Raw genomic sequence first — 71,284 nt, forward strand, 5'->3', positions numbered from 1 at the left:
GTTGTGTGGGAGTGTATTGCCAGTACAATTAAGTTAAATATACATTCAGTGTAAAAGTCGCTGTGTAAATAGATACATGAGAGCAAAAAATATAAATACCTATTAGGCAAAGGATGTAAGTCAAAGTTGAACATTCTGAATGCTGCAAATGAACCTTAACTTAAATTTGAGTTGTTTTATGCCTGATAATAATGAACTAATGGTAATATTGTCCTGTACTAAACCTAATTTATGCAACTTCTCATAGCCTCGTAGGCTAAGTAAGTGAAACAATTTTTTCTGTTCATAAATTGCCGTTGAGTCTAAATAAATACTTAGTAATAGTAGTATTGTGGTCTTTCACTTGGCTCCATGTGCAATGAACAACAGACTGTACATTTGTGTTGTAGTACATGCATATTATCAGATGGTGGCAATATTGAGTTACACAAGTCACACACATTTTCCAGTATTTCAACGTCTCTTGCCACCTTACTTTTTGAATGAGTATTTTTACCTGGCTGGCTACATACAAATATCTTACCGTATACCGTATAAGTAATAATATGAATAATATTAACTCGTATTAACTCGTAACTAGTATAATGAAGAGAGCTCAAACTGGATGGTGGTATTTTGAGTTTGGTAATGAATTGAGGATGAACTGACAGCCACCCCATGTTGAAGGCAGCTCCCCAGCTTGTATTGATGTTGGGCAATGGGCAGTACATGCAACATGTATTGTCTTGTATGCAACTTATACTTTTAGCATTGAATCTGTTTGTTCTTTTAATCTATTTTCTCTCAATATTTGGGGACAACACAGCACTCAGGGCCTCATTTATAGAAAGTACTTTGGATCAAATTTGATCTTACCCGTGGCGTACGTAGAAAACCACATCAAAGTAGTGATTTATACAATTTCAATGTGTCAATTTGACCGTGGAATGTCAGGGGCCTCATTTATAAAAAGAGTACTTGAACGTCATCGTAAATACAAAGCTCATTCACCTGCGTTCAATTTCAAGTATATTCAGTATTTGGGTAATTTTTTTTAGACGGTGCCTTTTCCGTCCCCAGTACTAAATCATGTTGTATTTTGTCTAAATTTGGACAAATACTAATTCCATTAGGTTTTTCATGTATAGTCCATTGTTATGTATTATGAATACAATGATATGGGCTTCTAAGTTGTTGTTTTCTACATTTTAAAAGCTTTGGTTAAAGATGTAAATTGGATTTTGCATGGGATTTGGGATGTCCCCAGTGTTGTTCATTCAACTTCAATCCAAAAAATAACTATTAAAAACATATACATTTCCAAATATGTTATTATTATTTCATTTTCCTGATCAATATCTATTGAAATCAAATATAGTTTTTATTTTGTACAAAAAATTAAGGTTTTGCTTACAATATTGCTTGTCCCTGCGATCACTGTCCACCCTTTTCTTTTAAAAGAAAACCATATTTCTCAATCACATCACTCTCATGAGGTGACATCACATCAGTGGAGGGGATTTCAAATGTGGTAAGCTGTGTGATTTTCTACCTCTTTTACCATCTGATTTTTATGTTTTTATCCAGTGAGTTTCATGTGGTTGACCATAACGTGTCCACCCTGTTATGCCTAAATATTGAGGAGATCAATCAAATTGAATAATTTCAAAAAAAGTATTTAGTGCAAATTAGATTCCTCATCAAGTATTCATGGTCATTCTAGGCATTATGCTAACACAGGCAGGCTAAAGGCTAACTTTAACTCAAAATGTCCACCCTGTTCGTGTCCACCCTGTTATGTGTCCACTCTGTTCTGGAGACACTCGCCCTATTCAACTACAGAGGGTATTCTAAATAAAATAAAATGTAGGTGCCTGAGCTCGACCACTATGTTTTTCAGCAAGCTAGATATGTCCTTTATATAATAAAACATTAAAATATAGATAAATCAACAATTTATTTTTCACAAGTTATGAAGTCCAAATGGCACCGTATAAAAAAAAATACCCATTTATAGACGGAAGTACGTACGCAATTTTAAACAAGCGCAGCCCGTTTTTACAAATAATGCTTACGTCCATTTAGAAAAATGTGCTTACGTGCAGAATTTTGATTAGATAGAAGATTAGATAGAATTTTGATTAGATTAGATTAGATTAGACAATTTGATTAAACTTTATTGTCATTGCAGAGTACAAGTACCAGACAACGAAATGCAGTTTAGCATCTAACCAGAGGGGCAAATATAAAACATGATATAAAAACATGACAGCGATAATGATTTTTATTTGTATTTTTATTTGGTTGGTTTGGTTTGGTTGTATTTCTCTTTTTTTTTATGATTTTATTTTATTTTAAGGTTTACAGTATGGCAAGTATGGTAGTTAGAGTTACAGTTATGATCTATGTACAGTTAAGGTAGCTATGTACAGTATGGTATGTACAGATGTATAAATAGTGGCAAAGGAATGGAAATGTGCAAAGATATGGTATGTGCAAAGGTAGTATTTGTAAACAGCAGTAGTGCAAAGATTAATTGGGTGTTCACATTGACCAGGGGAGTGTGCAACCAGCAGTAGTGCAATGGCTACAGTGGCCGGGGGGGGGGGGGACACTTGGTCCTTGTCATTTAGTATTTGGTCCTGAATCAAGGACTCTCTCCTTCTCTCTCTCTCTCTCTCTCTCTCTCTCTCTCTCTCTCTCTCTCTCTCTCTCTCTCTCTCTCTCTCTCTCTCTCTCTCTCTCTCTCTCTCTCTCTCTCCTTCACTCCCTCTCTCTCCCTCACCCCCTCTCTCTCTTGCTGTTTTCATGTAGGAATTACTCAATAGTTTTTGATGATGACATTATTAGTACTATGTCTTTGTTCTTTATCACTATTATATTGATCTAAAGTTACACAGAAGCTCTAAGAAAAAGAAAACCTCTGGTCCTTTGAAATTTCACAGTGATGGGCGACACAAAATGCTCATTTAAACCTGGCTGCAGTTGACAGGCATAATCAGCCTTATGAAGAGACAGTTTGAGTGTAAAGGTTGTTGTTCATTCTGTTCTAAGTAGACATGCAATTGTTCTCTTTTTCCCCCCACTGACTTTAAATGGAAGAATAGCACACTTCAGGACTCTGGATTAATATTTGTTCAATTCCAAAGTGAATATGTGTCTCATTGACTGTTGTATACTTTGATGTAGTGTACTGATTCTAAAACTGACATTTTACTGAAAGAATCCTCACAGATTACAGATGACTATGAAGTTATATAGAGTCCCACATTTTTTTACATTGAGTCCCTTCAGGTTACATGGAATCCCTAAAATTGGTTACATAGTCCTTTACAGATCTCCGGATCTCTCTCTCTCTCTCTCTCTCTCTCTCTCTCTCTCTCTCTCTCTCTCTCTCTCTCTCTCTCTCTCTCTCTCTCTCTCTATCTTTATCTCCAGTTGGTCAATAGCCGTATGCCTTCATCCTGGACCACTGCCATACTTCAATCCATCTTTTGTTATCTAAAATGATTTTTTTTCTCCCTTTTTGTTAACAGTTCCCATGGAAAGCATGGAGTACTTCCACATTTTCCCAGACTTACAAATGCCTTTTTTACCCCTCTCTTTTCAAAAGGAGGGCAACAAGAAGGCGAGCCTCTCTCCGGATGCTTTGGCATAGACATCATCTGACAGTGACGTGAGACTCAAGCTGCAAGCCCATTGGCTACGGAGTAACGGGTTATGCTCGCTCCACAAAGGAGAGGTGCACAATAGTGAGATCTGAACCAACGCCATCATCTCCCCAAAAGAGTCTGATGAAGGCCAGCATTCATACAGGCTAACGGAAATAGAGGAAGAGTGGGTCTGTCTGTCTCTCTGTCTGTCTGTCTGTCTCTCTGTGTCTGTGTCTGTCTGTGTCTCTCTCTCTCTCTCTCTCTCTCTCTCTCTCTCTCTCTCTCTCTCTCTCTCTCTCTCTCTCATTCTATCTCTACCCTCCCCTCGCTCCAGTCGTAGGCCAACAGAGCCAGTGCAGCCAATAGAGAGAGTGTTGTATCATTTAACCGTTTCTCTATTTGGCCAGTTCATAGTCAGACTCTCCTTTTTTAAATCAAAATATCTGTGGCATTTGTTGTACATTCTTTGCCCTGTCAGTGTGTGTGTGCGTGTGTGTGTGTGTGTGTGTGTGCGGGTGTGCACGCAAGTGTGCCTGTGTGTGTTTACTAAGAAGGTGTGATTGAATGGGATAATGGGATCCCCTAATGAGGCTTAACCTGTTGAGGGAGAGGTTACTATGAGTCAGCAGGGAGCCACTGACACAGATTCCTGACTGGGTTCTCACTCCCACAGCTCCCATGCAGTGTGCTGTCAACACTAATGACATACTGTATCCCATTGAGCAGCGATGAAGCGTTGTCCTCTTTAATTATGATTATGAATTCATCTCTCTTCTTTGTTTGAAGTTACTTAGACTGGTCGCATTGTTGTTACTGTAGGATTGTGAAATAGTTCTATTTGTATGTATTGTATTTCACTTTTATACTATAAACTGGAAAAATAGATTTAGTATCATCTTTATCATAGATTGTGTTCTATTTCTGTTTCATTTGGTTATATGTTCTTGATATTGGGATTCTGATGTTAGTTGTGTCTATTCAGTAGCTATTATTGTAGTAGTAATTTCAGGATATTTCAAGGGAACCATGCAAACACATTATGTTTGAATTCAATTTCATGGACAATAGCCAAATAAGTTCCACTCCAGTAACCATGGTTTTGTGCCACAGTCCATTCAAAGGCAGCCAACAACTTGGCAGCCAGTGTGTTGAAATGAGAAGAATGGTCACTTGTAGTTGTAGTATTCAGTAAGCTAGACATTACACAAGGGTAGCCTGAAAATGTCAACTGCTTCTGGGATCCGATCCATCAGATGATGGCTGTTTTGATGATGGGGCGGTGTAAACTAACTAATTAAAAAGAGAGTATAACTGTATTGAAATGTCACCAGTTATAAATCATAAGTACTGTATAGTATAGGTAGCTACTATGAATCAGTCACAACGACTAATGTATCTAAGTTGTAAATCATGAGTGCTATTTCCACAACAGATGGATATTATGATAGTTTGTTTACGATATGGCAGATCTGAATTAAACAGGGAATTCAAAGACATAAAATGTCCCTTTATATCTAGGGCACGGGCCGTGGCGTGATGAGGGATGAAGACGGTACCGTAGCAGCAGACTACTGTGCCATGTCCGTATGTTGCTCTGTCATGCCAGAGGCTGCATTAGAACACGGTTGGTCCAGACCATCGAATGATGCTCCTACGTAATCACACCATGAATTAAATCAGATTACACTCTGAATGAGATCATCCAACCCCCCCCCCCCCCTCCCCTCCTCCCCCGCCCCCACACACACACACTTCTGTCCCCCAGAGGTAACTACAGGCCGTGACCCTTTCATGACTGCAACTGTCACAGTGGACACTACTACTGTCCATGTGTAACCGTGACGATGAACCCAGCTGCCACCTGTGACTGAAGGAAACAAAGCTACCATTGTATCCCTCCCTCCGATTGAAACATTTTTTTCCACTTTCAGAAAGATGGAAAACCCTCCAAAACATACAAATCAGATTGTACTATTTGCAACATTGTATAAATGAACCTACTAAGATAAAAGACAATAGAACAGATCTTTAGTCAAGTCATTTATTTCGCCCTTTTTCACAGCTGATGATACAAATTATTAAGCAGTATGAAACCATTTAGATTACTCAAAAAATACATAATTTCTGTATTTCATATAAAAGATCTGACAAAAATTCATTTTTCAAAACATTTATCATGTTAAAAAGATGGATTAAGTGCAATTCTATGCATATAATAAACAGATAACATGACAATAGAATGCCTGCCGTTCGCATTGATGGGATGGTTCACTTGGTCATTGTCTCTGGGAGAGTTATGCCTTCTCATATGTGCGAACAGCCTCGATGCCGTCAAAAACCAAGGTCTGTCAACAAAAAATGGTTGGAGATCAACTATATTATTTATTCACTTTAACATCCTACTGCATTACTTGGTAGTGTTTCAGATCGTTTATTATGAGTATTTTGATAACAACTCTGCAAATATACACACAAGGGGTAAAAGATACCATCATTAGAATGTATTCTTGAATAGTCACACATCCAAAGCAAATGTATGTATGTGCAAACAGACAAGAAAAGTATATCCTATCTTATCGTATCTTATTATGCTATAGTTCTATACACATAAACTACACTTACACTAAAAACATCAAGTGCAAAATCTCAACATGGTTTGTTTGTCTCTTGATTTCTCACCATGATCAGCTTCCCATCCTTGATTTCTCTGGTGAACTTAGTCTCCTTGCCGTCCCACTTCTGCACGTGCATCAGCTTGTCTCCATCCATGGTGAGAGTGGACTGCAATCACACATCACAGTTCTCCTACTGTAACAGCAGTCTCACAATGGGCAGACTTGTGTCTCAAACAAGAAGAACACAGCATGTATAAAAGTAGATTGGCTATTGTTTATGAACCCATAAAGATCTAAATCATCCATCTGTATGTTCCTTGATGAAGAATTACTTTGGCATCAACAACATATTCCATTCAATTGAGTAAGAAACACTTTTTCGCAACTACTAGATTAAGTGCAGATGCAGTTAGTCACATACTTTGACATTTCGGTCATCAGCCGTGGTCTCGTCGAACTCCTCTCCCAGTTTGAAGGAAATCTCAGTGTTTTTGAAAGTGCTCTGTGTTTTCACCAGCACCTTGTCTCCTTCTTGACTGATGATAATAGTGGGTTTGGTGACATTTCCCACTTGCCTTGTGGCAAAGCCGACACCTGTTCAGAATAGAAATAATTTCCTCAATATTAAATATTCACCTTGCAATTATGAAAGATTTATGCCTATATGCCCATTTCTATTGAACAAATTAATAAATCGAAGCGCATGAGAATAATGTGAATGAACAATAATTAGATAGAAAATAGATTTTTTAGTCCTCCAAGTCCTACAATCAACCACAATTAATTACTCACCAATTGCCTTCATATATTCATCGAAGTTCTGACTGTCAATCAGTTTCCATGTGGCGCAGAATGCATCAACCATTTTGACAGTTTTGTTATCTGACGCAAGACAGCTGATAGACTGATATAGTGTTGACAGATCGACTACTCCTTGTCTGTGTATAAATGCACTCACCAAATTATACTGTAAAGGGGGCTGGGGATTATCTCAAATCTGAGGTTGTACACTCTGATTGGGTGATTTGTCACACTTTCTGAGCTCTGATTGGTCTTTGGAGATGGCGAGAACAGGTCATTGTCCGCCGCTAATTTATGGAATTTAATCTGAAACGGATTTAAAGTTTATCCCGTAAAGAAATAAACCTCTCACGCAATCAGTAAACATTGACATCATCGAAATGCCATAAACTGATAGCTGAATATTGTTGCAGACAATGTTGTGCACGATTGCACCGTGGTCCCAAAACATATTTCAACAATCAATCAAAGATTAAATATTGAAGATTAAGATTAAATTGATGATGACATTGTACATATGTTACATATAGCCTATTTATATGTACATATGTTACCTAACCACAATGTTGTTTAGGTGATTTATTTGGGAGAGAAAAGGAATCATGGTAGTGTGTAATCACTGATCTGTCTACAAACAGTTTATGCGACAGGGTGATTATGTCTTTGCATGCAAAGTCCGTGCAATACATAAATAAACACCTGCACTTCTATTGTTTGAACACAAGAGGACAGCATAGCTCCCAATTGGAGCCACGAAGTCTAGTGATTTTTATAAAGGTCTATGCTCCTTGAGTTGGAAAATAACATTGCAGCAGCACTCATTGCCATCTGTCTCCATCATTCTTTCTATCTCTCAATTTTTCCTCTTTTTTCCTCTTTTTCTTGTCTTGAAGTCTGTGACCTATTCACCCTTTTTGGCCCTGAAAAACTCCCTAGTTAACATGGCAATATGTTTTGGGTCATTGTCTTCCCAATGAATTTGAAGGCATTTACTTTGAATGAATGTTGCCCAGTATTACGTATCCCATGTTAGTCTCATTATTATTACTTTGCATTTGCATAGTAATTAACACATTTGAGTAACAACAAAAGCAGAACATTATATATCAAAATGTTGATACAAAGTTGTTACTTAAGTAATTACAGGTTACTAGATACAGTAGATACAGTATAATAGCTATTCAGCATAAGACGAGACAATTACAGTACAATGATGTACTATTCTGTAAATGCAGATTATGGAATCTTTGTTGTATGATCAGATAACCAGAAGATATCTTCAGTGATTTAAGACATTCTGCCTGTCGATACAAATCAAAATACTGTGATATGTGAAATACTGTATGCAAAATGACTCATCAAAATCAAATCTGGTTTTATTTCAATACACTTTACACTCTTTCAGAATGGGGCACAAACAAACAGAATAAAAACAAGGAAATAAGAAGTATACAAGCCATGCAAAAAATAGCAATAGCAACAACAACAGGAAATGTTCAAATAAACAGGGAACCCCCTTCCTCCTTTCCCTCGTGCCCTTCCCTCTCCCCTCCCTTCTCCCTCTCACAAAGAACTGTCATTGGTCAAGCTGCTGTTGCCAGGCTTGCAGTCATCATTGATCTTAACTGACTGGCTGGGTTAAAGGTTAAACTGTTGGAGAAATACTTTCACTTTCCATTTACTGTAATCTGGAGTTTTTTTTTTTGATTGATTGAAAACTTTATTAGAAGATTTGCAGGAGTAGGTACATGAAAGTACATATTACATACAAGGTCAACTAACAGGATAAAAACCCAAGAAAGCCACTGGCTTATTTCAATTGGGGTCCTTGATTCTCAATTCATCGTTACATGTAAGACAGACAAAAAAAACTAGTACTATCTACAAGATAATACAGACAAATAACTAGTACTATCTACAAGATAAACATACATCCATCATGGGAAGAACAATATAACAAAACATTAGGTATGTACAGCGGGTAGGACAGGTGGGGACATACACCACAGGTGGGGGCGGGGGACAAAACACAAAGTATGTACAGTGGGTAGTTCGGGTCTTTTAATCTGATTTTTGATTTAGAGGGTCCAGTTACGGATTGCAGCCTCCTGTAAATATTTTTTGAGAGTGGTTTTGAAGGTGGACAGTGTTTTGCACTCCTTTAAGATTATAGGAAGGGCGTTCCACATTTTTACTGCATAGTTTGCAAACGAGTTTAACCCCTTGTTTGTGGTGCAACGCGGTTGAACGTGGTTCGTGGAGCTTCCTCTGGTATTGTATGTGTGGACGTTGTTCACTTTTTGGAAGTATGTTGACAGGTACTTGGGTGTCTTTGTGGTGTAGCGTATCTTGAAGACCAGGCCCAGTGCAAGCTGCTGCACTCTGTCAACTACTCGTAGCCAATCAAGGCTCAAAAAATTAGCAGCGGTTAGATGTGTCCTAGGGTTGAGGCCTAGCAAAAGCCTAACCAGTTTATTTTGGGCTGTCTGGAGTCTTGTTTTTTGGGCCTTTGTGGTTCTATAGTACCATGATGTTACGGCATAGTCGAAGTGACATTGAATGAGAGCTCCTGATAGGGTCCTCAGTGTGTTTTTACTGACAAGTGAGGATATCCTGTACAAGAATCTAGTTCTATGGTTCACTTTTTTGATTACTTTTGCTGCCATTTTATCTCCGGAAAGATTTGCCTCTAAGATGGAGCCCAGGTATGTAATATCCTCTTTTCTTGTGATATTAATGTTACCCACTTTTATTTTGAAATTTACAGCCTTTCTAAGTTTAGATGGGGATCAGTATAGGATGGTTTCAGTTTTACCTAGGTGTATTGATAGTTTATTGTCAGCTAGCCAGATGCAGATTCTACTCAGTTCAGTGCTTAGCGCTTTTTCCACCTGCAATATGTCCCTGTCAGAGACCAGCAGAGCCGAGTCATCCGCGAACAGGAACAAATTGCAATCACATGCTGATGACATGTCATTCACATATATTAGGAACAGTAAAGGTCCCAATATGCTTCCTTGTGGAACGCCGCAGGTCACTGGGAGGGGGGGGGACAGTGTTCCGTTCACACTAACCACCTGTTCCCTCCCCTCTAAGTAGGACTGCATCCAGCTCACCGATGTTCTATCGAACCCAATTGCTTTCAGTTTATCTAACAATATGTGGTGATCTACTGTGTCGAAGGCCTTCTGGAGGTCCAGCATGACCATGCCGCAGTACTTGCCCGAGTCCACCTCATGGTTGATGTGGTCGTTCAAATAGAGAAGGCATGTGTCAGTGGAATGGGATGTTCTGAATCCTGATTGAAATTCATACATCAGATTTTTTTCGGTAAGGTACCTATCAACCTGTTCATAAACTATTTTTTCCATAAGTTTCGAGATGGAATTAAGAATAGAAACAGGTCGGTAGTTGCCTGGGTCTAATTTGCTTCCTTTTTTATACAGTGGGGTTACCCTTGCTATTTTAAAGTCAAGGGGGACGTGTCCCTGTTTGATGGAGAGGTTTATTATGTGGGTGATGATTGGGGTAATGGAGGCAGCTGAGTCTTTTAGAAATCTGGCTGGAATATTGTCATGGCCCGTGGCCTTTTCTGAGTGTAGAGCGCCCAGTTTTTTAAACACCTCATCGTTTGACACCATGGAGAGTTTAAAATCATCTTTGCGTACACCCAGTTTATTGTAGAACGCACGGATGTGCTCTACACCATAACGCCCTGAGTGGGGTGGTAGATTGTTAACTAATTTAGTGGCTATGGTTGTAAAGAAAGTGTTTAAGCACTTAGCCACATCCAGCTTGTCTGTAAGGAGAGAATCTCCAGATTTTATGCTGATGTTTGTAGACCTGGTTTTGAGTTTTTGACTGCAACCTAGTTGGCTATTAAGTAGCTTCCAAAGGTCACGTGGTTTGTTTAAGTTTTCTTCGATTTTGTTATCGAGGTATTTTTTCTTAGCAGATTTGGTCATGGTAATTACCTGATTGCATAGTTTGTTGCATTGTTTTTTAATTTTCTCAAAGTGGGTTTTGAGATCTTCGTTTAAGTGTTTCACTAATTTTGATTTGCATTTTTGAACTTCAGAGCATTTTAGGTCTCTGACTTTCATAGCATTTAGAATGTCCGAATTCATCCATGGTTCCGATCGGGCTTTAACCCTGGTGGTTCTCATGGGGGCTATACTGTCAATAATATTTAGGAATTTGGTTTTGAAACCTAGCCATGCCTCTTCAACCTGTGTGCTTTTTAGTTCATCTAACCAGTCTTGATTCTCCAGTTTATGGTTTAAGGCCTCACTAGTGTGAGGGGAGGTGTGGCCCTGACAATAAGGGCAGGATGCAGTGTTTTATAGATTGTTCTACTTGCACTTTCTCCTCCTTTTTTTCTTGATTTGCAATCACAATAGGTATTTCATTCTCATTAATTCTGACATAATACATTAATAGATATAGATAATGGATAATTCTGATAATATAGTAAAAATTCATAGCAACACAGAGAAGTATTGATATGAAGGCTATGGGGGAGCTGTGTGTTTGTAGATAAGAAATGCCCAGTGTAGGATATGGAGAGTGGTACAGAACAGTACTGACTGAGACATTCCTTAGTTATGAAATAATTGTTGCTTCTCCACCAGTGTGTGGATGGGGTAATGAGAGAAAGGCGGGGTGACCCAGCCGTGATTAGAAGAACCAGGATGAAACATATTGGTGGCGAACATCCAATAAGGTATGGATCATTTACATTTGAGCGATGTAAACTGAGAAGGATGAATATTCAATGAATTCTAACAGTTAAATGATTATGAGCTGGGGGTCCCAGGTTCGCAGCGGTTTGAATCACCGTCGAGCCACGTGTCTAAGTGTCCCTGAGCAAGGCACTGAACCCCTAATTGCTCCGAGGTCGCCTTCAATGGCTGTGACCTGTTGCCGAGATGCCCCCTCTAGAACATAAATGCATTTAGTTGTCCTCTGTGCAATGACACACTAGGCTACCTCTCACCTGTTGTTTGCTAAAGGTAGAACTATTTGCGAATGTCTAGATATATTCAATGATTACTTCTTATGTAATATATCTCTGGGTGTACAAAAGGTTGCCCTTACCAATTAATCATGACAATTGAAATGCTAACAATAAAGGTCAAATTAAATGCTAATCAAAGGTTTTGAAATCCAGGGCGTAAATCCAAATCTCTGCAAGTTTTTTGTTTCATAATCAGATACTTTTTCTCTAGTCTATCAGGCTTAAAGCCAAACTATGACAAATGTACAATAATAAGAATTGGGTCTGTAAACGATCATTGTGTCCTCTTTCTAGAATTAATTTATTTGTCTTTTATTATTTAAAGATGCTATCTGCTATGTTTTAATGCTCCTTGTAGACATTCCAATTTAATAAAACATATTTACATTTTATGTTTTGTGATTTTGGGGGGGGACTGACAATGCTAAGTCCAAATACATACAACACTTATGATTAGTTAAAGACACTATAATAACTTTGTGTATGTTGATGGCAACACCTGTGATAATATAATGTAACAAAACTCACTAATGTACAGTATAGTATGTATTGAGCCTATAGCATAGCACGTCTAAAAAAGAGCTAGGCTAACTAACGTTAGCTACATTAGCATATCAAACAGATGCACTTGTCTGATGTCATATTCCACTAACTATCTTAGTTGCTGAACAAAGTCTTCGTTTTCCAAGCCTTCTTTGTAAACAAGTGTTTGCCAGTCGGCGAAGACATATCCATTCTAGTGACAGTCGAGAATTGCTATCAAATATAGTCCCTTCGTTAAGGCTGTGTTTTATGCATTTGTCTGAATATTTCAGAGAGTATCTTATTGCCATTTTAGATACAATCAACACATCTGTGTCAGGTTCAGAGACTATCCAGTCCTCAATCGCCAATATTCACATAGCAAGCTAGCAAACACCAGAATAACTGTTTGTAGAATGCACAATGTGTGTATGAGCTTCTTTGTTTGACCATCTCTCTGTAGTTCCAGGCACATTCATTGTTGACTTCTGCCTTTACTATGAACACCATGGGCCCCCATGCTAGCCCCTACTAGGCTGTGCCAGCTGTCCACTCTCTTTCTCTCTGCATACTAGTACTGTTGTCACTTGTGTGTCACTGCCAGAGAGTCACACTGTACGCCATCAGCGTGTTTGAGATTGAGAGAGAAGGTAAGAGTGTGTCCACATTCTACTGTTTACAATTAATATACAGTACTGGGTACAAACAGTATTTGTTCAACTAGAGGGAGAATTTGAGGTAAAGAGTCTTAAAGTTCAACAAAACTAAAATATTCTCATATGTACATTAGGCCTTCTAAGTTAACACAGTTTTGTAATTCTCCGAAAAATAAGTTCTTCCTCTAATCAGCTTTAAAGCAACATTTATATATTTACATTTAAAACTTTAAGATACACCAAAAAACTGTCAATCTCCAAACTAAACACTCAACAATGAGGGCTTAGAATCACCACAGCCTTTTGACAAATAAGACAAGCGGATTATGTATAGCATGATACTGTACATCATTGATTGTGATGAGAGAGTAAGCATCTGTTGACATGCCAGTAAGCCCTGGTTTGTTTGCTAATCTTTAAGAAGTGTCTGCTTACCGTGTCTCATCTTTCCTTGTTTTATGTTTGCTGCACTAGCTTTCGTCTCTGTGTCTGGAGAGTGCCCACTCACCCTAGACGAGGTGCTCAACTTCGTGAGTCAGTGCCCGGAGTTGTCCCTGGGCTGGTTTGAGGAGGGCCAATTAGTGGCTTTCATCATCGGCACAGGCTGGGGCGAGGAGAGACTGGCACAGGTGAGACGTCCCCACCTACCTTATCTCCTCTGAATATGTGGAATGTCAATGCAACTTCTGCTTCCAGGAGATGGAGTACATGCTGGGTGGCCTGGCTTACGCACGGCGGAAAAGCGGCTGCTACTAGTCACCCCCACCCCGCCTCCTCACATTCACCATCCTGGCACTGGAACCAATCCAACATGTAACCAAAAAAATGACTCTGGGCAGCACTGATGACCCACCAGACAGCAGACATACAGACAGACACAAGAACAGGGCCCCTGTGTGCTAGCCCCTCCAGGAGCCCCGCCAGTCTCAGCTGCAGCTTCTGTGACTTCTACTGTTCAAGCTTCACAGCGTCCCTGACCCCCTGCAACAAGAAGAAGGGACTGCACTCATTAGGGAACACTAATGGTTTTAGAAAGCAAAACAACAACAAAAGCAACAGATGGCTATCAGTAACAACAGGATGCAATCATTGTATGTTGAGATGTGGGTTGTCTACTGTATATGATTTCTCTGTCAAGTTCTCGTTCTGTAAAGCAAACACTCCCTCTCCTTACCATCAGCTCCCACACTGAAGGAGGATATCATCTTAATTTTTACTTGACACAAACTTAATTGCTCTCGTTGACTGTAATGGAATGGAGAAAAGATCCCTTTTGGTCTTTATGGAGAAAGAGAATACTTCTATTAGAATGATCTGAGCGCAATGTAAATACTATTTTATTTTTGTAAACCATATGAATCCTTTGGTTTGATTATGAACTCTTAGGCATTAGCTCATCTTTTTGTATGTGACTTGTGATTTCTTATCGATGATAATAAAGAGGTAATAAAGAGATGTCACCTTAAACTGTGCATATAAATGGGTTTTACTTCTACATCAATATACACCATGACAATATGTAATTAAAATATTAAAATATCTAATTATCCCATTATGCCAACAGTCTAACTTCTTGCGATAATATAAAATAGTGACAACTCACATTTGAATCACATCAAAACATGTTGCAAAATATTCCTCCAAATTGTTATAAATCTGTTATTCTGAAATAGCAGGACAGCATAATTCATAGCAGTTCTAATGTTGGCTTCTAACTGTACATTTAGAACCTACCAGAGAGAAAACCAGACAGACTTCAGTAATGGATTTTAGTTTTTTTACTGTTGTATTCAGTTACATGTGATTAGACAGGTAGCTAAAACACTACCTTATTCAAAATCAATCATTACTTCTTAAGAAGCAATAAACAAATAAAAGGATAACATTTGAGTGCTCAACATAGTGTAACAAAAATATGGCAGTAGTTGGTACATTTATCAACAAGGCACCATAGGTATTAATGTTTTGAGTTTTGTCCCTGGTTCTTTTGAGAGGTTGCATGAATAATAACAAAACCTTTGTAAATGTAAACATTATTCATGTGGAAAACAGCACTCAAGCACTACAAATTGACTAGCTGGAGCACTGAACTTCAACACCTCCCTTGTGGATCTCGCGATATCAATGCTCGTAAGTATGGAAATCTCGCGATATGAATGCTCGTAACTATGGAAACGGGGACGCAGAGGTGTGTGTTCATTTGCTCACTCAGCAACGGCAGTTTATGCAGGAATAAGTCGTTTGCTTGCTAGCTACTCATTAATCTCTGCTAATTCACAACATTGATCAACCAAAATGGACATGGATTTTCATTTCAAAGCAGCACCCGTGAAAATAACCGTAATTCGTGGAAATAACCTGGTAAGAAGCTTGTCATCTCTCTTTTAGCTATTACCAGGCAACAGTCTGTGTGTTGCTAACGTATTTTATAACGTATTTTATTCTCCAGCTTTTGTCATAATGTCATACACTTGAACTGAAGACATGCACTGTTTTTTCTTTCTCTTTTCAGAAAGGCAACACGGCTGAATCCTTTCGGACCTTCGTACGGGCTGAATTCAATGGCATTGCGTTGGGAGATTCTCAGAAGGTGGCTGCTTCTGTGGACCAGGGAGCGGAGTACAACTTCACCTGCAGCTTTGAGTGTTCACCTGATGGCGCTCACATGTTGGACGATATGGCATACAGACCTGTCATACGTGAGCAACCGTCCATTAGTTTGATGTCTGTTTGGCCCTGCTCTGATTTTATAGCTGCAAGCCTCTTAAGGCCTTAATCCACTCAAACATTCCCCTAGGCCTATAAGCCATCCAGATGTTCATCCATGTATGTTCACTTTTAATTGGTGTCATCGTTAGTGACAGTGATTGAGATCCTTCCCAAGGAGAAGAAGCAGAAGCAGAAGCAGAAGGAGGAGGAGAAGACTGCAGTTCTAGGGCAGGCTGTTGTGGACCTGCTGCCTCTCCTGCATGGTGGGAACAACATATACAACAAGATATATAATGTAGTATTTCTACCTTCTGAAATGATGGCTAGGACTGGTGTTATCAAGCGAAAGGTTCTTTATATAAAAATCTGCTGACATAGACTTGCCACTTTCAACTCAATAAACAAGCTATTATTATTCACTTTCAATTCTGTACGTTACAATTTGCATTTCTCAAAAACAACAAACTAGGCTATCAACTTCTATGATGTCTTGCTGCAAGGCATTCTGGAACCTGCATTTCTACCCATTCTTAGCTAATACAACAGAAATGTACTTCTTTTTAACTCTCTTAGCGATAAATAATAACTATTTTAACTGTCAATCAATTATGTGACATATTCATCAATTATGTAACCTATAAAGTTACAACAAGTACCTACATCACCCAGCACCTTGTTTGGAACTGTGTCAGATCATGGTTGTTTTAAAGCAATGACGTTCCTGTTGCACTCAAGGTCAGTGCAGCTTCACATCCACTGTGCTTCTACATCCAACCACTGGCTCTCCTGCAGAGGCACAGGAGGGCAGCAGTAAGGTAAGGTTATACTTATAACCTCATCACTTTTTGGAAAGGCAAGATAGGGCTGGCAGTAGCAGCGCCGCAGCTGTGTGTGTGTGTGTGTGTGTGTGTGTGTGTGTGTGTGTTTGTGTGTGTGTGTGTGTGTGTGTGTGTGTGTGTGTGTGTGTGTGTGTGTGTGAGTGAGTGAGTGAGTGTGTGTGACAGGGGGGCGGGGGGGAGTGGAAGTCCCAGAGTCATCTATCTGCTGTGTCTTGTAAATCATTACATATCATGGAGTGATTTATAGGCCTGGAACCTACGGAGAGACATGGGTGATGTGGGATTATGGTATACTGTGCGTGAGTGTTTGTGTGTGTGTGTGTGTGTGTGTGTGTGTGTGTGTGTGTGTGTGTGTGTGTGAGTGTTTGTGAGTGATGTCTCTCTGCTTGGTACACAGCCTTCACTTGATGTGACCATCAGTGTCCCCGAGCCTCTGCTCTCCGATGAAGAGCGCTCCATCTCAAATTTGCTGAAGGTTACCGTGGAGACGGCTTACTCTGTCCCTGAGGTATGGAACCCTCCCACTGGATCTGGCCCACCCTCCAGCTACGTGGCTGCCCTGCAGGTCCCCCTTACAGATACGGTAAGAGAGGGAGAGAAGAGAGTACGTCACCTTTCTAAAGCGATGCTGTCATCTAAAAACGAAGATTGTGAACTTCACTGTTAACAATTACAGAGAGCAAGGGTCAGTCTCTCTACTCTCCAGCTTTTGCGACTGTTTGATACGAAGCTCACACACTTGTTATTTACTCCACAGAAAGAGCGGGTGCTGATGTTCTCTAATGGGATGCTGAAGGTCGGTGGAGAGAGGGAAGCTACGAGCAGGCCCAGAAAATGGCCTCTGGGTCCCTTCTTGTCGCCTGGTGCTCAGTTCATACCAGGCTTCTCCATAGAGGGAGAGCCCATTAAGATGGAGGACGGGGATCTCACTGGCATAGAGGTACTCTAGGCATTTAAGGTGTTAAATGACAACAGGCACACTTTTTAAGTAGGTATTTGATTTGCAATAACTGACATTTTTGTTTTCTTGCTCTGCAAATGTAAACTTACTACATTTAAGTATAATGTTTGGTTCTGTAAGTGATTCCCTTTCCCAAAATGTTCTCCCAGGACAGGGATTTCTGGAATGAGGCAGAGACCAACAGGACGAGAGTGAGCTGGGATACGGAGCACCGTTGCTTCTTGGATTCAGGAGGTGTAGCCTGGTGAGATAGAAACAGTCCCATTCATATAGATTTATATTCACAAAAAGTGAATTGGCTGTCGTTCATTCCCTCTATCCTCTGTCCTTCTTAGCCTGACGCAAAGGATCATTGAAAACCGGCTATGGCCAGTAGAGATCATGAGGTCCTCACAGCCTGGAGCTGCCAAGGGAGGGAAAGCCGGGAAGGACAAGGTGAGGGAGACATGTTAGGAGCGTCAAGGACAATAACATCTTACTGCATGTGATCGTCATTGGACTCTGAATTGACTCTTTTACACAGAACCTTGCTAATCTCTGAGGTAGAATCATGCTTGGTTTAAATTGTGTGTGCTTGCATGTGTGTGTTTATGTTTTAGCAGGGTGAGGATGATGTCCAGATCTCATTACATGGCGTGGCGTACGTCGACATGGCTCCCCTGCTGTACCCGGGGAGGAAGCGTATCCGTGGAGCATACAGACTCTACCCTTTCGATGAGTCCACCCTGCTAGCCAAGGTGAGAGAGAGAGAGAGAGAGAGAGAGAGAGAGAGGCAGGCAGACAGGGATGGTTTTGCCCTCATATTACAGAACCAGTGTAGCAACTGAGGGGGTAGGAGGAAGGAGGAGTAACAGGGACTAACACAGGGTCTGTGGATTGTGTGTGAGACAGTGGGTTTAGAAAAGAGAAAAGGAGTACTGCATGCAAAACAGAACAGACGCGTCATATGGTGAAGTTCATCTTCAGACGCAGCAGTTGTCCAGATTGTGGTCCGTTCCCTGCCAATGCCACGTCCTCACTATTCTCTCTGTTTGTCGGATTCTGTTCAATCTGCGGCAGTGTTTCTAAGCATGTTGCAACTTGCCGATGATACTTGATTCGTTTTTTTGTTTATTCGTGCGAAGATTATTTTATGGATAGATAAAACTTAACCGGCCTTGAAGAAAAAATACTTATTGTTTCATCATAACATTGTTTCTTCTGAAATTCACAATACACAGCGAATTATGCATCCTTTGGAAATCATTTGTATTCCACAGCTGTCAATACTACTCCCGTGGGTGGAGTTTTCACTGCTGGATCGTGCCAGTGTTTTGATGAAATTGTTATTCTCCATGTCTGATCTCTGTTTCATGACTCCCTCAGATCCAGTAAAGCTCTAATGTGCTTTAATGCTCTAGCACTCCCCCTGAGGTGATACAATCTGTGATGGGGTTGCCGTGACAACATCCAATCCCTGCTGGTTAGCTTGTGTGTGACCATGTGCTTTAAAGGCCAACCGTACCACCAGCGTCCTGAAAGAGAGTGCCAGGGCCCCTACCGCCCAGGGCAGAGGTCGCGCCTCCTCTGTGGGCTCCTGCAAGGTGGCTTCTAGTAAGGTCTTCGACGGCCATAAGGGCGGGAAGGAGACCAAGGAATTGCCCAAAAAAGTAAGGACCGCCTATTTAGCCTATGTGACCATACTGTTTGCATACATGAGTTATTGTATCCTTAACAACACTGGTATCCGGGTGGTATAACACAGGACACACAGGGTGGTAGTTTATCCCCAAGTGTCTTAGAGCAGTGTCTTATTTCCCCTCCGATTGAATCCGGATCCATGTTACAAAAGTGCTTCCCATAGCAATTAGCTGTAAAGCAGCAGCTTGCTGGCTTCATCAGAGAGCGGTGAATCATCTCATTAGCTCATCTGCCCCTGACAAGCCCCCTGTGGCTGAGCAGCCGGACGGAACGGGCGAGGAAGGCACAGCCACCCCACCAACTGAGCATCTGACACCGCAGAAGGCTGCCAGACAAATAACAGGGCTCCTACGCACACTTGTATAGACACACGCACACACACGCACACACATGCAGGCACGTACGCACACACACAAACACACACACACACACAAACAAATAAGTATTCACACACATAGAAACACCTCATGCTGTGATGATGTGATGCATACCTACAGTACTTGCCTACACATGCCCACATACACCTGGGAATATCTATTTCTTCTTCTTTTCTAACCTTTTCCAGCAAAAACTAGGCTAACCATTTCTAGTGCTTGTTTACATTGCTTGGTGTGTTGGAGATCTGAGAGAGGGTGTTGTTTGATTTTCAGCCTGGTACACAGGGGAAGCCAACAACAGAAGACAACGCGACAGAAGTTGAAGCACAAATCAATACAGAGGGGGGGCAGGTGAGACGGTTTCTTGACAACAATCAGATAGTGTCTTACCAAAGATCATGTTTCTAAGAAACAACAAACCTCTACCTCCAATGTGGTAGATGTACGCTGATTCCAGAAGCTATATCATTATTGAAATTGCCTTGGAAAAGTCTCTGGTGCACAAGAGACCACCGGAGGAGTTAGCAAAAAGGTAGTGTTGAAGTTATTTCCAACATACTGTACAGTATAATGCCTGAGTTTTCAATACTTAGGGGAAATAAAAGATGATCTAAAGGGTGTGCTCTTTTGTAGGGTAAGGGAGCTGATTCCTCTCAGACCACCCTTGCCTCATCGACCTGCTAGAGCAGATAGAGTAAGTCACACACACACACACACACACACACACACACACACACACACACACACACACACAGTAACACCACCCTCAGTCATGACATTTGCTTTGAAGGATTGCCATCTTGTGGCCATGCACTAGACTGAAGTGTTGACCAGTGATGCTGACCCTTCTGTATCAGGCTGTGCAGGAGTTCCAGAGCCAGATAGCCAGTGTGACCGGCCAGGTTCTGGAGACGTACCAGAATCTGTATGGGGCTGCATTCCTGCCTGGAGCCAAGCCGCTGGATCCAACCACCCAGGAGCAGCGCAAGACCCAAGTCCTGGGAGAACTCAACTACTCCGGGAAGTACTACGCCTTCAAGGAACAGATGAAGGTACGCAGGTGGGACAGTGTTGACTGACTAAATGTCGGTACATTTCATGAGGGATCATAAAGAGGGATCTTAAAGAGATACACATGGGTTTACCCCTAGATGATAAGAAGTTACTAAGACTTGCTACTAAGCTCATGTTTCTGCTTATCTTTCTGCCGTCAGTGCTCTGTGGTGCGGATCGTGAGGGAGAAGATGCTGCGGACCGAAGCCTTCTCTGACCCTGAGCAGCTGCAGGCCTTCCTCAGCCAGCTCTATGTGTACCTGGTGGACGAGATGCATGTGGCCCTCAACCAGGCGAGAACCACACACACACACACACACACACACACACGCACACACACACACACACACACACACACACACACACACAGTCTCATTACAACGACACGACTTCTACACGACGACGACTCACTGCTTCACTGGTTTGTCTCTGTCTCAGATCACTCTCCCTCCATGTCTTGAGTTACATGGCCAGTTCCCTCTAATTCATGAACTGTAGTAGATTCTCTTGCTCACAGTCTGTCCTTTCTACTGCTCTTGCTTGCTTCCTTTTCCAGACTATGTCAGCGGATTCCCAGGAGACTCAACCTCGCCCCCTGCTGGATTGTGCCCAGCTCATACATTTTGCCAAGGAGGCTCAGCTGAATGGGGACTACCAGCTGGCTGCCCAGTACTACCAGGAGGTACTTTACCATTCACACAGTACTGTCATGAGACAGCAGGTCTACGCTCTCAAATGTTTTCAACCTAGTATAGTTTTGTTTTATCCATAATTCAATCAAGATGACAGCATGTTTATGATCCAGAGGCAAATGTGTAAAACATCGACAAAATGGTATGACAATTTTGGTCATTTCTTGTTGCCCCCCCCCAACAAGGATACTGTACTGTATGGAGCAAATTTACTGAGTGCTTGGTTGGTTTCTGCCCCTGCAGCAGCTGACTCGGGACCGCAGTGACCCATCCCACTGGTTTGACTATGGGGCCTTCCTCATGCTGACTGCAGACTACCAGAAGGCTGAGGAGTGTTTCCACTACGCAGTGTCCATAGAGCAGACACACCTGCCCAGGTGAGGGAAGGAGAGTAGAGACCCATAGCTTTACCACATCCAGTGGAGCCAAAAAGAAATGAAGTAATGGGGTTATTGTCTTTCTGTCTGCAGCCTGCTCATGTGTGGGATCCTGGCAGAGATGGGTGGGCGTCATGAGGAGACAGAGACCTTCTTTGAGGGAGCCACCTGTATCGACCCAACCAGTGTGGTAGCCTGGACCCTGTTTGGTGAGAGCACACAACCAGGAAGGGAGACACTATAACCTTAGTGAACCATCTTTATCTTTATTATCTTTATTTAAAAAAAAGTAAATGTCTGAGGTGCTCAAATGACACGGTACACTCTGTTGGTCCTTTGTAAAGTGTTATGATGAGACTGTTCTCTAACTGTCCCTCTGCTTTAATAACGCAGGTCTCTGTGTCTGCTTAGGTTTCTTTCACCAGGTTCAGGACAACTCCCTCCAGGCAGAGATGGCCTTCTTGGAAGCCACCAAGCAGATGAGGTCAGCCCTGGTGGTCACTCCCCCCTGCAGAGTAGACCCAAGACTGGAGCCCCCTGGGGAGGAGGAGCAGGAGGAGGAGCAGGAGAAGGAGCAGGAGGAGGAGCAGGAGCAGGAGCAGGACCAGGAGCAGGAGCAGGAGCAGGAGGAGGAGCAGGAGCAGGAGCAGGACCAGGAGCAGGAGCAGGAGCAGGAGGCGGGGACCTGTGCGTCCCTCATCATCAAGACAGGTGAATATCAAAGTGTAGAAATACCACGGTTACCTGTAGATTTCCACTATCGATAAACGGTAGGTACAGTATGTTTCATGTTTTAATATCTCATTTGGTCATGCAGACTTTTGGTGCGTTTGTTATTGAAAACTGTGATCCTCTGGCTGGTGGTGCAGATGTGGAGGGAGACCAAGAGTGTGAGGTGACGGGGTCTCAGAGCAGCCAGGGGAGCAAACCTGGGGAAGGACAAAAGGGAGGCGCTGATCCTGAACCTGCTGCTATGCAAGTCCTAGCAACTCCCACCAGCCTGAACACCACCATCTATATGGAGACTGTGCAGTTCCTGCTACAGAATAACGCACTACAGGTGCAGCACCGAGCCAATTCACACTTCTTCACACATGCCAATGAACGCACTCATGTGTTATTCCTGTGTTAACACACAGTGGGGGAAATAGGTATTCAACACATTAAAAAAATGATTCAACATATTTCCATTGCAGCTATTCACATGAAGTTTAGACCAGACATTGGTATTAACTCAATCAAACTACACAGCTAAATACATTGTATTTACAGTATGTGCAATCAAGTGGAATGACACAGGAAAAAAGTATTGAACACAGTAAGAAAAAGCACTAAACCAGCTCTCATGCCACAAATGAGTCATGAATCTTCACGATTTAAAGACTGTCTGTGTTGAAGAATGGGCCAAAATCCCACCTGATCATTATGAGAGATTAGTTATTTCGTACAGGAAGCGTCTTAAAACGGTCATTGGGGACAAAGGCATCTCCACCAAGTATTAAATACATTTCAATTAGCGTGTTCAATACTTCTTTGTCATTCCCCTTTATTACACATTGATACAAATGTCTGGTCTAAATTTCATGTGAATAGCTGCAATGGAAATATGTTGAATTAAGACATTGTTGATGTGTTGACTACTTATTTCCCCCACTGTATTTTGACAGCCTTCTGTGGTGTTTCCTCCTGTGGTGTTTGCTTCAGATGGCCCAGAGAGCATTGGCCCATGAGCTGTTGTGTCCAGAGGGGGGGTTAAGCAGCTCTTACCACCTGGCACGGGCCAGGATGCAGCTGCTCAGGGGAGATTACAGCAGCGTCCAGGACAGCCTGAACGAGGCCCTCCATGACGGCTTTCAGGTATCCATTCCCAGCACCTCTTATAATGGTTTGGTTTGTATACTATACATACGTACATAATCACTATGTCATATGATTTCTTTGTGTCCAATATTCTCTGCAGGACCCAGATGTATGGGCGTTGAGTGGTCACTTACACTACCTGACTGGGAAGTATAACAAGGCACAGGAGTGCTATGAAAGGACCCTGGACTTTGTGACAGACGCCTCGGATACACACCCAGTCTACCTGCGTCTGGGGTCCATCTATCTGCAGAAAGGAGAGGTGAGATGGGCATGCGAGACACATTTGTGACGTATATCGGTTAATGTTCAAACTGTCTGTGTTACTATTATGTGGACTATTATGTCAGAGGTGCTTTTATTTAAACAAAACCCTTTTCTATGGCCACTAACCCTAACCCTAACCCTAAGTTTGAGAAGGCAAAACCGACTTACCTGCGTGCCTGTAAGAGCTCCCCATCCTGCCTCACCTGGCTGGGACTAGGGACTGCCTGTTACCGGGTGAGAACATCATGCGTTCTCTTACCTAATAATTTCAATGACTCAACAGTAATTTCCGATTATCATTGTTGTTATCATACTATGTGTGTGTGTGTATGTGTGTGTGTGTATGTGTGCAGCTTGGAGAATTGACCGAAGCAGAGGATGCATTGACTGAGGCCAACACCTTAAACAACAGGAACCCAGAGGTGTGGGGTTACCTATCATTGGTTTGTTTGCAGGTGAGTGTTATAAATGAAGTTTCCATAAGTTCAGAAAGGACCGTTTAAGTCCATCAGATGCCGGACAGCTGATTCACTCTGTTGCAAAGCATCATCACATATTCAGAGACAAGGTTTAAACAAGTTATGCAACACTCCGCCTTGGTTAAACAGTGTAACAGCACTGGCTATGAGAGTATTGTTGGTCGTCTCACCTGCCGCCCCAGCCTCTACCCGCTCAGTCGCTCTGTATTTACCCACCTACAGGGAGTTTGATAAGTTATGGGGGCTCCCTGCCTTATGTTACTGTATTTATCCTATTATTTGGAGCTTTTTTATGATTCATTGAACAATATATACATGTACAGTAATATATGGTGATACATTTCAGTCATTTGCCAGACTGAAAACCAAAATAAAAGAGTTGGGACAGTCAAGTGATGAGAGGATATAGTCCCTGCAAGTTCAAGTCCAAGTACATTTTATTTGTCACATGCATATCGTACAGGTACAATGTACAGTGAAATGTTACTGCCGGCTCCTAAGAAGTGCTATAAGAATTTACAAATTACACGAGCAGGTTTAAAATCACACAAAATCACACTCAAATCACACAGAAAAACAAAGGATATGTACAGTAGGTTGGAGGGGGCGGGGGGGGGGGGGTGAGTATGCACAGATGACATTTGCAGGTTGGGTAAAAAATATACTATTAGGTTGGACTATATAGAGATGCAACAGTGTGTACAGGTCAATTTACAAATCAATATGTACAGTTTTATAAATATATATAATATACTACTAAATATACTAACATCTATCATAAATAAAAGGTGCTGTAGTTAGTCAATATTGCCGGGGGGGGGGGGGGGGGGCATCCTGCTGGGGGCTGCCTGGCTGTGGCCTAGGTGGTGTCATTCAGGTCACAGATGGCCTGGGGGAAGAAGCTGTTCTTGAGTCTCTCCGTGTTCGCCATGTGAGAGCGGTACCTTTTCCCTGACCGCAGCAGAGAGAACAGTCCAGGGTGGCTTGGGTCCTTCAGGATTCTCTTGGCCTTGGTCTTGCACCGCCTGCGGTAGATGTCCTGAAGGCGAGGGAGTGGTCCCCCTGTGGTGCGTTCGGCTGCCCGTACCACTCTCTGAAGGGCCTTGCGGTCCTACATGGTGCTGTTCCCGTACCAAGCTGTGATGTTCCCTGTCAGGATGCTCTCGATTGTGCATGAGTAGAAACTCCGGATAATCTGGCGGGACGCTCTGAATGTCTTCAGGCGTCTGAGGTGGTACAGTCTCTGTCGTGACTTCCCCACCACAGTGCCTATATGTGTTGACCATGTCAGGTTCTTGGTGATCTGGATACCGAGATACTTGAAGTTGTCCACTCTCTCCACGGGGGCCCCATTGATGTTTAGAGGGTTGTAGTTCCTCTCCTGCTTCCTCCCAAAGTCCACCAGTATCTCCTTCGTCTTGCTGACATTTAGAAGGAGGTTGTTGTTCTGGCACCACTGGGTCAGGTGCTCTACCTCCTCCAGATAGGCACCTTACACATGTTAATAAGGCCCTGTGTTGGGCTGTATGTTTATTTTTCAGACTGGTAGAAGAATTGAGGCAGAGCAGTCCTACAAATACACCATAAAGGTAAGTGCTCTCCATTGTCATTTCATTATCTAATAAAATATTTGTCATGGTTTTCCACACACTAAAACCTGTTGATTTGTGCTTTTGCAGTTGAATCTACAGAACGAATCCGTTCTACGTGAGATCAAAGACCTGCAAGAGCGTGTTGGCTTTGGAGATCCAAGCTTCTGAACAGGAGCTAGCTAGCTCCATTAATTTTCTGAGAGTAAAACAAATACATTTGATAATGAGTTCCTGGCATAGTGATTAACAGTGTAAATTATAGTGGGTAAAGGAAACATGAGACACCACTGTCTACACCTGTGTCTTGGCTGTTTGCTGATTAAATTGTTTTCAATCGTTTTTTTTCATTCTCATAAAGAATCTACTAATTTATTGTATAATGATGTTCAAATAATGTCATAAGTTTATTTTGGCTATAAAGATTGAGTGAAATAGGAAGCATGATAAAATATGAATCATGACACAATCTAAGATAACTTAGATAACTTACTGCAGTTATGTTTTGCTACATCGATGGAGACGGTCATAAAGTTATCTTGTTGCATAACTTTCAAAGAGTAACCACAGAGTTTATACTCTTTAGAATTTGCAAAAATGTGTGAGGGCCACGTGATTTCATTTTGGCAACTCAGCTCAGCACTTCCTGCTTCCAGCTAATAATAATAATAATTTATTCAATTTATATAGCGCTTTTCCGAGGCTCAAAGACGCTGACAATATAGGATACACATGGGGAAACACAAAAACAACAAGTAACATGGAACACAGAGTCAGCGAACGGGGAAGGGGGGGGTGGTGTAGAGTCCGGTGTCGATGTTGCTGGGAGCCTCGATGGATGTAGCGGCGGCAGCGGAAAATGCCTGCCTTGGTGGCGGCGGTGGCAGCAGCAGCAGTGAGGCGATGGTTGTGGTTCAGTGAGTGTAGGTCAGTGGCAGCATAGGTGAGACGAGAGAAGGGCAGGGGGAGGTGGGGGGGCAGGTGAGATGGCCGGGAGTCCAGGGCAAAACGACAGGCAGTGAACCAGAGCGACAGCGCGGTGCCGCCGTTGCCGTTGTCATCAGTATTGCCAGCCTGGGACCGAACCCGCGCGGCCGGCCAGCCTAGCCGTGCCATGCCAGCGACCAAATCCCGCAGCAGTGAGTGAAGGCTGGGAAGGACCGACACTCACCTGCGGAGATGGCAACCCCCGAACCGGGGAGGGAGCGGTGGCTACACAGGCAATTTTCATTAGATACATTATTTCCCAGTACTCCCATGTACAGTATTGTATGATGTGAGAGAGAGAGAGAGAGAGAGAGAGAGAGAGAGAGAGAGAGAGAGAGAGAGAGAGAGAGAGAGAGAGAGAGAGAGAGAGAGAGATGCCAGGGCACGTATTCACAAAGCCTCTCAGTCAGAGTAGGAATGCTGACAGGACAATCTCCCCCGGACTATAAGCACATACTGCAGATCCCCCAACACTGGTTATATAAACACTCTTAGTAAGGATACTGCCTACAGTATGGTAGTATATCAATACTTATTGAAGGGTTCATATATGGTAATATAACAATAGTGATTATAGGATTTATGCCCTATGACATGTACACTGATGACTGATGGCAAATTATGTCTGTCTGCATGTTCTATTCAATATGTAAGCTCTTACTACTGAAGACTCTTAAGTCCTGACTTAACACAACCAGTTCATTATTTGTTATATAGTATTGATCTGATTCAACGATTACACTGTTACACTAACGTGAACAAAAGGAGGTCTCCAGACGTCACTCTGGGTACTTTGGTTCGTAATGATGGCCGAGGGCTTCAAATCAGGATACCGTATTTTCCGGACTATAAGTCGCTGTAAGTCGCTCCGGAGTATAAGTCGCATCAGTCAAAAAATGCGGCATTAAGAGGAAAAAAAACATATATAAGTCGCACTGGACTATAAGTCGCATTTATTTAGAAATATATTTCACAAAATCCAAGACCAAGAACAGACATTTAATCTGGAAAGGCAAGTTTATTCAACTACACAATAGCACAGAGAACAACAGGCTGAATAGAAGTCCGGTATGTTAACATAACACATTAACAGTTATTCAGCAACACAATAGCATAAAGAACATACCTGGGAGGCTGAATAGGCTAAATTTACATTACAAGCCAGCGAGTCCAACAAGCAAGTTACCAGTAAGTTCACCAAGCTACCGTTTGCTTAGCTTCAACAAGCTAATGTTTTAGATAACTTCTTGAATGAATGGACTTTATTGTCATTGCTACAGTACAGGTACCAAACAACGAAATGTAGGAGGGGTGGCTCCTTCAGGGGTATAGGAGCAGCATATAGTTGTCACACGCCCAGAGCGGCCCAGAGCGCCCTCTGTCGGCTGTAGACGGTAATATTTACTCCTTGGTTCATGTCAGTCAGTATGAAATTATATATATATTGACATACAAGTCGCACCTGACTATAAGTCGCAGGACCAGCCAAACTATGAAAAAAAGCGTGACTTATAGTCCGGAAAATACGGTATATACATTGCTCAAAGAAATGAAGGGAACACTTCAAGGATATGCCTCCCCAGAACATCACTGACACACCAAACTAGTCTCCAGACTCTTTCACGTCTGTCACATATGCTCAGTGTGAACCTGCTCTCATCTGTGAAGAGAACGGGGCACCAATGGCGAACCTGCCTATTCTGGTGTTCTCTGGCAAATGCTCATCGAGCAGCACAGTGGTAGGCTGTGAGCACAAGTCCCACTAGAGGACATCGGGCTTACATTATGCAGTTTCCTTTAAATGGCTACTTTACTCCCATATCTAAGAGATAGAGAGGTGATGATCGAGGTCTGAAAACAACCCCTAGCCCCTGTCCGTAGTGTTTGAAGGAGCCCAGATATTCAGGTTATCATATTGCTCAGAATTATCAATTTCTCAAACCAAATAATCCCAGTCCTATCAGGAGACCACTGTTTAAATGTGTTTATTGTTCTTGAATTTGACACAAAAGAAAAGATGCAGCCATCAATATCTGCCCTGGGCTGTAACCATGGATACTGCAGTTCACTCCACACTGGTAAAAATAAACACTCTTAAAAAACAATACTTATTGCCAGCAGTGTATGGCAACGATAAGTAAATAATTAAAGTCATTTAAATCTTTTATTACAGTATGTTGCACAAACATGTTCCATAATGGGAAAGGCAGTTGATCATGAGGTGGCTGGTCAAGTCTGTGATTCAGAATAAATTCTACTCAATAAATTCTACTAAATTCTACAGGGTGCATCTCAATTATCTAAAGTGGCTTCCTTTCCCAGTCATCCTCATTTCCATTAGATGTAATAAAATCAAACAGGTATAAAGTCAATCAAGTCTACAAAGCTGTATAGACAACAGGCAGATGAGAAGAGGAAGGAACTTTGGTATGTTGAGATAGACAAGAGTACTTGTCCCCTACGTTTACTCCCAAACTATTGAGCAACCCCAAAAAAAAGTTTGAGGGAGAACTTGCATCTTGGCACAACAGTATAACCCTCCATTACAAACATAAATCTTTTTTTTCAGCAAAGCACAAAATCCATCTCAGATTAAATACAAAATCACATATTATATTGCGCTAATTCAAAAGAAGTACACTCACTGACCGACTGTAGTTCATGACAGTATTATTTGATACATTTGTTTTTATAAACTATCTATAAAGGATTTTATGAACTCCCTGAGGTCCACACATGAAATGAAACATGATAAACATGATGCCCACTCTCCCATGATCAAATCATAAAATAACTAGTACAGAAATGGTCATACAGAAAGCACTTGTACTGAGAGACTGGAGCAGCCATGGTGACAGAGAATAACAGTTCTGTAATTCTGCTGAATGAAAGTGAAGGAAAGAATTAATTTAATAATTTTGTAATTTTGCCATTTAGCAGACGCTTTTATCCAAAGCGACTTACAATTACGAATTACAGGGACATTCCCCCTGGAGTAACTGAGGGCTAAACACTAGTAGTGGTGTGAGAGAAGGGAGAAGAAGTGAGAGAGGCAGGGAGGTAGAGGGCAAGAGTGAGGGATGAAGAAAGGAGGTACTGTGAGGAGGGAAGACTGAGGGATGGGATAGGAGAAGTGTAACTACCCTCATACACAGAACTACAGAGAGCTAGGAGATCAAAATCATAGTTTTAACCATGTTTTGAAGCTATACCGTGTTTGATTACATTTACAAGCTTATATTGTGGGTTCTGTTTATGTGGTAAGGCAGTTGAACCAAGCTCATGAGGCATTTTTAAGACATTCGTCCAGAATCGATGGCTATATATAATTAATTTCCAAAAAACGGTTGTACCAATGTCAGATTGCCCCTTTAAAAAGGGGAGGAGGGGAGCAGATATAATGACAATGGTAGAGTGTGAGAGGTAGAAGGAAAGAAAGAGATAATGAGAAGTAGAGAGAGTGACGTAGGGAGGGAGGACTGACCATGTTAAGGCATGACTGCTCTCATTTTAACCAGCAGGGTCAAAACAGAAACCTGAACAGAACATATTTGAAAATGAAGACTACCAACAAACAACCACGTCACTCTCACAGAAGCAGAAACCGTTATATAACAGAGTAGGGAAATGATCAGTCAGACATGAATATACAGAGAGAGAGAGAGAGTGTAGAGTCAGAAAGGCAGCAGCTTATGAATTGTCAGAAGGGTCTGTGTGAACTGCCTGACTAGTGTTTCCAGACCCTTGAATGCATAATTGCATAGATTCTGATTCCAGTCACTATTTATGAGGAGAAGTTACTGTGGCAGACCTCCTCTGAAGTTATGGGGTTCTCTGATTGGTCAGTGAATGTGGCCGTCTCAGACAGGGGTGGATCTAAGGGCTGGGGCATGTGTGTGTGTGTGTGTAGGTAGTGGGGGGGGGGCTATCTGAATACCCCCACGTTGATTGACAGGGCCACCTCTGGTTTCCTGGTCTTGTTTGTCCCAGTCATTCTCTCTGGTCCCGCCCCCTGGGTGGAGTCACAACCCGCAGCCTGCCCCCTGGGGGAGAAAGGAGGATACATCACACATAAGTAAACATTACTGTCATGAAAATACTATATCAAATACATGAGATCAACATTTAAGTTAGGGTTAATAGTTAGTTCTATCATTCAGCCCTGTTCTGTTTTCATGAGAAATGGCCATGACTTACAAAAATGTTAACTTTTTTAGCTTTTTGGCAGGCACATAGAGGACCCCAGGCCACACCCTCACAAGCATTTGACGCAAATGGACGCAAAATTACAGAAGGGGGCACTACAGCAACATGTTGAATTTTTCAACTTTGAGAGTCCATAACTTTTGGACCTTAGACACCAGATCAACACTGGAGGTCCGCAGGCTCCTCAACACCAACAAAGAAGCTAGTTGGACTGAAAATATCCTAATAGATATTTATTTTCTTTGCGAAAAACACAAAAAAAATCTTCTTCAAATATACCCTAAGTCCGATCGATATGAAACTTGGTACATAAGAAGTATGTACAAGTCCCTAACAAGTTTGAGAACGAAAACTTCCTGTGTCAAAAAATGGCAACGCTACATGTTAATTAATCAGCACCATAATTAATGGAAAGTGCAAATGAGCCAGTAGTATGACAGATTCTAACACTCAAGACAGTAGTATGACAGATGTGTAAAAAAGTCCAACACGATCAGATCAGGGTTCCTACAGGTTTCAACAAGTAACATTTAAGACCTTTTTTCTTTTCTTTTCTATTCTTTGAATAGAATTTTAGACCTAGCGTGACACCATATGATAGCTTTTTGTCATCCTCGAGGTGATGAAATAAGGGATTCCACTGCCATACAGACAAAAAAGGAAGCGAATTGGCATTTTTTGGGTTCCAGCTTGATTCATTTCCACGTAAATAGATGTGGTCGGACTGATTTCCTTGCAGGATCTCATTTTTAAGACCTATGTGACTGCTATCAGTAGCCTGGTTGTCTGTCTATGTTTGTGTCTGTTGTAGTGTCTGTTCTGGTTGTCTGTATCTCTTTAAAACCTAAATAGGAGATGAGTCCTAGTCCAGGGGATCCACCCCCCCTTGATAATTGGGAAATCATCCAGCCAATCAACCAGCCAATCATCAGAGGCCACACCAGCCAATCATCAGAACACCAGCCAATCATCAGAGGCCACAGGATTCAAAAGACCCTGAGAGAAAACCAGCAGCAGCTGTGTAATCACATCACACAGTTCCCACCATTTTGTATGCCATGCTGGTGGTTTAGTTTGTTATTTGTGTTCTTTGTTTAGTGATCTTGTAGAGATCTTTGGTTTAGTGAATTCATTAGTATTTGTTTAGTGTTTATTTTGTGCTTTATGTAATAGTCACCCATTATACTTTGACTCTTTTATTTGATGGCAGCAAAACCATCCTAGGGATGTGTTCCTTGTTTCTTTTGTTTGTGAGGCATTTGTTTGTTGTTTCAAATTCTGTTTTTATAATTACCATAATACTTCAAATCTGTCATGGCCAAATAAATATCTTTAATTTTACTCATACCAACTGTAATTTGTTACTTCTTCTTCACCCTAGAGAACTAGAACGTAACAACCTAGCACCTCATTTTAGACAGAATAACTGAAATGTAAGACCTTTTTAGGCCTTGTAAATCGGATTGCTGGATTTTCGACTTGGCTTTTTAAGACCAGCGCGGGAACCCTGTCAGACGTAGAACATGGCTGCCAACATGCCTCTCAATATTCTGCATTTCCAGACATTTATAAATATTAAAAAATAACACTTAAAAATGTTCTTCTTGTTGCATAGTATTCTTGACCAGTCCCTGCAAAGTTTGCGACGGACAAGTTCATACTTGCACAGCTACAAGCAAATTAATATGTACCATAAATTATGATATAGGGGCTATGTCAGTCATTGTTAGTCTAGTCAATCTCAATGTACGTGTGCTTTGAGACCATAGCCAGACCAGTGCCATAACAGAGTACCAAGGTTAACCCTTGCTCCCTTAATTGCTGCATTTGTTCTTCGCAAACACTATACTGCTGTCCATAAGGTAGTAAATGCATAGTGTCCTCCATAAGTATTAGGAAAAGGACACATTTGTTCTTTTGGCTTTATACTCCAACAGTTTGGATTGGAAATCAAACAATAAATTAAAGTAAAGATTTTAAAGCTTCAACTTGTTTGATTTGTTGTCCAAATAACCATACAGAATTTACAACCCTTTTTTCATTGTTTTACATTGTCCCCCAAACTTTGTATACAGCCAAAAGAAGAAGACATGCTTTCTTTGCCCAATAATTAGGGAGGGTACCACGTGTACACAATAGTCATATCTATCTACTTGCCCACTGATAGGCCAGGTGCAAATGTAGCCATATTGCTTTAGGATGTGTCAAAGTAAAGAAGCCCCACCCTTTCCTGCGCTGCTCCACCTGCTCTCTCAGCCGCTGCTGACCCTGGTCATCCTGCTGAGTGCTGAAGTCCCGGTTACTGTCAACCAACAGGTTCTGTCCAATCAGAGAACGGAGTTAAGGTTAGTCAGATGACCATTCCTGTCCTCCCGTTGGTGGCCACTGAACACGACCCTGGTGAAGTGCTGAAGAGCGCGTGTTACCTTGACACCGATGATGTCACCGTCTTTGAGGTGGAACGGCGCTCCCAGGAGAGACTCTGCCTTTTTCTTCTTTTTCCGCTTGGACACCTGTTGGCTCTGTGTCGTCAAAAGGTGCAAGAGGTGCACATCATCAAAAAGAGACAATAACACACTAAGCAGCCATTTTGAGGGAATAATTCCAACACTGATATCGACGGAGAACTTATACAGACATACTCACCCTTACTCTCTCACCTTCCCTAAACTCTTCTCTCATAACCATTTCACTCACTCACTCACTCTCTCACTCTCTCACTCTCTCACCCAGTTGGAGACTGTGTCCCAGGTGTGTTTGTCTGGCTGGTGTTTGGCCACCAGCAGGGAGTCGGGGGAGAGGCCGTACTGTGCAGCCAGGGCCGAGCGCAAGGAGCGGGGGGAAGAGTCGCGGGACGCGTCCCAGACCAGCTCCTCTGGGGGGTAGTACCACCTCTCCCCAGGTACGCCCATCTGAACACGCAGCAACACCTCCTTGGGCCTGGGGGGGCGGGGTAGAAGATTTCATTTTCAGGACTTTGAAGTTTGAATCTCGTGTCCTATAAGTGGAGTCAATTATCCAGTGACCTTACTTACCCAAGATCCTCCTCTTTCAGTAGCCGCATCACACAAAGCTCCGCCCCACTGCTTAGCTTCAACTTCCTGGAAGGGGGAGGGAGATGGTGAGAGGGGAAAAAGAAGGACAGGGAGAGGTTCAGTGGCCTACGTAGGGGGATAAGAGAAACGGAGAGAAGGAGGAGTGTGTGTACCGGAGTGTGTGTTGCTGTCCTCGGAGGACGCGGCTGAGTTTCTGTCCCTCAAGCTGCCACACACGTAGAAACGCTGGGGTGGGCACACACACATCCTGCAGGGCCGGCAGGGTCAGCATCTAACACACACACACATACAGCCACACACACACATTAGCACTCAGTAACTCACAAAAGCAAGGAAGAGAATTAAGACACACACACGCACACAGCACACACACACACACACACACCTGAGTCTTCAGGTCCTCCAACGTAGCTGCCTCTGTGATCTCCACCTGTCCCACAGACCTCAGCTGAAACACGGCCCCACCCACTAGACATACATAATAAACACAGACAGACACAGATAGATAGACGGACAGACAGACAGACAGAGGACTGTTATGGCCTTTGAACATGTAGACATTGTTGTTGGAGCCATTTTCCTTGTTTATTGAATTTAGAAGTTTGGCCTGGGTTTTGTCTTTGCTTGCATTTCTGTTTTGTTTGTTATAGTTATTTTGGTGACAGGCGTGGTTCATGGGGTGGTTTATCTGCATTGTGGGGGGTACCCGGTGTTGGTTGCCACACCCATTCTTTAGCCAGCTGATTGGAACTGGTATCTGTCTGGTTAAAAGAGTGGGCAGTGAGCCAGACAAGGAAATGTTAGGCACAGGGTAGCCGTATGGTTTTTAACCACACACACTTTATGGAAAGTTTGGTAGCACGTTGTGCTTTACAAAAGACGCTTTGTATTGGAGGAATAGAGAAAATTGAATAAACTTCTAAGCTACAAAGTAAATCGTGTGGAGTGCTACCAATCAAAATGTGCGTTTGAACCTAACCCTGTGTTCTAAAAGACACGGCTTGAGCCAGGAAGCTTAGCCATGACATAGTTAAAAACCTGGCTTGAATATTATCGCCGGGCGCACTGTTCGTCACAATTAGTTTGAGACGCGCGCCACTGCATCGGAGGAGCAGCCTACACCAGAGCTCGGAGATCCAGAGAGGACGCGACATTACAGCAGTAGAGGGGAGAAGTCACGACTTCCCCCTCTTTAAGCTAAGTACCTCTCTTTGGCATTCAGGACTGCTTGGTGCGCAATTTATATAGATATCCGATAATTTGATGTAAGGCTTGTGGTTGACAATTTGAGTGTTTGGTCTTCTCAAGGAAAACCTGGACAGCGACGCCCAGGAGTGGACGGAGTAATCTAAACCACGCCGCCTGGTCTTCTACAGCCTATTGAATACCGCTTGGACTTATACGTCTGGATTTGGTGACCAGCGCCAGTTAATCACCCAATGACGGGTACCGTGAGTAAGACCAGCAACCTGGGCTCATGTTACATGTAAAATATGATGCAGCAAGTTTGAAACGTCTTTCAATAGTATGGAAACAGAACTATAGATGTTATGGTGATAATTGAATAATCACAACACACTCAAAGTCGCAAAAGCATAATTAAATTAACGAAATGGCAGAAAAGAACGATGATGCGATTGCAAACCAGGATGAAGCCACAGCTGAAAGGGAGTTTTTCAAACAGATTCGTACTCGCCGTGGTAAACTTGGTGCGCTCACACGGAAGAGCAATGAAATGCAAGCAATAATGAATAAAGGCATTTATGACAATTATGAAAAGGAAACAGTTATAAGTCACCTTAGTGTGTTTAATGGCTTGTTGTCGGAATTTATGGAATATCACGTGACTGTGCAGTCATTTTTGTCTCTTGAAGACCAAGAGGCAGATCATATTGACTGGTATGAGCCTAAACTATTGCGCTTCAAGGACTTTATGACTAGCGTGAATGATGATGCGTCTGCAGACAAACAATCACCCGATGTTAGTAATAAAGTTGTGCCTACAGAACAGGCACTCACTGGTGATGATGAGGATGATGTTGGGCCAGGGGACAGTGCGTCTCAGACGGGTTCAAGTGGAACGAACAGCTCAACCACGTCCAGCGCTCTGAGGAGAGCGACAGCTGAACACGCTGCTCTTAAAGCTAAAGCTGCTGTTTTGAGCCACAAGCATGAAGTGGACATGGAATTTGCAAAGCTCGAGGCAAGGAGAGAGAGGTTGGAACTTGAAAGTGAATTGGCAGCCGCTAATGCAAGAATTCAAGTGCTGGCGGAGGGCAGCATCTCATCTTCCACAAGGAGGAAGAAAAGCGTCCCGACGTTTACAGCATCTACACCAACAGAGTACAACCCAATAACTCAAAGTTGCAGCGGGTGTTACGTTCAGCAGAGAGGGTGATCGGCTGTCCCTTGCCCTCCCTCAACTCCCTGCATGACACCAGGGCTCTGAGGAGGGCAAGGAAGATCATGGCAGACCCCTTCCACCCCGGCCACGGCCTCCTCACCCTGCTTCCCTCTGGAAGAAGGTTGCGGCTGCCTAAGGCACTGAAGGCCCGCCACAGGCTCAGTTTCTACCCCTCAGCCGCCAGGCTGATAAATGACTCTGGCTTCCCCCTCCCCCCCGCCCCCAAGTCTGCCCAGGACTGAATATGCACTGGACTCACTGTAAAAACTCTGCACTGCACTTTACTTTATATTAAACTATCCTATGCACTGTTGTCTGTCCTGTGTTGTCCTGTTTTTTGACACGTGAAAAAAGTATAAACGCACTTACTGTAATGTCGAAGCAAATTCCTATATGTGTATGCATAATGGCAATAAACGTTATCTGAATCTGAATCTGAATCAGTCCATACCCGCGCAACCAACGTGCGCACAGCGCTACCGTCTCAGCAAACGAGACAAATTGCAAATTCGGCCTTAAGTACAAATGAACAGACCCTGGTCAGTGTTATGGAAAAACAACATAGCATAACAGAAATTATGGTAAAACAATTACAGCAGTCCCTTCTTCCTTCAAAGGAAATACCAGTTTTCAATGGTGACCCACTCCAATACAGGTCGTTCATTAAATCTTTTGAACATGGCATTGAGGCAAAAACTGATAATAATCAAGACAGACTGTATTACCTAGAGCAGTTTACAAATGGACAGCCAAGGGAACTAGTTCGCAGCTGTTTACATATGGATCCTACAGAGGGCTATAAAGAGGCCAAGGAGCAACTGGAGTGGAATTTTGGTAATGAGTTTAAGGTTACTGCTGCATATGTGAATAAAGCACTAAATTGGAATCCTATAAGAGCAGAGGATGGACAGGCATTGCGAGCCTATGCACTATTTCTAAGAGGCTGTTGCAACACAATGCAGGATGTCCAGCATTTGGAGGAACTAGATAACGTGTCAAACCTCAGAATCATTATTTCTAAGTTGCCATTCAAGCTCCGCGAAAAATGGAGGGCAACTGTGTGTGATTTCCAGGAAAGGCAGAAACGAAGAGTGAAGTTTAAGAACATGGTAGAGTTTGTGGAGAAACAGGCTAGGATTGCACTGGAACCCATGTTTGGAGACATTGCAGATTTGTCAACCAATAAGGGTGCTCCAAACCCCAAATACGCCAGCAGAGGGAGCAGTTTTGCAATTACTGTAACTGAGCCACCTGTTACCCAAGGTCCAGTTCAAAATAAACAATACACCAGTAACTACACTCAAGCTGCTTTTCAGAAGCCCTGCCTGTTTTGTCAAGGTGACCATACCATGGCGTTATGTCATAACATGAAACGTAAGTCTGACCAGCAGAGGTTTGAGTTTATAAAAGATATAGGCTTGTGTTTTGGATGTTTAGATAAAGGGCACATGAGCAGGCATTGCTCCAAGCGCATGACCTGTCAAACCTGTCAACAAGACCACCCAAGTATCCTACACATGGAAGCCAAGGAGAGAGGTTCTCCAAGAGTTGAAAACATTCCAACAGCTAAGAGGTCATCCGTGAATAGTGCTTTGGTGTCATTAGAGCCATGCAAACCTACTGGGGCCGGTAGCAAGGAGTGTACGCTTGCCATCGTACCGGTGCAGGTGAAGGTTGCTAGTGGAAGTCAAACGGTGCAGACGTATGCCTTTTTAGACCCTGGCAGCTCTGCTACATTCTGCACTGAAGCACTGATGACGCAACTTAACGCAAAGGGGAAAAAAATGGAGATACCTCTGAAGACGATGAGCCAGGAAAGGCCGGTAACGAGTTATAAAATCACTGGTCTGGAAGTGGCTGCTCTCAATAGCAACCAATTTCTCCAACTGCCGGATGTCTTCACCCAAAAGAACATGCCTGTTACCAAAGACAACATTCCAGAGGAAAATGACATCAGGAAATGGCCATATCTAAAAGACGTTGAAATACTGTAGCTAAAATCAGTGCAGGCGTGGAACTCCTGATTGGCGTCAATACACCAAAAGCTCTTGAACCATGGAGAATTATAAACAGTGAAGGTAATGGACCATTTGCTGTTCAGACTCTCCTCGGCTGGGTGGTCACTGGTCACCGGTCCACTCGGCAACAGCAGCACCAGTATGGATGGACATGGCCGTCCGTATTTGGGCACGAATAGAATCTCTATCGCAAGTTTGGAAGAGATATTGGTCAAGCAGAACAACCAGGAGTATGTCCTAGCCCACACAGAGATGCCCACCACTCTGGAGGGCGCAGAGGGAGCCATCAAGAAGCAGGAAGACTTCATGACCACCATGGACGCTAACGAGGAGAAGATCAACGCCGTGGTCGACACCGGACGCAGGCTGGTCTCCGACGGCAACATCAACGCCGACCGCATCCAGGAGAAGGTGCACACCATCGATCAGAGACATAAGAAGAACCGTGAGGCAGCCAGCGAGCTGCTAATGAAGCTGAAGGATAACAGAGACCTCCAGAAGTTCCTCCAGGACTGTCAGGAGCTGTCCCTGTGGATCAACGAGATGATGTTGACTGCTCAGGACATGTCATACGACGAGGCCAGGAACCTCCACAGCAAGTGGCTGAAACACCAGGTCTTCATGGCCGAGCTGCAGTCTAACAAGGAGTGGCTGGACAAGATCGAGAAGGATGGGACCCAGCTGATAGCAGAGAAGCCAGAGACAGAGGCCATGGTGAAGGAGAAGCTAGCTGCCCTCCATCATATGTGGGAAGACCTGGAGTCGGCCACCCAGACCAAGGCCAAGTGTCTGTTCGACGCCAACAAGGCCGAGCTCAGTGGCTGGTGGGCCTGGAGGGGCAGATCCAGTCAGACGACTACGGCAAGGACCTGACCAGCGTCAACATCCTGCTCAAGAAACAACAGATGTTGGAGAGCCAGGTGGAGGTGCGTCAGAAGGAGGTGTTGGAGCTCCAGAGCCAGGCCCAGGCCCTCAGTCAGGAGGGGAAGGGCTCCGAGGAGGTGGACGGGCAGAGGCAAATCGTGGAGAGCAAGTTCAAGGAGCTGCTGGACCCCATGCAGAAGAGGAAGAACTACCTGATGGCGTCCAGAGAGATCCTGCAGTCACGATTTCCAGCTTTTGACCCTCCACTGATCTCTCAGTCGTGTGGTTGATGTCCGTTTCCATGGCGAGCGATGGGCCTTCGCTCGGATCCACGTAAAGCAACACAGACAGCATTAGAAATCCCTGAGAGAGAGGGAGAGAGAGACAGACAGACACAACAGAAAAGTCATGAACAATCGGTGTTGCCATGTAGAGATTGAATAAAATGGCAGCTGCTCTTAAAGAGACGCTACGGGATTTTTTTGTTGCTAAATCACATTTTGGCTGACAAGGGGGGGGGGGGGGGGGTGAGAGGGCACACAGGCAGCCAATCACAGCCCTGCGTATATTCCATCCCACATGGAGTAGGGCTACCTTGGGAGGAAGTTGTCCCTCTGTGACCACCAGTGTGTCACCATGACTGACTTTCAGCTCTGAGAGAGGGGCATCCTGGAAGAAAAACAAAACAAAACAAAAACATGAGTACAGTTTCAAATGGTAAAGAGGTAGAAAGAGAGAGAGAGAGAGAGAGAGAGAGAGAGAGAGAGAGAGAGAGAGAGAGAGATATGGATACGGGAGGAGTAGGAAAAGAGAGAAGAAGAGTGAGAATGTGACATCATTTGTCATAGTTGGTGACTCACCTCATCCATCAGTGCTTCTCCCACCTCCTCACACCAATCCAGCCTTCTCAAGTGCCAAAGGTCCCCTGTGCATAACACACACACACACACACACACACACACACACACACACACACACACACACACACACACACACACACACACAGTATGTATACACACAACACTACAATCCTCAGTCCCCTAACAACAATTCAAACACACATTAGAGGCTGCAAACATCAACACACAAACCATTCACGGTAAACAGTGAGTTTTACCTTCAAGTCCCGCTGCTACCAGCATTGCCTTGAGACACTGCAAAAACAAAAAGATCAGAAAGACAACTTGAAGGAAACACACACAAACAGGTACACGTATAACTAATGAGCGCACACACACACACACACGTAAGCAGCATCTGGGTCCTCACCACTTTCACGGTGCTGGTCTCCTCCATGATGATGTCCCACTCCAGGCCAGAGGAGGGCGCTGTGTTCACAGTGAAGGTCAGGAACAGCTGCAGAACAGACAGATACAGCATCATCTGACCCTCCCCTACTTTACTCGGTGTCTGTATATGTATGTATGTGTGTGTGTGTGTGTGTGTGTGTGTGTGTGTGTGTGTGTGTGTGTGTGTGTGTGTGTGTGTGTGTGTGTGTGTGCATGCGTGTGAGAAAGTACTGTCTAGGATGTGCAGACTTTTGCTCCAACCCAGACTAATACAGTGCAACTGATTCTGGGAGTCCTCCAGGCCTTGCTGAGCTGACTCAGGTGTGCTGGAGAGAGTGACCAGAGCAGCCAGGCCAGGCCAGGGGGAGACTGACCTGGGTGGAGAGTGACCAGGCCAGGGGGAGACTCACCTGGGTGGAGAGTGACCAGGCCAGGCCAGGGGGAGACTCACCTGGGTGGAGAGTGACCAGGCCAGGGGGAGACTCACCTGGGTGGAGAGTGACAAGGCCAGGCCAGGGGGAGACTCACCTGGGTGGAGAGTGACCAGGCCAGGCCAGGGGGAGACTCACCTGGGTGGAGTGACCAGGCCAGGGGGAGACTCACCTGGGTGGAGAGTGACCAGGCCAGGGGGAGACTCACCTGGGTGGAGAGTGACCAGGCCAGGCCAGGGGGAGACTCACCTGGGTGGAGAGTGACCAGGCCAGGGGGAGACTCACCTGGGTGGAGAGTGACCAGGCCAGGGGGAGACTCACCTGGGTGGAGAGTGACAAGGCCAGGCCAGGGGGAGACTCACCTGGGTGGAGAGTGACCAGGCCAGGCCAGGGGGAGACTCACCTGGGTGGAGTGACCAGGCCAGGGGGAGACTCACCTGGGTGGAGAGTGACCAGGCCAGGGGGAGACTCACCTGGGTGGAGAGTGACCAGGCCAGGGGGAGACTCACCTGGGTGGAGAGTGACCAGGCCAGGCCAGGGGGAGACTCACCTGGGTGGAGAGTGACCAGGCCAGGCCAGGGGGAGACTCACCTGGGTGGAGAGTGACCAGGCCAGGCCAGGGGGAGACTCACCTGGGTGGAGAGTGACCAGGCCAGGGGGAGACTCACCTGGGTGGAGAGTGACCAGGCCAGGGGGAGACTCACCTGGGTGGAGAGTGACCAGGCCAGGCCAGGGGGAGACTCACCTGGGTGGAGAGTGACCAGGCCAGGGGGAGACTCACCTGGGTGGAGAGTGACCAGGCCAGGCCAGGGGGAGACTCACCTGGGTGGAGAGTGACCAGGCCAGGCCAGGGGGAGACTCACCTGGGTGGCTTTGGGGGCAGTTCCCGGACAGAGGCTCAGAGAGGTCATGAGCCTGACCCCGGCGTCCCGAACACTCAGCTCCTCACACACTGTGGGAGAGAGAGGACACACACACACACCTTGAGACTGAACTCATAGGTTAAAGGTGAAAGGTCATGAGAGTCACAGTACATTAACATTAACACCCGCCAAATGCAGGTAGGTTTTGGCATCGGGTAAACCCGTCAATCTTACCCGCCGAACGAATGCCAACACAAAATACTATGCTTAAATTATTTAAAATATATATATATATAAATTGGTGATTGGTGATTGATTCAACAACGACATCCTTGTGACGACATCCTGCTTGCTCCTGCCTCCTCTAGCTGTCTAGCTGCTGCATCTCACTTTCAAATGCGTCAGGAGTCCTGCGTACATGGTTTTTTGAGTGCTGTTTTTTTGAGTGGCCGGTCGACCCCAAAAAGTGAATGTTCTGTCCTGTGGTCAACAGTACCTGGGGGCAGCAGCTTCCCTGTGCGGTCCACCTGCCTCAGACAGCACGCCACACCTGGACCACAAACACACAGAGACAGGACCATGTTACCAATACACTGGGAGCACACACACTGTTCCAGTCATAACAGCAGTAGTAGATGGAGAGGTTGAGGTGGTGTTAGCAGTAGTAGATGGAGAGGTTGAGGTGGTGTTAGCAGTAGTAGATGAGAGGTTGAGGTGGTGTTAGCAGTAGTAGATGAGAGGTTGAGGTGGTGTTAGCAGTAGTAGATGAGAGGTTGAGGTGGTGTTAGCAGTAGTAGATGAGAGGTTGAGGTGGTGTTAGCAGTAGTAGATGAGAGGTTGAGGTGGTGTTAGCAGTAGTAGATGAGAGGTTGAGGTGGTGTTAGCAGTAGTAGATGAGAGGTTGAGGTGGTGGTGGAGAGAATCTGACCTGAGAGCTGCTCTAGCTGGAGCTCCTCAATGGCCCTCTGCTTCACCTCACGCAGTAGCTGAAGAACACACACACACCAGGGTTTCCGTTAGAAAAAATTGCCGCCGGACATCGTGTCCGGGAAGATTTCGATTTACCGGACAAACGTGATATATTCCGGACATATTAAAATATAATAAAAATATTTTTTTTCAAAATTATATATTTTTTTTCTCCAAATCTAATATAGCTGTTTGTCGCGGTGATTACTGTTGTGTAGCGGCCTATATATGCCATTTAATGTCTATTTCTCATCCGATACGATTAGATGCGAGCTATATAATATATAATAATATAACATGATTCGCATGCGCGCTATATGTCCAGCGCTGAACGGGCGCCTCTGGGAACTGAACAGACAGCATCGATCAATGAACGGACTCCACATTACGTTAACTGAAGTTTGTTAAATTGTTTGGGATTAATGTGAGTTTTCTATTTTCTCTTTCCAGTTTGACCCTTTTTGTTATCAATAAAACAACGTCATTTCTATAACCAGGTCTCGCTGGTTGGGAACGCATTTCGTTTAGCTGATATGTTACGCAACCGAACAGCTTCGGGAAAACGAGTAGCAGCGCACATAGTAGTGAGCAAATACTGACTTCCACTTTTAGTCCTAGGCAAAGGTCCAACACAATCAATTATTACACGTTCACTTCAAATGGCTCCCCTATAGCAGGAATGGGATGCAATGGTGCGGGTGGAATGGATTGATTAGGCTTACCCGCCATCTGACAAGTATGGCAACAGCGGCAGTGCTTGGCAACATCCGCCTTCAGTCCGGGCCAAAAGAAATGTTTCAATATCAGCTGATAAGTTTTAGTTATACCTAAATGTCCTCCTGACCACTGGCTCTCATGTGCTACAGATAACACCTGTTGTCTATAACCCACAGGCACAACCACTTGTTTTACAGTATTCCACTCACAACCATTTGCATTAGGAGGAGACCATTTACGCATTAATATCCCATCGTTAAGGAAATAAACTACGTTGCCCCCTATTTCAGATTCCTCACTAGCTGCATGTAAAAAACATTTGTTTAATGACTGATCAGCTACTTGAGCGACACGCAATCGCTCGCCGGTTACCGGGAGAGATAGGCTGTCAGCGGATGGTATGGTAGGACTCGGGGAGGATGGTAACTCTACCACTTTCTCCCTGGGAGAAGCTGAAACAATCGGGTTCTCATCCCTTTCAGAAAAGGCTTGCATAATCACACTATCACAGAGAGAAACATCGCTATCCTCCTCTCTGCCTCGACTCGATTGTGCACGAGTTATAGCGCACACAGGAAACAACCGCTGTTTCGCATAGGCAGCCTACACATTAGGAGACATCATTATGCCGGTGTCAAATCATATCATAATAAAAGAAATACATAGCCTATATATTCGTCTTTTTTAAAATAGAAGGAATCAGAATGTGAACTTTAGCGAATTGTATTCAAATTGTGCTTAGAGGGAATTATTTTCACCGGACATAAATGTCCGACGAGTTTTCATTTTGTCGGACTTCAATAAATTTTACCGGACAAAGACCGGTAATTACCGGTTAACGGAAACCCTGACACACACACATCAGTACAGACAGACACACACATCAGGACTAGGGCTGCAACTAACGATTATTTTGATAATCGATTAATCTACCGATTATTTTTCCGGTTAACCGATTAATCGGATACAAAAAGCGGGATTTTTTTTTTTTTTGGCAGCTTTTTTATTTGATTTTTATAGAATAGTAACGTTGACTGCCAAAGACGCCAATTGGCGTCTTATATAAAAAATAAAAAAAAAACGGGGATCGCGTTATTGACATGTTCTACACCTAGCGAGTGAATTTCAGACTTGGGTGTAATGTATTTCGGTCCCAGATGGGGGCAGTAGTTCGATAAAAGCCTGGAGAAGGAAGTGGCTTGCTGTGGGTTGTAGTAATGGCGAAACGGATCAGGGTATGTGCCAAACGCGGAGCATTGCGGCGCGGAGCATTGCGGAGCATCGCGGAGCAGCGCGGCCATCGCGCGGCTCTTCAAACAGTTCAGAGTCGGATGATACAGAAAAAGTGCAGAAAAAAAAAAAAAAAAAAAAGTTCTGCAGAAAAAGCTCGTTTTCTCTGTTTATTGGTCAAAATCAGGTGTTTTTGCTGAAACCACCCTATGTTCTACGGCCGATTTCTAAACACTCAAAGAGGCTAGAAACAAACTTTCTTTTTCTGATGAAAGAAGAGAGTCTAAAGTTTTGGTAGATATGTTCAATGTTTATGTAGTCCGAAAAGTCAATATTTGGTGGGTCTTCAAAGTTCAGCAAAAATGCCCCAAAAGTCTGGCAGTGTGGAGCTCTCCGCTCTGAACATGGCTGGCTGTCAAAGAGTTAAAAAAGAATTATTTTGCAAATTTTATTTTATGTTTTCTAAATCAGCCAGGCCTATACATATACATGTGCAAAATGAATAAGTATTAATAAAAAATAAAAAATAATATAAATAAAAAAGGCTTTGCTACATCAAATAGGTTTAACAACAGGCCATGGACTATGGCGGTAGATTGTTTCAATAAAGTAGTTGAACTCTAGCTCAATACATGCATTGTTTTAGGTAATTACTTTGCTTAATGTAAAGGTCAGTAACCCAAAGTGCAATATAGGCTACAGACAAGACACTAATGTTTTTATATAACAGATATGCTCCAAAACAATGCAATGTGTCCTCTCACTCCATACAATAGCTAGGCGACAGTCAGTGCCTCACTCTAACTCACGGGTAGCTTGGTAGGCTACCACTAGCTAGCCTTTAGCTTATCACCTCTGCTCTACCACTGACGTTAGCCAGCTAGCTAAATACACTTGTCATGCAATATTGAATTCATGAATGCGAGCAAACACTCACTGGCTATCGCATTACATTACAGTCATTTAGCTGACGCTTCACCAGAACTCACACTAACGCATTTGCATGGAGAGCAGGAGACCATGGAAGGGCTGAGCCCAGCAGGACTTATATAATAAAACAATAGGAAGTTAGCTGTAACCCTCCTCTATAGAAACATAGTTAGTGTAACCCTCCTCTATAGAAACATAGTTAGTGTAACCCTCCTCTATAGAAACATAGTTAGTGCTCTGGTTCTCAGCACAGCTACGCAGACTACAGCTGGACAAGCAGCGTAGTGACAGTCAGCTAGCGCAGCAGTGAGCTAACCCTGCTAGCTAACTCACTAGCATGTCCTGACAGCAGACAGCAGACAGCTTCACTCTCAAGGCTTTTGAGTAGCATGATTTAAATGTAGCCACCGCGCCGGTGTAGGTACCGGATTTTCCCACTTTTCCGGTTCCGGTCATAGGTTCTGCCCTTTCCGGCCATAGGTAGCGCTATGATTCGCTATGATTCGCGATGCCTACACCGGCCGCAAGACAGCGTGGCGTGCGTCAACAGGAAGTAGGTTTGTTATGGAAACAAAACCCAAAGAAATTTGTAAAAAAAAATGTAAAAAAAATAAAAATAAATAAATAAAAGACGACGAATCGATAATGGCATTCGTTGCCAACGAATTTCGTTATCGATTATTATCGATTTAATCGATTCGTTGTTGCAGCCCTAATCAGGACAGTCACACACACACACACACACACACACACACACATCAGTACAGACACATACAAACACACACACACACACGCACACACACCAGTACAGACACACACACATCAGTACAGACACACACTCATCAGTACAGACACAAAACCCTCATGCACTAGAGGAAACCCCCTGTTCACTCACCATGTTTCCAGAGGCAGGGACCTTGGTCTTCCTCCTCTCCTCTTCCTCCCCCTCTTCTCCTCCTCCTTTCTGGGCTCGGTATTCCACCACTAGCCAGCGGCAGTCTGAAGGTGTTGTCACGGTGACCACGTCACCACTCAGACTGAACACACTGAGGAGAGACAGAGACATCAGACACACACACACACACACACACACACACACACACACACACACACACACACACACCATCCCCTGCCTATCACTCACATAAACACATACCCACACCCTTTCTCTAGCGCACCCCCCCCCCCCCCCACACACACACACACACACGCACACACACACACCTTGTGTCTATTGTGTGAGGCTCCAGCACCAGCAGTGCATCTCCGTCCTTGAGGGCCAGTTCTTTAAGTGTCCGCTGCATGTCTTCAGGAGGGAACACCCTCCACCCACTCGCACCCCCTCCCTCCCCTCCCCCCTGCCCTCCCCCTCTTCTACCCTTCCTGCCCACCTGCTCCTGGCACAGCAGGCTCTCGTGTTGCCCCCCCAGGGCCTCCCTCACCTCCCCTAGAGTGGCTCCCCCCGCAAACCCCCTGGCCTCCCTTTTTAGTCCCGCCCCCCCGTCCTCATCCCTGTCTCCCCCCTCTTCTCCCGCGCCCTCCCTCTCCTCTCCATCCTCTCCCAGAGAGGGCCGGACGACGGTCAGCAGCACTGGCTCCCACTCAGCCCCTGTAAGGATGGCCGCACCGCACACCTGAGGAAACGCAAAGGACACAATGAAACGTCGGCCATTTTGGGTCGAAACAAAGGAACGTGTCAGACACTTTAGCTGGTGGGTTTGTTACTTGGCTGTAAAACACATGTCAGCCATGTTGGCTCTATCAGGTCCGGTAGCAGTAGTTCACTAGCGGTGTTGACGGTCTCTCCTCACCTCTCTCCCATTCCACACAAAGAGGTCAGAGCTGGTGTAGATGCCTGCACTGTACAGGGAGACTTCATCGTCTGAAACACACACACACACACACACACATGAATTCAGTTCACAATTCTGTGTTAACTCAAAAGAAACAGACAGACAACCAGACTAGGTAAACTGTATTTTATCACCTGTGAGAGTATGTGTGTGACTCAGAGTGTGTATACCTCACCTGTGAGTGTGTGTGTGAATGTGTGAATGTGTGTGTGTGTGTGTGTGTGTGTGTGTGTGTGTGTGTGTGCGTGTGTGTGTGTGTGTGTGTGTGCGTATGTGTCTCACCTGTGAGAGTGTGTCTCATTTTCTTTACATTTTGACCATTTAGCAGACACTTTTATCCAAAGCAACCAACAATTAGAGATTATAGGTAGTCTCCCTTAGGGCTAAGTGCCTTACTCAAAGGCACACTCATGGTGGTGTTCCCAGGTGTGATTTGAACTCATGACCAGTCTGACTCACTATCCCCTAGGCCAGAGGTTCTCAAACCTCTCCTCGGGGACCCCCAGCTGCTCCACATTTTGATCTGTTCCACCACTAGCACACCTGATTCAACTAATCAAGTACAAACCAATTATAATTTGTACTTGATTAGTTGAATCAGGTGTGCTGCTGGTGGTGGAACAGATCAAAATGTGGAGCAGCTGGGGGTCCCGAGGAGAGGTTTGAGAACCACTGCCCTAGGCCACCACTACCCCCTCACCTGTTAGTGTGTCTGTGTATCTCACCTGTGAGAGTATTGTAGAGGTGTAGACCTGCTGGCAAACTCTTGGCCATAGTCAGAGCCATATCTCCCTCCCAGAGTTCCTGCATCTGAACACACACACACACACACACACACACACACACTTCTAGAGTGCTCCATAGGTAGAATAGGGGCTAGGCGGTTGCCTTCAGTCTGGGTTATGTGTGAGTTAGTCAGGGCCACAGAGTGAGGACGTCACCTGGTATATAGCCAATCGTAGGTCTCCAACGGTCTTGCGGCGATCGAAACTGAGAGCGGTGGCGCCGCCTTGCTCTAAGCTGATTGGTTGAAGGGCTCCGTTGTCCAGCTTATAGCACAGTGCCAGATGGAGACGCAACTCCACACTGTTACTGCTGGCCTCTAGCTCCGCCCTGCGGCAACACACACCACATACATACACACACACATACAGTGGGGGAAATAAGTATTGAACACATCAACATTTTGTCCAGTAAATGTATTTCCAATGAGCCTATTCAAGTGAAATTTGCACCAGACTTTGGTATTAACTCAAACAATCCAGACCAAAAATCTAGTTCACTGGCTTGTCCAAATGTTATTTGGCAAACCTTAAAAGAGCTTCAACATGTCTGTGTGTGTGTGTGTGTGTGTGTGTGTGTGTGTGTGTGTGTGTGTGTGTGTGTGCGCGTGTGTGTGTGTGTGTGTGTGTGTGTGTGTGTGTGTGTGTGTGTGCGTGTGTGTGTGTGTGTGTGTGTGTGTGTGTGTACCGTCTCTGCTGTAGCTTGCTGTTCTCCTCCTGGGCCATCTGCAGCAGGTGAGGGGAAACTTTATACCCAGGGTTTCTCAAGGCTGCGAGGGAACAGAAAGTGTGTGAGGATGTCAGTGGTCAGTCTCCACTAGGGGTGGGCATCAATGATCGACGATCGATAATTGATCGATAAGGATCTTGGTCGATCACAAAATATTTTGCTCGATAATCGTTAATAAATTGTTTTGTTTTTAGTTTTTTTTAATAATAATAATAATAATAATGGAAATTAGTTTGTCCACGTTATGTGTGAGAAATGAACTTTGCATTTGCCTTCGCATTGAATTTCGCAACGCAGTACGGCATGATGCAACAAGTTCCTGTACGTTAGTGTAACCTCCAGTAATAGGCTAGGTGCACGATCTCCACTACTTCCTGAAAGGCACCTTGCATGTTTAATTGATTAATCAGCTGTGCGGTAAACTGTTGGAACACACACTGCTTGGAAAATGGCGAAGCGAGCGAAACATATAATGGTGTGGGAGCATTTTGATCTGAAAGGCGACCTCGTTCATTGCAAACACTGCGCAGTGACCTATAAATACAATACGACGGCAAATTAGCGCGGACCTACCTCTGCATCCCCGCAACCTCGGTGCCCTCGGAGCGAGTGTTTTCTGCGGCTGGCCTAACTGTCACCAGATTGCGTTCGTCTCTCACCCCTGAACATGTTAACATGATCATCTTTTTGAACAAGAACCAGTAGGCCTGCCGCCTACAGTCTCTCGCTGGAGTTTACATTTGTGACTGCTCCTGGTGTTTCTGGACACCTCTCGGAAATGAGAAAGACGTCAAATTCGTCTTTATTTTTTTTTATTTTTTTTTCAAATTTTCGTTTTTTTAGCTAACATTCAACTCGAAGATGTGAAGTACCCACTCGTTATTTTTCCGAACAGTTTTACGTTCATTAAATAAGTGTAATCTATAACACAATGACTTCGTTTCTTGTTGTTTGATGGGGATTCATTATCTTTGATGGGGATTTTCTGTGCTTAGTGATTTCCGGTGTAGCAACTTTCAAATACTCATGTCGTCTTCAATTTGTTTCCGATTTCAATGTATGATGCATCATTTGAAAGCTTACAATCTGTAGTTTAAGCACATGTAAAAAACTGAAAAATGATTTCGCCTACAGGTAGCCCTTTTCATTGGGCTGTGTCACATTTAAGTTAAGCTGGACGCTCTTAAGGACACTAACGTTTTCAGTCATCCTCCTATTTGTGAGTAACTGTTTTTTTACTGCTCCTATGGTGAGTTACTTATTTTCTATATTTTTATTTATAATGTAAAATGTGTTTTTAAGTTAAACAATTTAGGCTACTCACTGCCTTGTTTAAGAGGATTGTTATCTGACTGTAGTGTCTAGTTTGAATGTGAATGAATGAATGTGTGCAATAGCAACACAAATAAAGTTTTTTCCCCAAGGAAAACATGCTTGTTATTTCTGCCCTAGTTTTTTTTTTCTTTTTAAAAAGCTTATCGATTAATCGATAATTGATCGTTAATTCTTGCGATTATCGAAAAAGAAATTTTGATCGTTTGCCCAGCCCTAGTCTCCACCTTCCTCCATCTTCTCTCCCTCTCCTTCTCTCTCGTCTTCTCCATCCATCCCTCTGTACCCATCTTTCCCCCCCATCCTGCCTCCCTCTCCCTCCCCCCCTGAGACTACTCAGTCCATACCTTGCGTAGGTCTGTGCAGCAGTGTCTTCCTGTAGAACAGCATGTAAGCGCTCTCTTTACCCTGGAACTGCTTCTCAATGTCAGCCTCTCGGATAGACGTCACTGTGGAGTCATTCAGGTCAAACCAGTGGCAGCCCTGGAGAGAGAGATGGATGGACAGACAGACAGACGGATAGGCAGGTGAATAGATTGATAAACAGGTAGAAGTCTCGTTGACATAAAATTAGGTCAAATTCAGATCGGTGATTGAACCTGAATTCATGTGATTGAAGTTCAAGCGTAGGGCTCCGGTGTTTGGAGTGTACCTCTGGTTCTGGCTCAGGCACTGGTGCTGGCTCCTGTGGTTCTGTTTGGCTGGTGGCTGTGCAGTGGGCTGGGTCGGGGGTCTGTTCTGATGGGCTGGGGGGTTCGGTCACTGGGCTGGGGAGGTTGGCTTTCAGAGCCACCCGGGTTCCGTTATATACCAGCACAAACACATCACTGTGGGACTGGAGGAACTGTGGAAAGAGAGAGGGAAGAGGGGGATTGAGGAGGGTGGAGGAGAGGAGGGCGTAGATATAAATGCATGTGCCCATAGCGCCTTAACAGGACCTCCGTCAGACAGACCTTTCCTATGGGGCCGTAGTGTTTCCTGAACTTCTTGCTCCAGGACGAGCCCGTCTTGTCCATGAGTTTCTGGCCCAGCTGGTCCAGCAGCACGCTCTTGGACGACTCCTGGTGGTCAGGAGGTGAACAGCACATCATTAAGTTGGAAAGCCACATTGTGCAGTGAAGAATTTGCGCGATGATGCCGGATGCACAAACCATTGGACACACAGAGTACTAAATACGCAAAGTTGCTAAATAGTTGGGAGATCCGTAATCAATCATTTTAAAAAGGAGTACATCTAAAACAGTATAGTATAGAAATAGGACAGTAGAGCAGCCTGTGTCAGGGTGCCTAATAGAGATGTCTAGATGGGGGCGTGGAGCGTCGTACCTGGACTATAATGGCGGCGAGCACAGACAGAGGGTCGTCTTTCTCCACCTCAGGCTCACACACCCTCACTTCCTTCTTCTTCACCTTTGCTTTGGATTCCTCTTCCTGAAACACAACACCAGCGCAGCAGAGTTTGCATGGTTAGTGCAACAAGTCTCTATCATCTAATGTACAACCACCCCCCACCCCCCTTCCAAACCACATGCCCTCAAACCCCGCTCCCTCACCGAGGGTTCCCATCGGCCGAGCTGGTCGACGTCTCGGATGTAGACGTGGTAATGGCCACCGTAGCAGCCGCCCTTATGGATGATGACAGAGAAGAGGTCGTAGGAGAACTCTGAGTCCTCTCCTTCAGCCTGGGAGAGGGTGACAGACCACAGTTACAGAACCATGCGGCGCTGTAGGGGTTTAGGGGGTTAGGGAGGCTGTGATTCGCTAGGCTAACAAGACAACCAAGTCACCGCCCCAAGCACCGCCACCTCTTAGGATCTCTTATGACAAAAATAATTTAACTTTACAACTTACAACAGAATACAACTTTAAAAAAAGAAGGGAAAAAAAGGTCTATGAGCAAAAAAGCATATTATCGTAAAGAAAAAAGAAATGTCTACGATGTCGAAATGACTCATACACGGCACGATACGTGGTAAACGACGGATCAAATAGGCGGGGGTCACCTGTTCACAGAAGGGCCGGAGGTTGATGGCAAGAGGGAAGGTGTAACGTCCCGTCTCTTTGTAGCGCTCGCACTTGGCAAAGTCAAAGTTGAACCTCAGCAGGGACACGGTGAGGAACGGAGGGAGCTTCCTCAGCTTGGCAGACTGCAGAAGAACAAGTAGAACATGGTAGTAATTCAGTAAAGAAAAAAGAAACAGCACACTGAACTTTTATCAGAGCGGCCGAGTGTCCCTCACAGACGTGGACCGTTGACGGTAGGGATGGAGGGTCTGACCTTGGCAGCTGTGACCAGTCTGTCACACTGGGCGCAGCGGTACAGGTTACTGCCTTCAAACAGCTCCTCCTCCACAAACATGTCCCACAGCGCCCCCTCCAGACCACACACACCACGGACACACACCGTTAGGTCAAGGAAGTCCTCCTGGAGAGACGGAGAGAGAGCGCAACACACACCGTCAGGTAACCTAAATCCCTATTAAGAGACTTTTTATTGTTCCTTCCTGTGTTCTTGCTAATGCAATGGAAAAAATTGATTCAAAATAATTTAATTAACTCATTGACTGCCAAACTAACATTGACTGCCAAAGACGCCAATTGGCGTCTTATAGAAAAAGAAAAAAAAATCCGCGGGGATCGCGTTATTGACATGTTCTACACCTAGCGAGTGAATTTCAGACTTGGGTGTAATGTATTTCGGTCCCAGATGGGGGCAGTAGTTCGATAAAAGCCTGGAGAAGGAAGTGGCTTGCTGTGGGTTGTAGTAATGGCGAAACGGATCAGGGTATGTGCCAAACGCGGCGCGGAGCATTGCGGCGCGGAGCATTGCGGAGCAGCGCGGCCATCGTGCGACTCTTCAAACAGTTCAGAGTCGGATGATACAGAAAGAGTGCAGAAAAAAAAAAAAAAAAAAAATTCTGCAGAAAAAGCTCGTTTTCTCTGTTTATTGGTCAAAATCTGGTGGTTTTGCTGAAACCACCCTATGTTCTACAGCCGATTTCTAAACACTCAAAGAGGCTAGAAACAAACTTTCTTTTTCTGATGAAAGAAGAGAGTCTAAAGTTTTGGTAGATATGTTCAATGTTTATGTAGTCCGAAAAGTCAATATTTGGTGGGTCTTCAAAGTTCAGCGAAAATGCCCCAAAAGTCTGGCAGTGTGGAGCTCTCCGCTCTGAACATGGCTGGCAGTCAAAGAGTTAAACTCAGAGCGAGAGAACGAGGCAGAGGAAGGGAAAGGGGAGAAAGACAGAAAATGAGGGAGACAGACAATCAATAACACACTGACATGTGCACACACCTGTCTCTGGCTGACGTTGCCACATTCCTTGCAGACGATGCTGTTGACGGTGGTACCATGGTAGAGACCGTGGATGAATGAACTACCGCTGGTGCCCACCAGAGAGTGCTCAAGAGCACTGAACAGAATCCTGTTTAACTCCTGCACATCATGCTGCCTGCTCTCCTGTTGGAGAGGGAACACAGAGGGAAGTCAATACAGAGATGGAGGGACAAATGCAGTGCAGTATGTTCACGTCAGTCATTCACACCGACACTCTTTCTCTGACACCCACCCACCCACAAAGACACACACACACACACACTGGCAGTACACTCACACACCAAGTACCTCGCTGTTGCTCCAGCCAAAGCTGTCAGTAAGATCCGCAGTAGAGGCACTCTGCTGGTCGGTTAAGAGCAGACGAGCAAACAGCCTCTGGAGCTCCAACGGAATCACTCTGACCTGGAGGAGAGAGAGAGAGAGGGAGGGAGGGAGTTGACACACACCGCAAGCACACGGATGCACACTCTGATACAGTTACAGACACAACACCAGAGCATTTAACTTACCTTAGCGTCTGGGTTGTCTTTGTCTTCCAGGCGTCCCAGCTCTTCTGGACCCAGGCTGAACAGCTCCTCTGCACGCGTGCACGCACACACACAAAAACACACTAAATCAATGTTGTGCCAGCTTCAACACAGTCCCCTCGAGTCGAGACACTGACTTATCTAACTTGTGTTGCTACTTTAGGGTAAGGACTGTGGGAGCAATGGGGATGATCCTCGTCGTGTCCCAAAAATGAATGAATGAATGAATGAATGAATGAATGAATGGTCTTTATTGTCATTGATATAGTACAGGTACCAAACAACGAAATTTGGGAGGGGGGGCTTGGGGGCTCCCCTGGTGCTAGGAAAAAAAAAAAAAAAACAAGAAGGGAAAAGAGCTGGTTTACATAAATAAAGGCTATGTACACTATCCACTATACTATACTATACAAATAAAACACTGTGCTGTACTCTATGCTATGCTATACCTATTCTAACATTTCCTATTCTCTGAACCTTATGTACCCTAGGGTTGTCATATTGCACATAGTGTTATTGCACATTCATTTAAAGTGTCGCAGTTTGCAGGTTTGAAATGTTCACATTGGCCTGAGAACATGCATTCACCTCTGAACTCTGGTGTGAACAACAGGGTCTGCAGCAGGGAGTTGAGGTAGCACGTCCCCCCCTGGTTCTTGATGCCGCTGAGGTTGACTCTCCCCCGGGGTGGCGGGGGCTCCTCACACCCCTTCACAACTCTGCCACCACCACCGGGATGGGGAAGGATCCCGTCCACCTCCTCCTCCTCGAAAAGATTCCCAAACATGTTGTTCTAGGGTTTGGTCTTGTGTTGTTTGAGCTTCTCTCTGTTCCGTGAACTGATTCAGGAACTCGATCGGTGGTCAGGGGGGTTCTTGTCTTATCTGTTGGCTGTATCTAATGGAAGCCTCTTCTCTTGTGTCGCTATCTCATCTTGGTCTTCCCAAGTTCACGGTTGACAGTTGTTGGAATGACTCTGAAATAAGCAGACTTCACGGGGCTAAACATAGCTATGACCGGATAACTATTGTGTTCACTTATCGTGTAGGTGTCGAGGCAGTTATTGTGCCACAGCTGTTAATTCGCAGTCCTCCCAACACGAGTCTGATTGCGTGATTGAACCGGGTTGACAACACCGCTAAACTGGGACCAGCGCAAACCAGCTCAGCTGTCTGTCAGTCCGACCGACTACCAACCCAGGAAACGTGTCATTTAGCGGTCTCGTCGCGAATAAAGCTTTAACCTCAGAAATCCCCTTAATATGATCTTTTGAAAGCTATGCTCGAAAACAAAGTCTATATACCTTCCTCTGTTGTAAAAAAGAGAGAACGCGAAACGTAAATGAAAGCACCGCTGATGTACAGTAAGCAGCCATGTTTTCCTAAAAGAAAAAAGTGGTGTGGTGCATTGTGGTACTTGTATTGTCGTAATGCCTTCATAGTCTGGCATTGACGCTAAAAACACTACATATCCCAGTCTTCAGGTGCACAATGCCTCTTGTAGTTTTTAAAGGGGCAATCTGTGATCGGTACATAATTGTGATTTTTAAATAAAGGATAACCATTAATTATGGACGAACGTAACTTACTTATAACTAGAAAAATAAGTTCCAGAAGAAACTTTGTGGTCTTTCAAAGTATTATTTTGTTTGTGGAATAGGCTTAAGATGTTTCGATAGAATCGATACATTTGCTGGGTAATTGAAAGTAATTGGGTAATTGAAAGAAAGTGAGTCTTATTATGGTAGCGGATAAAGTTAGAGATGGTTTGGTTGGTTGGTTGGTTGGTTGGATGGATAGAACGTTAGATAGATAGACAGATAGACAGATAGATAGGATGAGCTTGGAGTAGCTCAGTGGAGTGGTTATACATAGAGTTGGTTGGTTGAGTGGTTGAGAATCCAATTGTTGTAGATGTTTGTACAATGCGCAAGTGTGGATTTAATTCCCTTGCCCTCGTTCGAACATGTCACTTAATTCATGGTAAGGATGGGAGGAGATGTTGCTAGAGGAAAGAGCATCGGTGAAACGAATCAGTCTATCCCCGTGAACTCTGTCTTTATGGATTTATAACAGAGCAGAAATATGTTTTGCTTCATATAACATACAAATTAAATTGAAATATGTGTGTCTGTAGTTGTGTTATTATTTATTAACCATACTAGTTAAAGATGGTTTGTTAATAGGAGGGGAGTTTTTGGAGTTACAAAAAGTGTAAACTTTTATTAGATATAATAATTTGGAATTGTTGGCAAATTTTACAGTCGGAATGGAAGTGAAGTGAAGTGAAAAAAATTGCATCTTTTGGTTTCCATATATCTCAAAGTTAAAAGGTGCATTTTCAAGTTTGTAATGTTTAAAAGGTTTAATAGATATCAAAACAAATATGCAAAACATGTTGAAACAAACACAGAAAACATGGTTAAAACAATAATTCTTATCTCATGGATGGTCATTACATAGATACATAGTTCCATCTATAGATGTTTTGAGGGTAGTTACATTTAAAGCATTTGTCTCACAGAAGTGAACTATTTCTTGAATACACAATGAATTACTAAATTAAATATATATATATATTCAAATGTAAAGCATGGGATTTGATTTGGAAAAAAATTGTGATATAGACGCCTGTGATATTCATTATTTGAGGCAATAAATTATTGTGACATTATTGACAGACAATATGATTAATTTCAGTTCACGCACAGACACAATGCTATAAGCTACTCATGTTTACAAGCTTTTATTTGTCTCTGAGGTACATCGGTGATGTGGTCCATTTGATAGGTAATGGTTTGAAGAGAGAGTTCAGTCTGAGAAGAGTCCAACACTGCTCCTGGAGTATGGTTCTTGGGAAGGATGGATGGAAGCAATTTCAGATACAGACACACACACACACACACACACACACACACGCACACGCACACGCACACATACACACACACACACACACACACACACACAGACACATTCTCCTTTAGTGAGTTTTCAGTTTGAACACTTTGGAAAGCGGTGCCTTGGCGCTTGAGTAGATCAGATAGGATCCCTCTTCGGAAGTGAAGAATTCCCAGTCACTGCATCCAATAGTCGGGAGACGGTGAATGGGGACAAACCCCTCATATCCCTGCCACCTGCCAATGGAAGAGCAGGGTTCAACTGCGGATGCAATCAGTCAATCGCTCAATCAATCAATCAATCAATCAATTAGTCATTCAATGCCAACCCTCCTGTCACAACTGCAGATGTTCCAGAACTCACCTCCCACACTGCCCCCCCTGCTGGCCAAATCACAACTCAATTTGGCTCCTGCCTCTAATCTAATGCATCTATATACATACGACAACTCCTATAGGATCACCCTCCATCGCACACAACAATGACTCATGACATTGTTTTCACAGTTGAGTGTACTGCTGCTATACAGTTTAACCTATCCACCACATTACCTGTAAATAACGCTGTTCAGAGAATAGGAATGTCCATCAAAGGAGTTAGCAACAACCAGGAAACTCTCCTCCCCCAGGGTGAAGAACTCCCAGTCCACCGCACTAAAATAGTTAGGGAGAGAGAGAGACATAGAATCAAGTTATCAGAGACCACTTTCACAATGTGTGTGTGTGTGTGTGTGTGTGTGTGTGTGTGTGTGTGTGTGTGTGTGTGTGCGCGTGCGTGGTGCGTGGTGCATGCGTACCTGTACGTGACAATGTCCTGGAAGCGGAGGAACAGCTGGGCGTTCATGTCCAGTTCATAGATGGTAGAGTTGATGGCATAGCGACTGGGCCCGTTACCATGGAGTCTGTGTCCATTAGCAACGACCAAGAATACTCTAGTGCCTATCTGGAACATCTCCCAGTCCGTGGCACAAAACGTCTATGTCCCACATAAAAGAGAGGAAAGAGGAGGGGTGACAGAAGTGACAGAAAGAAACACAGACAGAGAAACAGAGAAGATGGAGATGGAGAAAGGGAGAGAGAAATAATCAGGAATAAAGAGAGAAAGAGAGAGACAGACAGTGACAATAAGACAGAAAGCAATAAAAAGAGAGAGATAGGAGAAGCACGTTCATCAAAGGAAGCCACCTCACTGTGTTCATGAAAGTCTTCCATCCATCAGTGGAATTCCCCTCAATCAAAGCTTGAGTGTCTCTCTGTGGTTTCAGATGTCAGTGTGTCAACCTACACACCTGCACCTCACGTGTGGTCACATTCAAATGTATGATTTACCTTCAATTTACCTGTCAAGATTGTATCTCACAAGCAAATATAGCTCAGCCACACATTCTATTTTTGGACTCCCTCCTCTTGGCGAAGATTGATTTCAAGTTTTTATGGGCCCCCCCGCCCCCTGTCTGCAGACAGACAGGTTTTTTTCATGCTGAACTCCCTCTTCCCTCTCCCCATTCACCCCCATCCCTCCCTCAGTCTGTTTCTCCTCATAACTCACCCTAATTGTCTGGAATACCCGGAAACGTCCATTGAGCCATACGTAGATGACAGAATCCACGTGAGTTGTCACTCCGTCAAATGCGTTCGCTACGACCAGAAAGTGGAACGGTCCGACTGTGAAGAACTCCCAATCGTAGGCCCCGGAGGTCCGCAGCATCTGGTGGACCTCGAATGACCTTGTTCCTCGGTTCCACCTGTAGACCACACTGTCTATGGTGTGGTTGTTATCACCTGAGAGAGAGAGAGAGAGAGAGAGAGAGAGAGAGAGAGAGAGAGAGAGAGAGAGAGAGAGAGAGAGAGAGAAGATATTCTATCAAATGTGATTTCAAGTGTGAGTGCCAACTCAGATACTGAGAATGAAATTCAGTCCATTCATTCAAGTCAATTAGCCGGCATACCGTCCAGTATGTCTTTCAATAAGGACACACATGGGGAGGGCTGCTAACATAAAACACCATGTTTGTGATAGGCTGCCGCCGGTTCATACCTTGTCTGTGATTGGCCACAGCGAGATAAGCATGTCCGTTGATGTGAAAGGCCTCCCAGTCTCGAGCACAGTTGGTTTGCAAGGTCTGATATGGCTCAAACCTCCTCTTCCTCGGACTCCACTGGTAGATCACCGACAGCTCCGCCTCCGCCTTCTCCTTGGCCTCCTCCTCCCCTCCACGAGAGTTAGACACTACCAGGAACATCTGTAATAAAACAACAACATGTGGTTTATAAAGTTAGATAGTTAGATATAGTAAATCATATACATGTAGCCCTGTACAGTATGTAGCCACTCTCTAGTGTGTACCTCTCCCTCTCTCCCTCTCCTTCCCCCCCCCTCTCTCTCCCTCATCCTCTCCCCCTCTTTCTCTCTCCTTCTCCCTCTCTCCCTCCCTCCCTACCTTCCCCCCCAGGGTGAAGTGCCTCCAGGCCAGGGCTCCGTGACTGCTGATGTTCTGGTAGAGCTGGAAGCCCGTGTCTGACCACAGGTAGATGGCAGAGCCCAGGATGGAGGAGCGATGAGCCATGGCAGCCATCAGACCCACACCAGGCACACTGAACACCTACACATGCAAACATACACACACACACACACACACACACACAATCATGTTCATTCAATTGAATGACCATGGAATGATTCAAAAGAACACACACAGTAATAATTTTTTTACATACCTCTATGTCATATGTTTCTGAGCTGGTGGACAGGACTTGATGTTCGAGAACGTAGTCCAGTCGCTCCCGCTCTGCGGAGAGAGGTGAAGAGGTGAAGAGGTGAAGAGGTGTAGAGGTGTAGAGGTGAAGAGGTGAAGAGGTGAAGAGGTGTAGAGGTGAAGAGGTGTAGAGGTGTAGAGGTGTAGAGGTGTAGAGGTGTAGAGGTGTAGAGGTGAAGAGGTGTAGAGGTGTAGAGGTGTAGAGGTGTAGAGGTGTAGAGGTGAAGAGGTGTAGAGGTGAAGAGGTGTAGAGGTGAAGAGTTGTAGAGGTGTAGAGGTGTAGAGGTGTAGAGGTGAAGAGGTGAAGAGGCGAAGAGGTGAAGAGGTGTAGAGGTGTAGAGGTGAAGAGGTGTAGAGGTGTAAAGGTGTAGAGGTGAAGAGGTGAAGAGGTGTAGAGGTGTAAAGGTGTAGAGGTGTAGAGGTGTAGAGGTGTAGAGGTGAAGAGGTGTAGAGGTGAAGAGGTGTAGAGGTGAAGAGGTGTAGAGTTGTAGAGGTGTAGAGGTGAAGAGGTGTAGAGGTGAAGAGGTGTAGAGGTGAAGAGGTGTAGAGGTGAAGAGGTGTAGAGGTGAAGAGGTGTAGAGGTGTAGAGGTGTAGAGGTGAAGGTGTAGAGGTGTAGAGGTGAAGAGGTGTAGAGGTGAAGAGGTGTAGAGGTGAAGATGTGAAGAGGTGAGTTTAGGTGGTTTGTTGTCTCGAGTCAACGAGTTCACCCAAACTAAACTGCTTATAACATTAGAAACATGATGATGCGCAAACAGACGCAACAGACGCAAACGCAGGATGCCATTTTGATCAGTAACACATTGAGGTTTTGTGTGGATATGCTCAGATCATTGTTCAGAATAACATACTACACATGACAAGGAGATAAAGTGAACAATAATGACATTAATAACCAAATTGAAGCAGAATTTGGTGCAGCTTAAGAGGTTAATATCCTTAAGTCTGCAATAAGAGCCATGAGACCTTGAGGGACCACAAGAAGTCAAGATGTGGCTTTAGTGAACGCCTCACCTTGCAGCATGGGGACCCAGATCATACCATCACAGAGGTAGAGGCCTCTCCTGACGGGGTTAAACCACAGCTGACCTCTCACAGACACTGAGCAGGAATGCTCCAACCCCACAGACACACGTACCTCTGCTTCTGAGTGTGAGAGAGAAGGAGAACGTGTGGGAGAGAGTGAGAGAGAAGGAGATAGATTGAGAGAGGAGGGAGAAGGAAAGGAGAGAGAAGGAGAGGGAGTGAGATACAACAGACAAATACATGAGTAGAACTTTGAATGCTAGTCATTTTGGACTTGACCGTGTCTGTGCGATAAGACATAAAAGCACAAGAGGCAGAATACCATATGAAGGCAGAGCGAGGTGGTTCTCTGTCTGCTTCACAGGCAGGTCCAACAGAACCGCGGGCACAGACAGTTCTGACAGTCTGGGGCTGGAGGACGGGCAGACAAGAGGACTAGCATCAGAACCTGACACCAGAACCATCTGTCGGATCAGACCCTGAGAGGAAAAGTAGCAGGACAGAGGGGTGAGGAGGATGATGATGATGATGAAGATAATGATGACAACAGTGATGATCATGATGCACATTTTTCTTTTTTCAAGACTACAGAGTTTCACTTATTGTGTCATTCTTACAGTATGTAGAGTTAGATAGACATAATTAATATGTTAATATGTTAATTCATATTACAAAAGCACTATAGGCACATACTCTTATGTACAAGTAGATCTACTGTGTAGGTAGCAAACCTATGTGATGCTTGGCAGTTTTCCTGTGTGGGGGTTCTCCTATGTGATGTGTGAGGGTTCTCCTATGTGATGTCTGGGGGGGTCTCCTGTATCGGGGTTCTCCTGTGTGGGGGTTCTCCTGTGTGGGGGTTCTTCTGTATGAAGTATGGGGGTTCTCCTGTGTGATGACTGGGGGGTACTCCTATATGGGGGTTCTCCTGTGTTCTCCTGTGTGTGTGAGGGTTCTCCTGTGTGATGTTAGAGGGTTCTCCTGTGTGATATGTGAGGGTTCTCCTGTGTGGGGGTTCTCCTGTGTGATGTGTGAGGGTTCTCCTGTGTGGGGGTTCTCCTGTGTGAAGAGTGGGGGTTCTCCTGTGTGATGTGTGGGGGTTCTCCTGTGTGATGTGTGGGGGTTCTCCTGTGTGAGGGTTCTCCTGTGTGAAGTGTGGGGGTTCTCCTGTGTGAAGTGTGAGGGTTCTCCTGTGTGGGGGTTCTCCTGTGTGAAGTGTGGGGGTTCTCCTGTGTGGGGGTTCTCTTGTGTGAAGTGTGGGGGTTCTCCTGTGTGAAGTGTGGGGGTTCTCCTGTGTGATGTGTGAGGGTTCTCCTGTGTGATGTGTGAGGGTTCTCCTGTGTGAAGTGTGGGGGTTCTCCTGTGTGAAGTGTGGGGGTTCTCCTGTGTGATGTGTGGGGGTTCTCATGTGTGAAGTGTGGGGGTTCTCCAGTGTGAAGTGTGGGGGTTCTCCTGTGTGATGTGTGGGGGTTCTCCAGTGTGAAGTGTGGGGGTTCTCCTGTGTGATGTGTGGGGGTTCTCCTGTGTGAAGTGTGGGGGTTCTCCTGTGTGAAGTGTGGGGGTTCTCCTGTGTGATGTGTGAGGGTTCTCCTGTGTGATGTGTGGGAGTTCTCCTGTGTGAAGTGTGGGGGTTCTCCTGTGTGATGTGTGGGGGTTCTCCTGTGTGATGTGTGGGAGTTCTCCTGTGTGAAGTGTGGGGGTTCTCCTGTGTGGGGGTTCTCCTGTGTGAAGTGTGGGGGTTCTCCTGTGTGATGTGTGGGGGTTCTCCTGTGTGATGTGTGGGGGTTCTCCTGTGTGAAGTGTGGGGGTTCTCCTGTGGGATGTGTGGGGGTTCTCCTGTGTGAAGTGTGGGGGTTCTCCTGTGTGAAGTGTGGGGGTTCTCCTGTGTGATGTGTGGGAGTTCTCCTGTGTGAAGTGTGGGGGTTCTCCTGTGTGATGTGTGGGAGTTCTCCTGTGTGATGTGTGGGGGTTCTCCTGTGTGAAGTGTGGGGGTTCTCCTGTGTGAAGTGTGGGGGTTCTCCTGTGTGATGTGTGGGAGTTCTCCTGTGTGAAGTGTGGGAGTTCTCCTGTGTGAGGGTTCTTACTGAGAACAGGCCTTTCCATCTCCCCCGGCTGCCGATGTGGAAGCGTGTTCCCTGAGCGCTGAGGTCAGAGCCTGGGAACGGCCTGGAGTGAACCCTGTCGAACACACAACACATCATTTCAGGGTGTGCTGTGGTTGGGTGAGAAGAACTACGAGAGACAGAGGGTTACAGACACAGAGACAGAGAAAGAGAGAGAGAGAGAGAGAGAGAGAGAGAGAGAGAGAGAGAGAGAGAGAGAGAGAGAGAGAGATACAGCATGGGGAAGAGACAGGGGAAAGTGAGTGAGAACCAGTTCAGAAAACTCACAGTTCCAGAGGTGTGCTGCAGTCCACTGTGAGCCTAGCATAGCGACCACTGACAGCTAGCACCAGTGTGTGCCAGCGGTTATCAGCCAATCGCACGCCCCGGAAGACCCATTCTATGACCCTGTTGTGACCTTGGAACAGGAAGTGGAGGCGGTGTCTGGAAAGCTGCAGCGCGAGGAGCATCTGTCCCCTATCCATATCTCTATCCTCATCTCTCTCTTTATCCTTCCCTTTATCCCCCTCTCCTTCCCTCTCTTCCTCCCTCTCGTCCTTCTTATCCCCATCTCTACTCTCCCTGTGTCCTTCATTTTCCCCTTCTCTGTCTCTTTCTCCCTCTCTACTCCTATCTTGTTCCTCTTTTCCTTCCACCACAGAAAATATGTATTCCGTTTTCTGGAAGACACAATGAGACAGATGAACACACAGTTAGACTACAACACCACCATCCCATCTTGATAAACTATGAAAACATGGCAGAAAACATGGCAGTGATTTCATCCCCACATCTATTGAGCCGCAATCATGGTCCGACACAGCGGAGGCTGGTGGAGGTGTTAGATACCATTCCTCATTCCCTAACCCTCCACCAGCCTTCCTCATTCCCTAACCCTCCACCAGCCTCCCACTGCCTCATTACAAATCATTAGAGGCATTGATAACTGATGGTGATGATGTCACCTCCTACCCTTGACTCCTTACCTTGGGTGCTATGCGGGCAACCTTCAGGGTCACAATGATGGAGAGCTCTGTGGGAAGAAGGTCACAGTTCATGAGGAGCTGGGAGGAGGGGAAGCTCAGGGAGGGGTGAGGCCGAGAGAGACGGATACCCCTCACCCCTCCATCCTGGATCATACGCACCCCTGACCCGGGTGCAGACGCTCCCTCAGGGAGAACACGTGACAGGAGGTCCACAGGGGCCAGGTCTGTAGACACACAGAGAGAAAGAAAGAAATCTTAACGTTTGTTTGTATTCCATTCAAAAGGAACAGGAGAGAGTGAGAGGAAGAGAACAGAGGAGATGTATGTATGTATGATCACAATATGAAATACGTATCTTACATACTGTGTTGTACTGTGAGAGTATGAAATGAAAATGAACACAGAAATAGAAGAATCTCAAGACAAGAGGCTCTCCTCATGGACTACCACACTACCAATGGGACAGAGCATGCAGTATGTATGCCGTAAACTCAATCATCAAGCCCTTGTGTGCCTGAACCCCCATTGTGAGAAAACGCCTCATGTGATGCGAGCTGATCAAACACACGGCCACACAACACGGCCACTCACACGCACACACACGCACACACACTAATGTTAGCCAAAGAATTTTACGCCTGAGGGCTTTCCCAGGTTTTACAAACTGATATGGATCGACCTTAAACCATAAATAAAACGATTACATTTTCCCTTTTGGTGATAATCTTATTAACCGTGTAAGATGAATCATACACATTAGACTGTAGTGGGAGAGGGAGACAGACAGACAGGCACACAAACAGACAGACAGACAGACAGAACTGCAGACAGGCAGCAGGCAGACAGACAGACAGAACTGCAGACAGGCAGCAGGCAGACAGACAGACAGACAGACAGACAGACAGTTTGAGTAGCCAAGGTAGTAGATAGGGAGAGAGTTTTGAGTTTTAACACATCTTTATTGTACACTAAGTGAATAGTAAGTAAAAGTGATACATTTGTACATGATGGCCCAGCTTGCCTTCTCAGAACATTTTTAATAAACACTAGAAAAACTAGTTTCAGCACAGCCTTCGTGATGTTGTATTAAACATGCAATTACAGTAATTTGATAAATATATGGTGTTATCAAAGAGCACCTTCAATCTATCAAGACACAACAGTATTTCCCAACACCAAAACCAAAACAAATGACTGCAATTTAGAGAGGTGTGTGTGTGTGTGTGTGTGTGTGTGTGTGTGTGTGTGGGGGGGGGGGGACAGAGTAAGAAAGAGAAAATGTCATCCTACACAGCATAGGATAAAAAGCGTTCTGTCACAGTCAAATGTGTCCACAAACACTTCTATATAAACCCTGATCCCATGAATAGAATAGAATAGAATAACATAGAATACTGAAGAATAGAATAGAATCCAATACTGTAGAATAGAAGTATAGTGGTAGTGGGGGTCTAGTGGATAGTGAGTTGGACTAGTGATCGGAAGGTTGTGAGTCAAAATCCCCCCTGTCCTTGTAATTCGTAATTGTAAATCGCTTTGGATTAAAAGCGTCACAAATTTAAGAAAGAAATAGAACAGAAGAAGAGTGGAACACATTCTAATAGAAGGTAATCCATGCGTACCTGTGCAGGGTCTCCTCAGACCTGCCACTGCATCACAGACCCTTGACCCCAGACACAGCAGCAGCACCATCGCCAATGATGACATGACAGCTCGCTTCAGCCAATCACAAACTGCCTGTCTGATCGAAACGCCAAGCGACCCTCATCTCGCCCCGGAAACAAAGGGCTCCTTCTGAGTATGTGTGTGTATGTGACAGCATCTGGGCTCAAAGTGGATTCCGTTCTGTGGTGGTTTTCCTTGCAGTCCTTCCCTTAAATACTGTACAAGAGCCATGCAAATCACTAACCAGTCTGTCAATCATTACCCCCAAGTCCTCCTCTGATGCAGCAGTCAGACAACTGTTGCTGCTGCCAGAGGGACTTCCACTGATCTTTCATCTACCCAGTGTGTGTGTGTGTGTGTGTGTGTGTGTGTGTGTGTGTGTGTGTGTGTGTGTGTCTGTGTGTCTGTGTGTGTGTGTCTGTGTGTGTGTGTGTGCGAGAGTGGGAGAGAGAGAGAGAGAGAGAGAGAGAGAGAGAGAGAGAGAGAGAGAGAGAGAGAGAGAGAGAGAGAGAGAGACAGACAGACAGACAGTCACTGAGACAAACAGGCAGACAGGCAGGCAGACTGACTGACAGGCAGACTGACTGATAGGCAGACAGACAGACAGACAGACAAAGTAGACCCAAAGTAGTAGATATAGAACAGCACTACTACTGTTATTGAATTTACTCAATCCATCACACCATAAGGATTTCATATGTAATTAGACGAGAATACAACTAGAGCAATTTTGAAAACACTAATACCATCTGTGACCTCTGCTCTACCAATAGGCATCTGGATATGAGCTAAGCTATTACCATATTACCCCTTATCCCTCATATTGGTCGGTTTATTACTGGAGAAGCTAAGAGCGTGTGTGTTCGCGTTTGTGTGTGTGTGTGTGTGTGTGTGTGTGTTTCAGATGATTTCACGTTTCTCTCCCATCTGGCACGAATGAACACAAAAGTGATATTAAAGACTCAACCCCATGTGTTTTCATAAAAGATTAGCAAATATTACATTCTAAAAATGTAATAAAATCTATTGTGAGTGGAATTAAGTAAGACGGAGCGTGCATATATGTGTGTGTGTGTGTGTGTGTGTGTGTGTGTGTGTGTGTGTGTGTGTGTGCGTGTGTGTGCGTGCATGTGTATGTGTATAACCCTAGGCTCTCTGTCCTTAAAAGAAGTGTTTGCCTTAACCATTCGTTCAAGTGCAATTTAGTGCACAGGCATACTTTTAATAGCTGGGTTAGTTTTGCTTAGGGGCTGCTTTCTTCCTGTCCTGTGCTTTGATCAACCACCTATGAAGAGAAGAGATTAAACTATGTATGCAGAAAAGTTGGGCAAAGGACTTCACAGAATCCTCCTCTGTCTCATTTACCAGGCAAATCCACTGTTTGCCTTTCCTGTTCTACTCCCTCCCTCTCTCCCTTCCAGATGGATACCAATCATGTATCTACCCATCCCCTTCCTTCTCTGCTCTCTCTATCCTATCCTGCCATCTCCCTTCCTACCAGGCATGGCAGACGTGGGTGTTGCCTGCTAAACGCTGTTCTTAGGACAGTTCTGTGGACTTCTGATGATGATTTAATTCAGAATTCCATCAGTAGAATGACCCTAGACCAGTAGGCTACTTATGGAGTACCGGCCCTACTGTTTCCTTTCCCTTTTCCTGCACCGATGAATCAAACCCACATGAAACTGACTGTCCTATCAGCATATCATGCTCTTTGATCTATGATCCTATCAGCTGGACTTCCACAGGTGTCACAAGAGGACAGTAACACCATATTTAGATATGTTATCACCATTGGAGAACCATCCATAATGACACGGTTAAATGCTCGAACAGAAACAGAAACACAGTGAGACAGATTTCCCTACTCTATACGCTTCAATTGAAATGGCCATTGACCATCCTTCTTGTCATTGCACACAGTACAAGTACTGAGACAACTTGTTTTTTTTGCTCTTGGCACAGGGTCAGCCATAGTCAGCACCCCTGGAGCAATTAGGGGTTAATTGCCTTGATCAAGGGCACAACTGCAGTGGTAGGCACCTTAGATATGATGCTAGCAACCCTCCAGTCATCAGCTCACAACCAGCTTTCTCCTGAGGTGGGGATCGAACCAGAAACCTTACGATTGCTGGCCTGCCAGTCGAACCGCTATGCTACCTGGCACCTGTATTATGTCCACAAACTGTGTATTCAAAGGAACAGCAGCGCCATCTAGTGACCACGCAAATGATCCATTGACAAAAAAGAAACAATTCCAGCTGCGATTTACTGTAACAGGTTCCAAAGGCGTATTCAAGAGGAGGCACCGTTACAGAACATTCATGTGTAGAATAGTTATCCCTCATGTCAAACTCTGAATCAGACCATTTTGTCTACAACATTCCTAACAATCTAATACCGCCAACTTCAGAGACAACTCATTACAACGTGCATGTTTGAATGTATTGTATGTATGCAAGTCATGCAACACGAAAAAACAAAAACAAATCTATAATATTAGAGCAACACTCCACAGAACAGTCCCCAGAATTTGGTTGTATTGTGTACTCACATTTAAGGAAAGAGTCATGACAGGGAACCTGAGTACCAAACTATATTTATTGTATACAGTAGTATAACAAATAGACAACAAATAATATACAAATCAGTAGAGAAACAAATAACGTAATGACAAGACCTGTGGGTACAGAACATTACCCCCCCCCCCATTTACTTCCCTCCCTCCCTCTATTATCCCAAGTAGACTTGGCCCCCAAACACAGATCTAGGATCAGTTTACCCTACCCGTCTTCACCAAAACCAGAAGGGGATGAAAACACATGTGACCCAAGAGCAGTGGTTAGGGGCAGGTTCTACCTACATTTCACTTCTTCCCCCCCACCCTTTACCAATCCTTCCCCAAAATGTAAAAACCAAAAGCAAGAGAGAAAGCTGTAGGGACTGGCCACTGGCCCTACATTACAACAGGGGGGGAAAAATCTATGTTTGACGCCAGGGACAATTCCCTTTTTTGCTGACCCCCAAAAGCAGGGGCGCATCTCAATTGTCTGATGGAGCTCCCTCTCCTTATTGTCCTTCCTTCATCTGCATCGACAAAAAAAAACTGGATTGTTGAAAGCTAATTATTCGAACAATCACTTAGCCTGTGTTTTCAGATCAGTGCAGATAGAGAAGAGACAGAGGAAGAGGAGAAGAGTGGTAGCAACTTTAGACTATTGAGACACAACCTCAGATGTGACTTTGGGCTAATGAGCACTTACTTTTCAGACAGATCAAAAATGCATGGCTTATGAAAAGAGAGTTCAGTCTTTGGAGTTTTGGTCCAGACCCCACATCAGTTATCTAGCTTCAGATTAGATTCTTCTGTACACAGAATAATACATCTCAATTTTTTAAAAAGGAGAAAGAAATAAACTGAATATCGCACAACTTATCAGCAAAAGCACCTAAAAATGGAGAGACTTAAAAATATACAGAGACAACAGCCAGGGCCACAGTCACTAGGGGCAAACGGGACAACGCGTTTTTTGAAACAGAAGCATTCCTATTGGACAAGTTCAGCTAGAACCTCCATTTCAGATCTTTTCCATGCCTACCGATTGTGACCCTGGAAGAAATAGTGGAGAAAACACCTTCAACCTGCAGCGGATGAAAATCATTAAGGATTATGGAATTCTATAGTTGTACTGGAGCAGACAGGAGCAGAAGGAGCAGAAGGAGCAAACGGCCAACCAGGAACAACCTTGACCTCAGTTAATCCAATCACAACTCAAAGATTCTCTAAACCAGAAACAAAATAATGTAATGACAAGACCTGTGGGTACAGAACATTAACCCAACATTAACCCATCCTGACTGGCCAGTGGAAAGAACTGGAAGCCATCCATGGACAATTCAAGAGTTCGGTCCTGACTGAACGTTATATATTAACAACTGAGAGGAGCCCCCCCCCCCCCCCTAAAACACCCCAGACAAGGACGAAAAAAACAACAACAACCTGATGAACATCTTGTAAAAGAAAAGAACACACAGAAGCTGAGAGGAGCGAAGGGGGGGAGAGGAACAGTCGAAGTGGCTGTGGGCGTGGTTTTGGGTGTCCATCACTGTGGTGGTGGTGGGGGGGTTTAGCGGAGTCCGCCCGTCTGCTGCTGGAAAACATCTATGGTGTCTTCGTCCTCCATCTCCAGCTGAGAGAGAGAACGAGGGAGAAAGAGAGAGGGATAGAGAGAACGAGAGAGAGAGGGAGAGCACGAGAGAGAGCAATGGAGAAAACAAGAGAGAGAGTGAGAGAGAGAGTTAGTGTGCATATGACAGCAAAAAGAGGAAGGGTACTCCTCCAGATGGGGTGATTCAGAGGCAGTTATAAACTCGGCTTTAGTGAGGGAGAGAGAGAGAAGAGTACTCTGAAGAAAGAGTCAGTTCAATGCCAAGTACCTGTGCAGGAGTGTCAGTCTCGTTGATGGGCTGGCCGTCAAATCGGAACCTGATCTGCCTTATCGAGAGACCCTGTAGGAGTACACCGGAAGTAAGGACTACATCCCACACAATGAACGCAACATCCGATCTTTGTTCATGAAGGTCAATTACTATTGGCCTAACATGGCCAGGTAGTGGCCCTTTCTCAGTAGTTAGAAACGTAATTGCTCGCCTCCTCTCGCTTAGGGTGGAATCCTAACTTGAAATCCGTACGCGTCACTCGAATCATCAAACATGCCCTTTGACATCAATGCCACATTTATGCAAATGTCAGTTACACACGGATCATGAGTTACGATTCCACCCTTACTTCTCAAAGCCTTGGAGGAGAATATCCAGGGGGAGGAACCTAAGACCTTCTCCTCCAATGAGCTTTGAGTAGGAAGCTAGTGGAGGACAGAGGAGAATTTTAACCATTGAGTAAGGGCCAGTGACACCTATGGGAAAGATCGGGCTTTTGATTGGATCTTGTGGTTGAATGGACTCACCTGTCTTTCGCAGTAGGCCTTCATTAATTTGCTGAGGGGTGTGTGTCTTTTTATCTTGAACTGGACCACCGAACCGTCTTGCCCCGCTACCTTTAGATTTATGTGGTCATTCTCCGTCTTGACTCCTTCCTAGAACACACAAAATCATCATTAGGTTACGTGTCATTCTCAGCCCCAGTTCACTCCAGACTCCCACACAGTATTTTACCTTTAGAGTGTTTTCTCGATGTACCT

General features: G+C 44.6%; 5 protein-coding genes across 5 annotated transcripts in view; 1 reads left to right on the forward strand and 4 right to left on the reverse strand.

Moving 5' to 3' along the window:
• Positions 1-5,926: 5,926 nt before the first annotated feature.
• fabp7a (fatty acid binding protein 7, brain, a) lies at positions 5,927-7,112 on the reverse strand (the record flags this gene model as incomplete). Its single annotated transcript, XM_080537139.1, has 4 exons — positions 5,927-5,977; positions 6,312-6,413; positions 6,669-6,841; positions 7,040-7,112. The coding sequence occupies 4 exons, from the start codon at positions 7,110-7,112 to the stop codon at positions 5,927-5,929; spliced, it is 399 nt and encodes a 132-aa protein (XP_080393265.1).
• Positions 7,113-15,538: 8,426 nt separating this feature from the next.
• LOC308150557 (cilia- and flagella-associated protein 70-like) lies at positions 15,539-26,297 on the forward strand (the record flags this gene model as incomplete). The annotated part of the gene is made up of 26 exons (XM_080523375.1): positions 15,539-15,604; positions 15,756-15,942; positions 16,102-16,215; positions 16,688-16,767; positions 17,189-17,374; positions 17,549-17,731; positions 17,902-17,996; positions 18,088-18,187; positions 18,352-18,489; positions 19,246-19,401; positions 20,083-20,160; positions 20,250-20,341; positions 20,443-20,503; positions 20,667-20,861; positions 21,024-21,155; positions 21,419-21,544; positions 21,798-21,931; positions 22,025-22,140; positions 22,343-22,494; positions 22,767-22,991; positions 23,636-23,788; positions 23,892-24,053; positions 24,203-24,292; positions 24,412-24,513; positions 26,079-26,126; positions 26,217-26,297. The coding sequence occupies 26 exons, from the start codon at positions 15,539-15,541 to the stop codon at positions 26,295-26,297; spliced, it is 3,252 nt and encodes a 1,083-aa protein (XP_080379501.1).
• Positions 26,298-31,038: 4,741 nt separating this feature from the next.
• usp40 (ubiquitin specific peptidase 40) lies at positions 31,039-55,581 on the reverse strand (the record flags this gene model as incomplete). The annotated part of the gene is made up of 32 exons (XM_080545138.1): positions 55,243-55,581; positions 54,637-54,704; positions 54,416-54,529; positions 54,086-54,250; positions 53,066-53,212; positions 52,791-52,934; positions 52,341-52,469; positions 52,114-52,218; positions 51,741-51,848; positions 51,440-51,631; positions 51,135-51,270; positions 49,414-49,495; positions 48,885-49,056; positions 48,669-48,753; positions 47,902-47,972; positions 47,315-47,724; positions 46,986-47,136; positions 43,173-43,230; positions 42,741-42,794; positions 42,245-42,333; positions 40,931-41,017; positions 40,779-40,815; positions 40,522-40,586; positions 40,256-40,330; positions 39,874-40,024; positions 34,761-34,843; positions 34,528-34,646; positions 34,355-34,420; positions 34,049-34,259; positions 33,746-33,841; positions 33,544-33,638; positions 31,039-31,156 (listed from the first exon to the last, which is right to left on the reverse strand). The coding sequence occupies exons 1-32, from the start codon at positions 55,439-55,441 to the stop codon at positions 31,039-31,041; spliced, it is 3,882 nt and encodes a 1,293-aa protein (XP_080401264.1). The 5' UTR covers positions 55,442-55,581.
• Positions 55,582-57,076: 1,495 nt separating this feature from the next.
• Positions 57,077-66,184, reverse strand: tspeara (thrombospondin-type laminin G domain and EAR repeats a). The gene is made up of 13 exons (XM_080523386.1): positions 66,041-66,184; positions 64,419-64,642; positions 63,721-64,112; positions 63,415-63,508; positions 61,653-61,809; positions 61,319-61,450; positions 60,269-60,339; positions 59,992-60,153; positions 59,589-59,793; positions 59,100-59,332; positions 58,348-58,526; positions 58,103-58,204; positions 57,077-57,787 (listed from the first exon to the last, which is right to left on the reverse strand). Exons 1-13 carry the CDS (start codon positions 66,123-66,125, stop codon positions 57,634-57,636), a joined length of 2,190 nt encoding a protein of 729 aa, XP_080379512.1. The 5' UTR covers positions 66,126-66,184; the 3' UTR covers positions 57,077-57,633.
• A 2,635-nt stretch (positions 66,185-68,819) lies between these two features.
• LOC308170349 (small ubiquitin-related modifier 3) overlaps positions 68,820-71,284 on the reverse strand; it is a 3,414-nt gene continuing 949 nt past the window's right edge. The window contains exons 2-4 of the mRNA XM_080545126.1: positions 71,051-71,179; positions 70,521-70,592; positions 68,820-70,273 (exon numbers count right to left, since the gene is read on the reverse strand). Of these exons, the coding sequence (XP_080401252.1) occupies positions 70,211-70,273; positions 70,521-70,592; positions 71,051-71,179 (264 nt within the window). The 3' untranslated portion in view covers positions 68,820-70,210. The remainder of the gene's footprint in view (positions 70,274-70,520; positions 70,593-71,050; positions 71,180-71,284) is intronic.

Source organism: Nansenia antarctica, assembly GCF_963989245.1.
Source record: "Nansenia antarctica genome assembly, chromosome: 1".
Classification (NCBI taxonomy): Eukaryota; Metazoa; Chordata; class Actinopteri; order Argentiniformes; family Microstomatidae; genus Nansenia; species Nansenia antarctica.

What these genes read in the sequence shown, in the direction of transcription:
- tspeara (XM_080523386.1), bottom strand. Translation starts at nt 66,125, where the DNA reads ATGTCATCATTGGCGATGGTGCTGCTGCTGTGTCTGGGGTCAAGGGTC. An exon ending in TCTGAGGAGACCCTGCACAG is followed by an intron (nt 64,643 to 66,040) that starts GTACGCATGGAT and finishes GTGTGTCTACAG; the next exon opens with ACCTGGCCCCTGTGGACCTC. An exon ending in GGGTATTCCAGACAATTAGG is followed by an intron (nt 58,527 to 59,099) that starts GTGAGTTATGAG and finishes TGTGGGACATAG; the next exon opens with ACGTTTTGTGCCACGGACTG.